Here is a 61,116-nt window from a genome sequence, read left to right as displayed (position 1 = left end):
TTTTTACAGACTGTGAAAAGAATGGAACTTTTGATCAAACGGTCCTTGTGAAAAGGAGCGTCCTTCAGCTGAGGAAATAAACTGGCTTCCTGACAAACTGTTGTCCTTAATCCCCACCTCAATAATCAACTTGGCCTAGTGTTAAGGATGGTAGCGCATCCTGACGGCGGGTATTGAGCTTATCAGAATGCGCTACCCCTCTGTTGGAGTAGCTTTATTAAGGTACCGACAGCAAGTATGTCTTCTGCATGCAGTAGCCAGAGCCTGGTCCTTTTCTAAAAGCTAAGGAGACCAGAGCCTGGTCTGTAATTGGGTGGCTGATCAATATGAGAAGACCTCGAGGGCTGCTTTGGCCAGTTATTATTTGGCCGACCAGCAGGGGGCGCTCATTCCCTGACATGTATGTAATCAACTTGACCTACTGTTTAAGATGGTAGCGCATCCTGACGGCCATACTGCTATATAAGCTATCAGGATGCGCTACCCCTCTATTAGAGCACGTCTATCAGCTGCTTTTGAAAAATCATGTCCTTTGCCTGCAGTAGCTAAAATCTGGTTCTTCAGTAAAGTTAAGCAGGCCCCAGTGTGGTCTGTTTATGGATGGGAGACCAATTAGATAAGGCTTAGTTTTCTTTTTTTTTTTTTTTTTTTTTTAACAGACTGTAAGAAGAATGGAACTTTTGATCAAACGGTCCTCGTGAAAAGAAGCGTCCTTCAGCTGAGGATGATATATGTGATACATATGATATAATCGTATGATATATCATTATTACGTAACAATAACATGACATTGATATGGCTGTATCTTTGTAATAATCTTTAAGCAAATACTGTTAGCGAAACTGTCCTAACGTTAACAGTTACCAGTCAGCGCTGAGAATTTACCGATGTCTATCAGTTATAAACAGATACATTATATATATAACAAGATTTAATAAGCGTGTAGCTAAAGTGTTGTGCTATATATAAAATCCCCACTTGTGCTGTTATTTAAGACTTTAAAACAAAGATTAGCTCCATCTTGCTCGGTTATTATTAATTCATCGCGTAAACAGCAACAGAAAATGACAATAATCTAAATTAACACCAAAATAAACGTAAACTAATTAAATTCAGTGAATTCAAGTGCAGTTTTAAAGGATATATATTACCTCAGAGATTATCGTTACCTCAGAAAACAGCTATTTGGCCGTTTTAACCGTTTGTCGTTTAAACAAGTGACAATACACTCGTAATCAAATTGACCACTAAAATGGGTGTAATTTGATTCTTATTAAATAATTCACAACTCTTTTGACAAATTTTAATAGAAAATTCAGAAATTAACCAAGAAATTTAAAAGCTTACGTTAACGTTACCTGATTGAGTTGAGCCTGGGCGGTACCAGTCGAAACCTGAATGACCGCTCATTATAATCTTAAATAAAGATTAGATCCCGTATTAAAGTGTGAAAACAATCGTCAGTCTGTTGGCGCCCAACTGTAGGCATTTGTCATAATGCGTAATGATCATTAGCTCTGTTGGTTATTATAATACATTATGAACTTAAACAGTTCATTCAATAAAACAGGATTACATGCTTTTGATATTTTATTTGAACTAATAATTGTCTCATTACTATTATATATATATATATATATATTTATTTGTTTATTTTATATGTACATACACAGTCGATCAATCGTCAGAATAATCGACTGATTACTCAATTACCAAAATAAACATTAGGCCTAGTGACAGCCCTAATAGCAACTTTAGGCCTGTAGTGTTAGTAATGGGCACAGTTCAGTTGAAGCACTGCTTTGTGAAGCTTTGAAACATTGCGAATCATTTGTTAGCGCGTATCAAACTGCCAAAGTCACATGATTTCAGTAGCAGAGGGACCAGTTTAGGACCAGCATCCATGCTTCAAAACCTACCTAACCAGCATATGCTGTTTTTTTCAACAGGGATGTCACAACCACTCTGATCACAGCCCCCACACCCGTGATCTTGGATCAGTTTTATAAATTAGTAAAGATTTTAATGAAACATTTGTGTAATTAAAAGGAAGTGTAGTGGTCTATAGTCTCTTATTGGTCTGTTTAGACAAGCCCTTTATAAAACAAACAAAACAAGCCCTGCAAATAATAAAAGAAAATATATTTTATAGACACTTCATATTTGTATTTGATAATGTTAATAATATATTATATTAATACAAAACTTTTGCAATAGATTTGTAAAGGCTGTTTTTATGCATGTTTTGGTCTGAGTTTTCATTTTAACCAGTAGGCGTCACCAGCGTGTGGTGTTTCGAGCGATTCGAACAGAATTGGTTCAGTTGATTCGAAGCTTCGAAAAGTTTTTTTTCATCCACCATTTTCTTTTTGTAAGAGTGGACTCGGTCATTTGGTGTCTTATACAATATTATTTTAATGTATTATCTTAATTATGAGCACACTGGTTTGTAGTGCACTGTTAACAGTTTTGCTGTTTACGGCACGTTGTTATTCTTCTCATTATTTCATAGCGGCTAATGAACCGGAAGTCTTTCCCATAGACTTACTTCCACATTAAAGAAAAAGGTGGTAGGTTATGTTAGAAATGTTAGAAATTCTGTAACTATAACCACATGTTTGTTCTGTGTCCATAAGAACACAGTTTTTACTCTTACTATGTCTAATGTAAGGTCAAGCTGTCAAAATTTTATTTTTGAAAACAACTGAGAGAAGACAAAAACATTTTAAACAGTGCATAGAAATTCCTTTATTAAAATTCACAGTTTGTTCTTAAAGCAGTTTGTGCTGACAACCGATTATGTGGAATCAGAATGTAATAAGTTATCTGTTGTCTTGATAAACCAAAATTGGAAATAACAACTAACAAAACCCTGTCTGGCACCTAAAATAAAACACACATCAGTAAAAAACAACTGTGGGGTCTTACAGGACGAGGTAGAATATCTAACTTCACAGAGGGTTCTCCACATAAAAGAGACTAAATACTAAGCACATATTTGAGAAAGTTGAACATCTGCCATCATAGAAAGCATATTTTTGTTGGAAAGTTACAAAATGTGTTCATGTACCCTCATCTCAATATCATCAGTACCAACTTGTTATAATCTCTATTAAAACTACTAAACAGTGCATAATATACAAGTGTATTATTTCAGTAGGACTGCCATAATACAACAACAGATAGAGCAAGGCACTCAATTTAATGAAAGTGTACACAGCATGTGGTCAATCCCACACTGCGAGATCTTATCTAAATGATGCTAATATTTTTTATTATTATTATTATTTTGTGAACAGCCCCGCAGGTGCACTAATGCATTATGGGTATGTTCTGTTCCCCTGTCTCCCTTATACAACAATTAAGTTGATCCATTTACAAAAATATGCTTGATGTTAATCTAATTCCACACTAAAATGAAATCACAATAGTTGTTAGGAAAGTATCCTTATACAAGACATTTTGGATGTTCCTCGAAAGCATTTTCCTCATTCATTCCCTAAATCATGGCTTGATTTTGAGGCTAGGCCTCAAAACGGACAGTATACCTAAAAGTGAGGAAACAAGGCCACAGAAGCCCACCACCCCGGCATTTGTCTGGTAAATTCCCAGTTTGTCAAGTGGAATGAATAGATCGCAAACATTTTTAAGCGTATCGAGAGCCACAGACGGTTCATTTCTGAGGCTCTCGATAAGAAGGAACAGGAACGCATCAAGCTGAGGCACTACGGCACAAGCCACATCCGGGCTTTCACTGAGATGTTGGTCGGCTTTTTGCTGGAAGTGTTGGTCCCGAGACTTCTGCACCATGAGCTGGGCGATCACATAGACGTCTCTGGTTAGATTCATGACCAAGGATAGGAAATAAAAGCGAGTGGAGTTCAAGCTCCAGCGCTCCTTGTCGATATCTTTTATTAGCCCAACACTTTTGGCCCAGAGAATGTTGTCACAGATGAAATATAAGGCACGGTTGAGGTTGGCAAAAATAAGGCAAAAGCGCAGCACAGGGTCAGAAATATGAAGAGTGCTCTTGGCCGCGTGAATCGAGTTGACTGTGTTTCCAAGCCTGAATACTGAAAAAGAGCAAAATGGATACATTAATGCAGGCTAGACACTGCATTAATTCCATCATTGTGTACTACATCCCAAATTGTTGTTAATGCAGATTTTATTTCCCAGTCACTATTCAAATAGTTATAACATTTGTGACCCTGGACCACAAAACCAATCTTAAGTCGCTGGGGTATATTTGTAGCAATAGCCAAAAATACATTGTATGGGTCAAAATTATTGATTTTTCTTTTATGGCAAAAATCATTAGGAAATTAAGTAAAGATCATGTTCCATGAAGATATTTTGTAAAATTTCTACTGTAAATGTATGAAAACTTAATTTTTGATTAGTAATATACATTGTTAAGAACTGTACTTGGACAACTTTAAAGGCAGTTTTCTCAATATTTTGATTTTTTGCACCCTCAGATTCCAGATATTCAAATAGTTGTATCTCGACCAAATATTAGCCTATCCTAACAAACCATACATCATTGGAAAACTTATATATTCAGCTTTCAGATGATGTATAAAGCTCAATTTTAAAAAATTGACCCTTATGACTGGTTTTGTGATCCAGGGTCACATTTATGAAAAATTTTCCACATTTTGCAAAAGAGCAAAAGTAAGGCAACACGAGGTGGCAGTTCTCTGGCTATACAGTCCAAATATAATGTTAATAATTAAATGTTACTAAATTAATTGGACTGTAAATAGCCTAGATAGACAGTTTTCTAGAGAGAGAAGAATGTTACTGAGGTAAACAGTACGTGTAAAAGCTTGAATAGTAACTAGTGACATAAAAATGAAAGAGCTTTTGTTTTGTATGTGATTGTTTTGTGTTATGTAACAGTAAATGTTCATTCTTACGCTTCCGCCCAGAACTCATATTAGACTCCAGAAATTGCAGCTTTTTGATCAGCTCTTTTCTCTTCGCTTCATTTCTCAGAAGGTATTTCGCCAAAGCACATGCATATTGGGTTGCTCTGAAGTAAGCAAACAAACAAAATATTCAGACATAGTCTTAACTCGTCTTTAAGGGGAAATCATTTCAATCCAATGTTGTTTTTTACGGATGACAAGCTTTGATAAAAGACACTGACCTGAATATGCGATCCCTTCCTTGACTCTGGTTAGTGAACCTTACGAAAGTTTCCATGTGGCTGGAACAGACAGTGTGCAGCAAACGCGATTCTTTCGGGATTTAAAAAAATTAAAAATTGCTAAAAGCTCGACAGACAGTGCATACTCAAAGTTTAAAGATTCGTGTCAGTGTTGTCACTGTATGTCATGTCAAATCCACACGCTCCAGCGTGGCTGTGGGAACTGAGGTGAAAGTTCATGTAACACACAAAACACACGTTGGCACCAGAGAACAAACTTCACATCCCTTTATTATTGTGTCACGCTTATAAAAACGATAAAATTTCGCACTTACGGATTACAGGCGATTAAAAATGTACTACATTATAAAAAATATTTATGACAAGCAGTGTGTTTGACGATATGATGACTGACTCGTTATCCGGAATCGATTCTTTTGAACAGTTCGTTTAAAAACCATTCCATTTTACGTCATGACGCACATGGTGCCACTCAAGTCTGACCCTGCGTCCCACTATCCACCCTATCTGCCCTAAATAATATGGAATGCAGGCCGATTTTAATCAAAGTCGTCTTATTAAACGTATGTAGGCACGCTGTCTTATTAATAATGTTTATTGCCATTTAACGTATCCTAGTTTTATTTGTTGCAGATTCAGCTGAAGTTGTAAACTTATTTCAAAGATATTTTATTTGTAATATTTCTTCTACCGCCCAAAAGTAAAATCTTCCTTGCTTTGAACAATTCGCAAACGAAATAAGACTGGCTTTGTGAACTTGTTTCATTAAAAAGATCCGACTCAAAAGAACGATTCATTCACGTTCACGTTTTGTTCGGTTCATGTTCCTAAGGTTATTTAAGATGGATAAGTCGTTTTTAGTATTATAAAGAAGATAAGTAACTCTATGTTGTTTCTCTATTTTTTTTTTTTTTAAAGAGTAGTTATGTTAATTGTTGTGAAATGTAGAGCTCGAGTTAAATCGGATGTTTTTGAATGACGGACGCGCAGGGTTGCCAGGTTTTCACAACAAAACCCGCCCAATTGCTGGTCAAAACTAGCCCAATCGCGTTTCAAGGAGGTTCCCCGTTAAAAATCGCGCTCCGGGGGATAAAATACACGTTTTCTTTTTCGGGGCTAAATATGGCGTAATTGGGATCGCTTCAACCCGCGGCAACAGCGTTAAAATAGCCGCGGCAAAACCGCGGACTTGGCAACACTTGCTTACGAGTCACAGTGTGTACTTCCTGATTTAACTGACCAATGACTGGTTCAGGATTGAAGAATGGAAACACCTGGATTATCACTACAGGTTAGTACCTGTTCTTTATTACATTTAAATTCAGTATTGACTTATTTGTAATTATTTTATAGCTGGCAAATGTGATGTGATCATATAGATTTTACTTGCAGCATAATTATATATTTTATATATGCAGGAAGTTAATTAAATTGTTAAGCATTCTTATTTATTTCTAATTAACAGCATGTTAATCAGGCTGTGAGTGTGTGTATATTTTAAAGTAGCTTTGAATTTTAAAAATATGTTCATATTAGCGTAAGCTTGGCTGTAAAATCCCTTTAGCAACTGTGTGTGTCAAAAAATAGGAAAATCTTTACATAAAACACATCATAAAAGCAGGGCCTTGACAGTCCAACTGAGTGACTTGGATGAGATTACCAGGCATAGCCTACTTTCTATTTTTATGCATAATGTACGTGACGATTTGAACTGCTCCCATGTGATTAGTTATTAGGCTGCTTTTTGAAGGAATATGTCCAGACAGTTATTTGTGCTTGTTGTCATTCAATAGCATCTATTATTGTTTAAAGAAAATGTATTATCATCTATTACTATGAAAGGGCCTTGTTTTGCTATCAGTAGCGTATAGAAAAGCATAGGTCTACAAATGCAATGGCTTTGAAATCAGACAGTGGAAGCTTATTTTAGTATAATGCATGCTTCTCATTTTTGACATAAAGATGATATAAACCGTGAAATTTAAAATGTGTAATCTAAGATATTTTTCTCGGCTTTTGGTTATTCCTTTTGATGTGATCTATTACATGTTTTATATCTACAATGAGCTATTTTCATTATTATTATTTCTCATGTGCAGCCTGAAAGAGAATATTTGAAAAAAATATTTTTTTATTAATGTAGTAGTCGTGTTTGATTGATGACCTTAAGGCCAAAATATGATTAAAGCCAGAGTTCATTAAAAGAATAGTTCACCCAAAAATGAGATTTAGGACAGATTTAGAGAAATTTAGCATTATCACTTTCTCACCAATGGATTCTCTGTAGTGAATGGGTGCCGTCAGAATGAGAGTTCAAACTGCTGATAAAAACACAGTAATCCACAAGTAACTGACACGACTCTATCAATTAACGTCTTCTTCATCAGAACAGATTTGGAGAAATTTAGCATTATCACTTGCTTACCAGTGGATCCTCTGTAGTGAATGGGTGCCGTCAGAATGAGAATTCAAACCACTGATAAAAACGCAATAATTCACAAGTAACTGACATGACTCTATCAGTTAACATCATCTTCATCAGAACAGTTTTGGAGAAATTTAGCAGCATCAATTGCTCACCAATGGATTCTCTGTAGTGAATCGGTGCCATCAGAATGAGACTTCAAACCACTGATAAAAACACAATAATTCCCAAATAACTGACACGACTATATCAATTAACATCTTCTTCATCAGAACAGATTTGGAGAAATTTAACATTATAAATTCCTTACCAATGGATCCTCTGTAGTGAATGGGTGCCATCAGAATGAGAGTTCAAACAGCTGATAAAAACACAGTAATTCAGAAGTAACTGACAATTATACAAAAAACAAATCCATCAAGGCGTCTTTTAACTTCAAATATAAGTCCTCTATCCATGATACTGCTTTCTCCAGTGAATGTCTTGTCACCTAAAAATATGCACTGATCAAATATCGTTCATAAGCGAGAACAGTCCTAAACAAATTCACAGCACCCATTCACTGCAGAGGATCCATTGGTGAGCAAGTGATGTAATGCTAAATTTCTCCAAAATACATTATATACATATAAAACCAACTTGTCATGTTGTGTGAAAGTCAGAGCAGTTTAGCACATGCTCCTGCAGGTGGCAGTGTTTAATCAAGAATGACGCACAGTATCAGTCTCACACAATATTTAGTGGATCCTTAAAAAATATCTTTGCACTCACTGGCCAAACATACCTCAATCATAAATTCAACCACCTCAAGGCTGCAATATGGCGTTTAGAAACGCAGTTCAGGTAAAAGGCCGCCCAAATTAAATATGCACTGACATTTTTATCACTTTCATGATATCACGTAGGTACTTCTATCCTATTATGAATTTGCTATATTGCTATTCTGAGTTGTTTCGGGCTATATTGATGTAATGAAATGGTTTTGGACGAAAGAAAATTATGATATGGCAACAGATTTGCATGCATGACATTGCCTCAGGTATTACCGAGGCATTCCTGGAAGAGCTGAAGTTTATTGAGGAAAGCACAGATGGTTTACCCAAGAAAGCACTGTTCTTGAAGAAGCATATTAATGTGGTTTTATTGAAAAACAATACATTTAACCAATGCCTTCCCAGCTGTTGCTGTAGAGCATAAGACTTATTCTTGGTTATTGACTGGCAGACTGCCATGTTGATGTGTTTTAAACGGTCACAGATGTTTAATGCCACACATTTTGAGTTAAGTATTTACAGAGAGACACATTACACAGGTAAACATGAACATGTTATGCTAGAACTAGATATTAGATGAAAAATGAATGCAGAAATGTATTCCAAGAAAACGAATCTCACTTTGTTATTGGGATTATTGATTGAAGCATTGTTATTTTAAACATGCCTAGAGGCGAGTGAAACTAAATGATATTTTTCTCCTTTGTCCTTCATCCAACAGGAGGTTATTTTGAGAGATTTTTGAAAAGGGTTGCCAGGTGCAGTACATCATGCTCTGTTGTGCAAGACTAGAGATAATGTGTGTGTTTTGAATAGCCTCAAATCTTTTAAGGCTTTGTAAGAAGCTGTTTTAGCTATGGTGTGATACATTTGTGTACTGGTAATTTTCTGCCAGGATGCATTAATTTATCCATTATTTATGGACATTTCTGTTAACTCTGTTAATTCAAAATGCAGGTAAAACATCTGTTAAAAAATAGATATAGTATATATTATTAAGTATAATATAGACTGTCAGAATGATTAAGGTTTAAATGGTGGCTTTTTTGATGTATGGTGTCCTTTTAGAAGTGGCATAATGGCACCTTTTCTATATTTTATGGTATTTTGCTGCTGCATTTATACCATAATGTAACATGTAGTTCTGCTTTTAGACATCCTTTAATGAGAAAAGTGCATATTTGCTTGTTCCTCTGCTTTGATTTGCAGAAGAAGGGCTTTCAGATATAATACAAATGGGTATATTTGGTTGTAGAAAATAAAACTAAAATAAAATGATTAAATAAAAATTAAAATAATTAAAATAGTAACAATAATAAAACATTCAGGTATGTGTCAGATGTATTATGTACAAATTCACTTTTTATTTTATTTTGTTTTATTGCTGCTTTGTTGGTATTTACTTGGTTTACTTATTATTGAGTACAATGACTCATAAAATAAAAGTACAGGTGTGCCTCTAAGAAGTAATGTAGGATGTGAATGTGAAATGCAGATGACATGCTGTGAATTTATTTTATTTTATTTTATTTTATTTTATTTTATTGCTGTTTTGTTGGTATTTACCTGGTTTGTTTCTTATTCAGTACATGGACTCATGGAATGCAGTAGGAAAATATGCATTTCACGTTTATATCCTACAAATATTGTCATCCTACATTACTTTTTAGAGGCACACCTGTACTTTTATTTTATTTTATTGCTGTTTTGGTGGCATTTGGCTGATTTGTTTCTTATTCAGTACATTGACTTATGGAATCCAATTAGAAAATATGCATTTCACACTTTAATCCTACAAATTACACAGTGTGATTGTACATAATTATTTTATTTTATTTTATTTTATTTTATTTATTGCTTTTTGATGGTATTTACTTATGGAATTAGAAAACATGTTTTTCAAACATTAAAGGAGGCATCGGATGCTAAATTCGCTTTTACATGTTGTTTGAACATTAATGTGTGTTGGCAGTGTATGTACAAATCTACCTTATAATGATAAAAATCCATGCAGTGGTTTTTAATTAATCTGTAAAACTAATATCCCCTTTTTCAAATCGAGCCATTCTCAGATGCCTGTCGTTGTGGCGTCACACCAACAGAGGCCGCTCCCACGATAGTTGATTGACATTAGCGTCTTCCCTCAGATCAGTTGTAACAGTCTGACCTCCATGTTTTGATGCCAGAGCAGGGATGTAAGTTAGACAAGGATGTTGGTGTTGCTGGATGTAATAATGAACGTAATGGTCGTCATTTACTCCTGACATCTGAGCTGCTGAAGATGCAGTGGATTACGTTTGTTTGTAAAGGGAATGCGCCTCCCAATCTACATATATCCGTCTATGTTCCTGCAAATCATTAGTAATCCAGCTTCACTTACAGCAGAAGTGAGTATAAGGGTTTTTTTTATGAATCTTTGCGATCGCCTTTCCTAATAATGTGCTAGTTAGCAAGTTAAGCGGCTAAATGCAGCTAAAGTAAACCGGCTCGTCACTCCACAGAGAGAAGAGAGGGGCGGGGCGAGCAGAGCTTATTTGCATTTAAAGCAGCCTCGACCAGAAAGGGATGATTTTTGCAGAACTGATTTTGACAAGGTGAAAAGGGTGTTGTTTTACACAACCATTGAGAATTTTTAACCAAAGTATATTATAGACATTAAGACCCTAAAGAATCATATTAACTTGTGGAAAATGGCCATCCGATGACCCCTTTAATCCTACAAATTACACATTGTCATCCTACATAATTTCTTAGAGACACAACTGCACATTTTATTTTATTTGTGGTTTTGTTAGTATATGGTTGATTTGTTTCTTATTCAGTACATTGACTCAAGGAATGCGATTAGAAAACATGCTTTTCACACTTTAATCCTACAAATTACACATTGTCATCCTACATAATTATATATTTTATTTTATTTTATTAGCTTTCTTTTTTTACCCCACCCCCCTAATACTCTGTTTCATATCACATGTACAGTCATTATTCCAACCTCAAAAGATATATGATTTACAAAGCGAGCCTTTCATGTTTATATATTGAGGCTACCCAAAGCCCTCTAAAGAAACAACTGTTGAACACGTTGCATCAAACAGAAATGCATTCAAGCTGTGTGTTCAAATGAAAGAGACAAAGCCATTTCATGCAGCTTTGTTTTGGTCAAAAGATAATAATTTTTGTTTTTGTTTTTCTTTAGCTAAAATGGCTTTCAGGGTTTGAATATATTACCACTCTTTGTTTTATGTGACTACAAATGACACTATAAAATAAACATTTGTATCTCTTTGTTCTATCAAATCTGTTTACTAAAGAATGGATTTAAAGATCTTAACACACATATTATGTAGCTATCAACGACATCAAGACTAATTTATTCACAATCTTTGCTGAGAGTGACATGAATGTAAAGCTAAATTCATTCAGAAATTTAAATCTTTGGAGTTCAAATTGTATTCATTTCTCTTTTTTTGTAGTTCACAATGATGAATAATGCATTTTGCCCCTTTCTCCAAGGAGCCTACAGTACATGTCAATGAAGTGAGACTGGGTGCTAGCAAAGCTTTTGAAAAAAAAAAAACTGTCTGTCACTATGTGCTGTCAATTTCAATCACACAAACAATGTCAAAGCCTGTTTCTCACTAGTTTTACATTTTTCAGATATGCAGTATGTAAAGCTTACTTCTAATACAGGCTGAACATATTATGAAGATGTCAGGTGATATAATACCTTATACTTTTCCAGGACTGGCAGCACTGTGTTATGCAAATATAAAGGTCTAGAATATGCATTATAAATCATAGCTTTGAAACTTCCTTATAAGTACATTTTATTCTATATACAGCCAATTTTGCCTTGAGCCAGAAAATGCTTACTGTAAAGAGATCATTAACATTAAGTGAAAGGCAGAAACCATCTGAACCATCGGGGTCAGACAGCCGAGATAGATCAGCTTCTTATTTTGTAATGTCTGTTTGCCAGTTTTAAGAGCCAGACACATGAGTCTCCTCTAATACCAGAGGTTAGTAACCAATAAAGGCCTTTGGCCCTTGCCTAACTGCAGAGTCAATACAAAAACACTCAATTAAAACATGTCTGTGGGTGCAGAATTATTGCAATCATATTCTAGGAAATATATGCTTGACAAATAGATGAATAGAAATTGATGAACCTGTCAACTGCCAGCAGCCTGGCAGCCCTTTAAAAGACAAGTGGTATATATATGAAAGACAATGAATAGACATTAAAAAATCATTTTGCTATAAAGTATTAGGCAATATAGGCAGTAGAGTAAAACAGTAGAGTGTTTTTGAAAGTGGTTGAGCTTTAACAGCCTCTTTATACAACTCTAATACAGTCAAGATTACTCTGTATACCATAAAGTTGCTTTTTTATATCCTGTTGCTTTCAAACAGACATCCATAAATAACTTCCGGTAATTTGTGTTTGACTTCGTATGTCTCTCGGTTATGACAGGTGGCAGCTAGTGACCTATTCTGGAATCTTATTACTGCATCTGAGTGTTCACTTCAACCACAGTGTCAAAAGATGGCCACTGATTTCTGGTCATCGCAAAACACATACGGAAGCATGTGACGCTCGCTTTTTTTTCAGTGTTTGCTGCCTCATTATATGACTACATGAACACATTATCTCAAGAACTGCTCTGAGAATCACTTCATGAGCATTTTACCCAGGGTTGCCAGGTTTTCACAACAAAACCTGCTTAAATGCTACTCAAAACCAGCCCAATTGTGTTTCAGAGGGGGTCCTCTGGTAAAAATCACGTTCCGAGTTCCCTTGGTAAAATTCGCATTCCAAGGGATAAATATCACATTATTGGAGTCAGGCAACAGTGTTAAAATAGCCTAATTTTGCAGGATGACCACAGACTTGGCAACACTAATTTTACAGTTTCTTTTAAGAACTATTGAAGAATCATATACACATCATATACTATTGTCATATCATATACAAACTGAAACTTAAAAGGTATAACACAGAAAACACAGAATTTGGTAAAAACATATAAAAGAGCATTAAAATAGAGCATAGAAATAGAGCATTAAAAATGTTATTTTTGTTGAACTTTTAATAAATTGCTGTTACATTGTGTAAGTTTCATGATCCATTTAATTTACCCATTAAAACAGAAAAAAAGAAATATCATAGGGCCCTATAAGAGAGGTATAAGCAGCATCATCTGTATTTTGTTGAATATTGATAAAATATCTATGACATTTAAACCAAACTGTAGCATATAATTTACAAACAGAAACTTAAAGGTCTAAAGATCAACCCGTCAAAATAAAGTTTGGTTTAAACTGAAAAAACTGTGACAGATATATATTAATTAATGTAATGACAGTACTACTAATACTGCTAATAAAAGTATTATTAAAACATTTAAGGAATATTTACCAGACAAAAAAATGATTTGGCAGAAAAATGTAAATACACAACACAGTATTTCTGGAAAAAAAGAATAATAGTAAAAATAATAATATTGTTTTTTTTTTTTTAATCAATTAATTAGAGATGTTTTGGATTATTACAATTAAATAAAACCATACAAATGGAATCCATAAAATTAATGGAAAAGACCGAATTTGGTTAAAAAATAGATCTGAGAAAAAAATGCATATATTTCATAGGGCCTTAAAAATGTAATTTTCGTTAAACTTTTAATAATTTGCACAGAATTTGGTAAGAGTAAGTTAAATAAAAATACTGAATGTGAGGGGGAAAATATTTCATAGGGCCTTAAAATGTAATTTTTAAAAAACTTTTAATGAATTGCTATTAAGTTGTGTAAGATTGTAAGAAGAGGGGGGTATAAAAGTGGTATGAGGAACATGTAATCTGGATTTTATTGTATATTGATAAAATATCTATGACATCTAATATCAAACTATAGATGTAGCACTTGTTCCATAACCAAACCATTCTTCATTTAATATGTTTCCAGTTAACAACTGCCTTTATCTAAACAATTTTTTAATAGACATCCATCTGGGATTTCAACTTTTCTATCATCCATAGAGGTCAATGTTAAATGTGTGAAAATGCATTCAGAAAAATGTGCTGCGTTGAATGTGTTTTGAATATTCATGCCACTTGCACAAAACTGGATGATATGCTTCAAGGTTATTCTTAATGCCGTTCTTAAAGCACACAAAATGCAAAACAAGTGTGCGAATTCACCAAAAGACAACCTTTCAAAAGGAGCTAAAAGCTGTTGTATGGTTCTTGTCCTTTGAAAAGGTTTTTTATTTGTCTTTAAAGCTCTAAAGAACGGAAGTACTGCTTTTAAATGGCTGCATTAGGTAAAATAATACAAGATGATTTGAACTTGAATGTGCTTTACAGGTTATTCCAGTACAAACTGTTCAAGGAATTTAATACAGCAGGTACAGAAGATATAGTGACTATGTAATTCTCCTTTATATACAAATCTTTTTTTCTTTAATGCATAATTTGTTTTTCTGTTGGATTCATTAATCCTTAAAATGCCATTTTTTACATTTCCTCAGATTAACAGCCATTGTAATTCAAAGCAAGTGCAGTGCATTCCAGATAACTCACTGAGCGTTTCTTCATTTTCTTTAGAAATCGTATAGGCTAAGGTGCTGGCTTAGCATTTGACATTTTGTAGCTGTGTTTTTGTTCTGTACACAGATTTCAACCGTTTATTGCTTACTCCTCCACCGGTATTTGTGAGTCATTGTTTATGTTAACTTATATAAGAGCACGCTACATTGAGTGAGTGGATGTAATTATTAGTTGTGTAAATGGCAGGTGCCTCACGCATACAACTTTGCGTAGGTTTCTTCCAACCCATCAGACCTGTTAGATCAACACGGTTGAACTGGTATATTTTTACAATGATGATCCATGTATGGATTTTCATTGTGTTTGGCCTTGTGGTTAGGTAGAAAAAACTGCATAGGGGCTACTGTAGAGAAGGGTACAGTGTCATCTGTTCGGAAGAGTTGCTTTTATAGAACTGTCAGGTAACATCAGACGGGTCTTGTCACACCATTGCATGTTAGTCAGATTGATGCCTATTTGAGTGAAAATGTCAATTTCTGCAGTTTGCAACACAGTTGCAGAAGACGGCCCATGGGAACTGAATTGATTATATAAGCCAAGAGATCCTTTACTTTTAATAGAATGTTATGTAAGGTATTGCTTCTATTTAAAGAGCAGGTCATATGGTTTATCGAAAAATATCTCTTTTGCAGTTTGTAATTTTTATATTTTTAATTAGAATAACACATTTTACTGCTTTTATTTTATTTCACATTTTAATATTTAATCATGAACTGCCAGGACGACAGCACAGTGTTTAAAAACAACAAAATACGCTAGGGCTGGGTAAAAAAAAAAAAAAAAAAAAAAAAAATCGATTTCTCGATTTTAATGTATTCTCATTTTAATGAACCAATATCGATTCTTATATCACAATCGATTTCTTGGTCTATGGTGTTTTCAGTTGATGAATGGACAGTACATAGTGTGTCTTTCTTCCAATAAATAGCAATAGACTAGGCTTTGTGTTAATTTTGATATAAAACAAAGTCTCACAGATTTCAAATTCAAGCAATTAATACCATTTTGGTGCTCTCTAATGTGGCGTGATAGTCGTTGTAGCTTCTGTGTACTCGTCTGTGCATAATCAAACGCATAGGAAAACATTCGGGATAGTTTTGTTTTTGTTCTGTATCCCGTGCTCTGCTGCCAGACTGGAGCGCACTTGCCACCAACTGGACAGTGGTGGGAATTACAGCTACAATTTTTAATATATCACCCTCGGTGTAATCTGTGAAAATGACGCACGGCCTTCAGATTTTTCCGTCACTGAAAAAATATTTTCGTCAATGACGGAGAATTTTCAGTTAATGCAACCTCTGTTTGTAATGTAGCTGTTGTAATGAAGTTGTTAATCAAAAAGTGCATTATACACAAAGATATTGTTTTTTAGAAGAAAGAGTCGAATCAGAATCTTCTTGAGTCGTTATATTTTCGAATCTTCTGCCTGTTACCAATCTACGTCATTAGGGGGATTTTGTTTGTTTGTAATTGCATTTTTTTCTAACTTTATTAAAAGTATGTCACAAGTATGGCAAAAGTATGTTTTATGTTACATTTTTAAAAAAAGTTATATTTTATAAGCTTTTTAAAATTTCTGATTAAAACGAGAATAAGAATAAGTAGGGGTGTGACGAGACACTTATCTCACAAGACAAGAAATGACACGAGACTGGGTTCACGAGAATGAGACGAGACGAGATTTTTAAATTTTTCTTAAAATCCTCACTGGTGAAATATATAGGGCAAATAGTGTTTTATTCAACTGAAAAAGATAAAATGCAAAAAAAAATGAAGGTGAATTTTGAACTTCTGGATAAATTGAGAATTCCAGTTGTTTTTAATAAATTGGAGACCATGATTCTCTCACGATTCTGGAGAAAAAAGATTAGAAAACTAAACAAAATAATATAATTTACTACAGATTCTGACAAACTGTCCATTGCTTAAGTCTTTTAAAAACATATATTCTTTAAAAAAAAAAAAAAAAAAACATTCAATGAAGGAGTCAGTGTCTCACTTCATTAAGACTTTTTGACTATTGAAATCTGCTGAATGAATGATTCAATGACACTTTTTTAAAAAAAAAAACTTTTTAAAACCCAAACTACCCAAACTTTTATCCCAGTACTTCTATTATTTAAATGTATGTAACACAGAAATAATGATTATAATGTGGTTGAAATGTTTGTGTTGCTCCTTCTGCGTTCACATTTACCCCGACCTCTTATTCATTAACATGGGCAGCGACAAAACCTGCTTCTCACACTCCACTGACACTGGCGATGTGAAACAGTCCTAATAGACATAGCTAAATCGTTGTCATTCAGGAGTAAGATCGCATGAGTGTCTGAATTTGAGATCTCGATATTTAAATGTAAACACTGCAAATGTTTTGCAAAGATATCGTCACGAGCTCTCGTCACATCTCTAAGAATGAGTTACGAATCAAATGAAATCAGTATTAACAAAATTAATTTGTAGTACGGAGGTGGCACGGAAGAACACAAAAGTGGCTTGTAGGTGTATTTTCATATGTTTAATGAGGCTCAGATGTGGCACAAGTGCAATCAAATTCATTAATTCATGCTGAGATTAATATTTTAAATGTGAAATGTGGGGGTGGGGGTGGGGGGGGGGGGGGGGGGGAAATCGAAAGGGTGAAAGAAGAGAAAGCCTGAATCAGTCTAAGTTTGAAACTTCATCTGAATATTTTAATAACTATAGCTAGAATGCATAAAGTTTGTGCAACTGTTATGTTATAAATATTGACTGTAATTTTTAATTAATTCAGTGCATCCTTATAGATTAAAGGAATAGTTCGCCCACAAATGAAAATGTAGTCACCCTCAGGCAATCCAAGATATAGATGAGTTTTTTTCTTCATCGAACAGATTTGGAGAAATTTAGCTTTACTTGCTCAACAACAGATCCTCTGCAGTGAATGGGTGCCGTCAGAATGAGAGTCCAAACAGCTGATAAAAACATTCCAATAATGCACAAATAAACACCTAGATTCCAGTATATCAATTAACATCTTGTGAGGTGAAAAGCTGTGTATTTGTAAGAAACAAATTCTTCATTAAAACATTTTTAACTTCAAATCATCACCAAAAAAGTCCATCACCTCTTGTCCTCCCATATCAAAATCTACTGACATATTAAATTCAAAATGTTAACGGTGTTAAACGGTGCATAATCTGCACATATTTCTCTCCTTACTCAGATTAGATGACTTTTTTTTTTTTTTTTACTAGAAAAAGCAATATTATGGATTGAGCACCTGCATTTAAAGGAGAACTCCACTTCCAGAACAACAATTTACAATTTACTCACCCCCTTGTCATCCAAAATGTTCATGTCTTTCTGTCTTCAGTCACAAAGAAATTATGGTTTTTGAGGAAAACATTTCAGGATTTTTCTCCATATAATGGACTTCATTGGTGCCCCGATTTTGAACTTCCATAAAATGCAGCTTCAAAGGGCTCTAAACGATCCCAGCCGAGAAAGAAGGGTCCTATCTAGCGAAACGATCTGTAATTTTTTTTCCGAAAAATGAAAATTTGCATACTTTTTAAGCCCTTTTTAAGGGATGCATGTCCACGATGCTACAAATTAGTAATGGGTCGCTCTTAAAGGATTCTTTCATTTTTGAACAAATCTTCAATGTGACTCAGGAAGAACGAGACATCTCGGGAAGTGATCCATTCAGTTGCGCATGCGCAATATCCTATTAGGTTCTGTACTGGAATTAGTTCAGATGTGAGTAAATTATTTGTGAATTGTTGTTCTGAAAATGGACTTCTCCTTTAAGACAGAAGCATTAATTTGAAGTTAAAAACTTAATTTTCCCTAAAAATGCATGCAGCTTTTCACTTCACAAGACAATAATTAATTGACTGGAGTTGTGTCAGTTATTTGTGGATTATTGTGATGTTTTTATCAGCTGTTTGGACTCTCATTTTGACGGCACCCATTCACTGCAGAGGACTGTTAATTCTTATATGAATCCTAATTCTTATATGAATTTTGAAAACGACAGTTAGTTATTACATTAATAACATTAATAACATTACTGTAGTAATGATGATACAAATGAACTGATGATTTATAAATTGCACACAGATTAATTAAAGAAGGTCCAGTATGTTTTGGGGAATAAGTGCGGACATTTTTAATTGTGTGTATTTATTATTAATCTGGATTCAGACCAGCCACTGTGCCTGCAACAGTTAGTTGGAACCCATGTTTATGGATCTGTACTGATTCCAGTTTCACTGTTGCAGGTTTAGCTTCAGCTTTTCCCAAATGGATCTCTACCCTGCTCTCTTGCCTTTTAGCCCTTAAGCAACACAGTAAACCTCCGGTTGCTTGAGGGCAGCTGCTGCTGGTTTACTTTAAGTATTTTTGAATGAAAGCATTTGCTAACAGGGGTCGTAAAGTTAACTAAATGAAACCTAAAATGGTATCACAGGAGCACAGGAGATGATCACTGGAACAAGATACGTAAATACAAACAGGAATAAAGATCCTGAACATTTAATTTAATGAGACACACAAGCAGAAACACAGAAATGGTCAATATCATATGATGAAATCATTCTCCAAATTGAGATAGATCTATCTATCTATCTATCTATCTATCTATCTATCTATCTGTCTATCTATCTATCATTTAAAGGTTTGTCATCATGTTTAATTTTGTTTCAACAGTTCTTATCGAAAATAATGTATTTGCAGAAGTTTTCAGTCACCACATTTTAATATTTAACACAGTTTTGCAAAAGTTACACTTGTTATGTATTTTAGATATACACAAATACTAGCATTGGGCACTATTCACTAAAAAGCATCTTGGAAAAAGCATCTTTTCCCCATGTAAAATGGATATCTGTTAAGCTTCTTGCCAAAATACAGTCAGGCGTCCTTTGACATGTATCTTTTGGACCGGGGGCTTCCTTTGTGCTATCTTTCCATTTAGGCTGATGGAGCGCAGTACTTTTTATCTTCAAAGGCTGACCAATGCACCTTTACTCTGTTACCAGTCTCTTTCAAAGTGTACAATTCTGGGTCTTTCTGTGACTTCTCTCACAATTCTCCTTATACTTCACCCAGGATTTTGATAACACTGCCAACTGGGACATCCATATACTAAGGTTTTAACTATTCTTCTGGTTTATGCATTTCTTGTATTTACTCTTTATTATTTTATCTCTAGCATCCATAAAATGTTCTTGCTTTTAAAAGATTAGCAGCTTGTACTGTGTTAACCCTTAATAGAGCTCTATTCAGAAAATGGTTTACCCATAAAGGCCAATTGTGTGGCAATTATGCCCCTTTTAGGGCAATTGCTTTTCACCTGTGTAAACTCAGAGAATGACTACACAGCATTATAATTATGTGAAGCCTGTCCTATAAAAGGAAAAAAGAGTGGAAAAGCTTTTGCTTCATTTGATATGTCATGATTTTAGTCAAGCGTTCGTCACTGACCGATGCTCTGTGTCCCCCGATCAATCTACTGATGTAGACAGATAGCAGAAGTGCTCTCCAACAGCTTTAAAAGACCCATTAATATTGACTTAACATTTCTGATCCCTTTCAGCCACATCCAACCACACTCAGACACTTACTAAACTGCCATTTCAATTACTGAACATTATATCACACTTAAAAGGTAGGTTTTTGGACCCGTATGTGCAAATGAGTAAACAAATAAATTCAATTTCAATCGTTAGCGAAACTACTGGTAGAGCTGCATGATTAATCATTAAAAGATCACGATCTTGATTCAAACACCCACGTGATTTTATTTCTAAATGACAGTGGTTTGTCTGTGTTTTAAACATTTGTGACCCTGGACCACAGTTTTCTTTTTATGCCAAAAATCATCATTCCATTATTTCCATCCAAATTTCCTACCGTTAATATATCAAAACTTAATTTTTGATTATTAATATGCATTGCTAAGAACTTCATTTGGACAACTTTAAAGGCAATTTTCTGAATATTTAGATTTTTTTATTGCATCCTAAGATTCAAGATTTTCAGATAATTGTATCTCGGCCAAATATTGTCCTATCCTAACAAACCGTGCATCAGTGGAAAGCTTATTTATTCGGACTTTGACACAGAGAGAGCATTTATCATGTTTAGGTATAAAACAGCTTTACAAACGGTCTTTTCAACCAGTATTCTGGCTTACAGTCATTCATATTATCACAGAATTATTGGGCTAAAAATTTATAGTTTAGATGCCAACACTGATGTCTATGGTCATGATCAAAATGGAGCGAAACATCTTCTGAAAGTCATTTTCGCCTCAAATTGGCGCTTCAGATAACGTTTGTTGATTACAGTGTCGATTACACTGTTAATACTGACTGTTAAAAGTTTGTCATTGAATCATTCATTCAGGAGGTTTAAAATGCTATTTCACTCCAGAAAAATACAGGTAGTGACAACCGCATTTACAGAAATTCTACACAGTGTACGGAACTGAACTAAACTAAACTGAACTGAACTGAACAGAACAAGTAATGACGTATTTAAATGTGCATCAGAAATGTGTCTTCGTCTGTATGTGAGATGCAAAAAATAAGTGAAAGAAGTCTTATCCTTAGCACATTTTGACACAGTGCTAGCTGCGGTTACGAGCTCTGCGGTGAAGTGTCAGTGTTGCCAGAGATTAATAGAAAACAAACAAACAAGGACAAGCACAAGCACAAACACACACAAAAAACCACTAAAACTTAAAACTTAAAAGAACTTACCATTAACCATTTAACAGTTTTTTGCTGTAGCATTTTTAGTCTAAATAAATTAATTAAACATTTCTAAATAGAACAAGGCAATTAAGATTTCATCACAACCTTTAGTAAATTACATGTTATTTTGCTTAGTTCAGAAATTATGGGAGAATCAACCTCTATTTGAAAAAGGCAATTCTCAATTTATCCAGAATCATGCAGCCATGACTGGTAGATGCCATTACTACACCATTGAACTGGAAAAGCATATTTCTTAATAAAATAAAGCTTCAAAGAAATATTTATCTCAAAAACATAAAATTGACCTTTTACTTGTCTGCTGCCTTTTCCGTCTGCTGACGGTGCAGTTCTCAATGAATGGGAATGCTAACAGACAGCACTTTTCACATATTATAAACCTTTTTTTTTTTTTTGGAGGGAAGGGGTTAAAAATAAGAGGTGTGTTATATTTGGACAAAAGAACTTCCAGTATTTTAGACTGTGATGCTGTGACAGATACACTTTGTTCCGTTTCGCTCAGATTCAGAAGAAATGGAGTGTGGAAATAATATCAAATCAATCAAAATCTATAAACTTTGAAGTGGTATTTCATAGTTCCAGTGTTGGTGTATAGTTTCTTTGTGGAGAGTTGGAGAGTGAGCTGAGAAGAAATGTTTTTTGATCATGTGACAGAATAGCACGCTCTGGCAAGGTAGATAACTTATTTACAAATTAAAAGTACATGTAAAAATGTGTGAAATCAATGCAAATAAAAAGCGTTTGACCAATACCAAATATTTGGTCCAAACTTTACCTTAATTGAAAGTGGATGCATATTACAAGAGAAGACCGCTGGAATACACACAAGGGCAGTGTTCAAAATCATGTACTCTCTGAATAGTAAATAGCTCATAGCTTCTGTAAAAAGTATGTTAAATGTAGTATGAATGTGTGTAGTTATTTTGGCATTAGGTCATCCAGGTACTTTTCAAGTGTTTTGTAGTAGAGACGTGTGTATATTCAGATGTAACCAAGGAGAAAGAGACGTACACCACAAACCAACAACAACAGCTAATGCAAATTTAAGCCGTATCCTTTCACTCCAAAGGTTTATGACATGGATGTGCAATCGATCTGACATGCACAAAACACTAACAAATCTGTCCCCAGGGATACATTGAAAGGAGGCATTCACCAGAGTGAATTGACTGTGCAGTATGCTTAGATAAAGAATGAACAGCATTTAAATTATTATTCTACTTGACTGTCTAAATATGAAATGGAAGGGCAAAAGGTCAGCTGAGAGAATATTGCTTCCACTCCACAGTACATACAGATGTTTACCATAGTTTATGTTTACCAGTGACCTTAAGAAAACCCCAAACCAATTAAAACTTCTTTCACAAAGCTTTTTTTTTCTTTCTCTATCGTACGGCATATCTGATTAGACAGCAGTTGCTGCTATTTTGTTTATTATGAAAGACTGATTTCCATCTAAAGACATGGCCTGCCAGAGAAGCATTACAGAAAAATATAAGTTTTGATATTTTGTGTGACAAAAATGTGTAGTGCTCAGTTTAGTTCATTTCTTTATTTCATGATATACACTGACATTGAAAAGTTTGGGATCAGTAAGACTTGTAATGTTTTTGTTGTTGTTGTTGTTGTTGTTGTTGTTTTAAAGAAGTCTCTTATGCTCATCAAGCCTGCATTTATTTGATCAAAAATACAGAATAAAAAAGTAATATTGCAAAATGTTATTACAATATAAAATAATGGTTTCTGTTTTAATATACTTTAAAATGTAATTTTATTCCTGTGATGTAAAGCTGAATTTCATCAATGATTACTCCAGTCTTCACTGTCACGTGATCCTTTAGAAATCATTCTAATATGCTCATTTATTATTAAAATTATATATTTTAGATATATATATGGAACCTGTGATCATTTTTTCAGGATTTTTTGATGAATAAAAAGTTAAAAAGAACAGCATTTATTCAAAATAAATATCTTTTCCAACAATATAACAAAATAAGTCTTTACTATCACCGTTTATCAATTTAACAGATCATCGCTGAAAAAAACTATTTATATTTTCAATAAATGCTGTTCTTTTTAACTTTTTATTCATCAAAGAATCTTGAAAAAAGTATCACAGGTATATTAGAATGATTGAAGGATCATGTGACACTAAAGACTGAAGTAATGATGCTGAAAATTCAGCTTTGCATAACAGGAATCAATTACAATTTAAAATATATTAAAATAAAAAACTTTATTTTACATTGTAATAATATTTCACATTATACGTTTTTTTCTGTATTTTTTTATCTAATACACGCAACCTTGATGAGCATAAGAAACTTTTAAAAAAAATAAAAATAAAAAGTCTTTTTAATGCCAGTGTATAGGGCAGATTGTTGAATGATGCAGCCACAAAATGTTTCATATACACTACAGTTCAAAAGTTTAAGGTCAGTACAGATTTTGTTTTGAAAGAAATTGATGCTTTTATTCTGCAAGGATGCATTAAAGCAGAAGTCCACTTCCAAAACAAAGATACACATATAATGTTGAACATCTTGGATGAAAAGTACTCATGTCTTTCTTTCTTCAATCGTAAAAAAAATGGGTTTTTTTTGAGGAAAACGTTTCAGCATATTTCTCCATATAATGGTGCCCCGATTTTGGACTTCCAAAATGCAGTTTAAATGCTGCTTCAAACGATCCCAAATGCGGTTGTAAACGATCCCAGCCGAGGAAAGGGGGTCTTATCTAGCGAAATGATCGGTTATTTTCATTAAAAAATACAATTTAAATACTTTTTAATCTCAAACACTCGTCTTGCCTTTCTCTCATTGAACTCTGTGTATTCTGACTCCAGACAGTTAGGGTATGTCGAAAAAAAAATCCAATCATATTTTCTCCCTCAACTTTAAAAATCATTTCAAAATCATCCTACATCGCTGCAGAAGTACAGACGTCTTTGCAACGTCAACATGCAAAGAAGATCAAACACCCTTAACAAAAAAAGGTAAAACAGCGATATAGGACGATTTCAAAGTTGAGCGGGAATGTGAGATGGCAGTTTTTCGACATACCCTAAAAGTCACAAACCGGAACAAAAACAGTCCAAGCGGAGTAAGACAAGATGAGCGTTTGGCATTAAAAAGTATATAAATTGTATTCTTTTTATTAAAATAACCGCTCATTACGCTACATAAGACCCTTCTTTCTCGCCTGAGATCGTTTACAACTGCATTTGGGATCATTTGAAGCCACATTTACACTGCATTTTGGAATTTCAAAATCGGGGCACCATATCAGTCCATTATATGAAGAAAAATGCTGAAATGTTTTCCTCAAAAAACATAATTTCTTAACGACTGAAGAAAGAAAGACATGAACATCTTGGATGACAAAGGGGTGAGTAAATTATTTGTAAATTGTTGTTTTGCTTATTGATTAAAAGTGACATTGAAGATATTTATCATGTTAAACAGCTTTCTATTTAAAATTAATGCTTTTATTCATCAAAGTATCCTTAGGGGGAATTATGTATTACAGGTTCCAAAAAAAATTTAAGCAGCACCACAAATTTGAAAATTGAAAATAATAAAAAATGTTTCTTAAGGACCAAATCTAATATTAGCATATTAGAATGATTTCTGAATGATCATGTGAATCATGTGACACTGAAGACTGGAGTAATGATGCTGAAAATTCAGCTTGGACATCAATTTTAAAATACAGTATATTACAATAGAAAACAGTTATTATTATGAAGCAAAAACATTAAAAATAAACCTTACCGACTCCAAATTTTAAATGATATGTTGTGTTTAACAGACAATATTAAATGGTCACAGGTGACATCTTCTGCTTCTTACTAGAGGTCACAGTAAGTGTTCAGCTTGTGAGCAATTGCTTTTCATCTGTTTGTTCTAAAATTGTCTCTCCAATGTCTGATTACAATCCTCAGCATGTACTTGAATCATCGGTAGCCTGTGATTAATCTTTACAGAGATGTGAACTTCTTTAATGGGCTGATTCACTGGTAATTAATAGCAATTTTATGATATAACCATGAAAACCTTCGTGTGCATGAATATGAAAGTCATAGGCTGAATGTAAAATGAATCTTTCGATGCTGGACCCATGATAATATGTTTTGAAGATAACCCTGAGGCTTTGCTGCAGTCACTTCCTTCAATTCAGCTAGAAGACTTCAGGCTATAAATGTCGAGAAAAAGCAAGTGTAGCAGAAGAACTGATTGTGTTGTGTGAGATAACTCTGTCTGGGCTCGATCACTGGTGTCAATATGAATTCAGTTCTGCAAGAAAAAAAAGGTTAATTTGATTATTCAGTTTCATTTGCTTTATCTCTCCCCTCACCAGGCAGATTTCCATGACAGTGAAGCTGAAAGCACCTTTTGGATTCAATTAGTGATTTTCTTCCAAGTTAGACACCTTAGATAAATGCATCTGCTTTTTGCGTTTGAAATCCATGTCAACTGCTTTACCTCATCAATGTGACATGTTGAATATTTGAGTGTAATGAGGAAAAAAGCTAGCGTGAGACTTCATTCTATCCATCAGTACTATGCTGTGGTTGCTGTGGAAATCTGCACTTTTCCATTGGAACAAGTGCCACAAAACATTCTAATAGTGTAAGATGTGAAAAAAAGACCCTAAAATTACTGTTTAAATTAAAGGTAGATTTTACTCGACGGTGATCCTTACAATTACCGAAGACCCAGAGGTCCATGCACGTCAACATGCTTTCAAGAATCGTGAATTCTGCCTTTTTTCAGATTTGTGAGAAATAAACTCGCAATTGCAAGTTGTAAAGTCCAATTTTAAGGGGAAAAATACTGTGTTCTTAGAATTGCAAGTTTATATTTTACAGCTCTGACTTAATAACTTACAATTGCGAGTTTATATCTCACAATTCTGACTTTTTTTTTCTTGCAGTTCTGACTTTATAAACTAGCAATTGCAAGTTACTAAGTCAGAATTGAGATATAGTCACATTTCTGATTTTTTTTTCACGTAATTGCGAGTTTATATTTTGCAATTCTACCTTTTTTCTCACAATTCTGCCTTTTTTCAGAATTGTGAGATATAAACTATAAAGTGCAATTTTAAGTGGAAAAATACTGTGTTCTCAGAATTGCGAGTTTTGACTTATAAACTTGCAATTGTAAGTTAAGTTATTAAGACCACTCTTTTTTTTGAAGGTTTCATTTCTTTTTCTGTAAACAGTGCAATGATGTCCTTTACCAAAAAGGTCAACTTTTGTCTCATCTGTCCACAGTACATTTTCCCAAAAGGATTGTGGTTTTGTCACATAAGATTTGGCTCCAGTCTTCTTTTTTTATGCCTTTGTGTCAGCAGTGGTGTCCTCCTGGGTCTTCTAACACTGCGTCCCTGTTAATTCAGATGGCGACGGATAGTGCGAGCTGGCACTGTTGTACCCTGTGTCTGCAGATCAGCTTGAATTTGTTTGGAAGTTAATCGGGGTTCTTTATCCACAATTCGAACAATCCTTCATTGTAATGTTTAATTTATTTTACACTTCTGTCATCGTCCAGGGAGGTTAGCTACAGTGCCATGGGCTGTAAACCTCTTGATGATATTGCACACAGTGGACACAGAAACATTTAAGATCTCTGGAGATGGACTTGTAGCCTTGAGATTGTCCATGTTTTTCCACATTTTTTTCTCTCAAATCCACAGACAACTTTTTACACTTCTTTCTTTTCTCCATGCTCAGTGTGAGACACAACACAAGTCAACTTTTCTCCATTTTAACTGGTTGCAAGTGTGATTACTATATTGCCCACACCTGTTACTTGCCACAGGTGTGTCTAAATACAAATTACAGGAGCATCACATGCTCGAAAAGCAATTATTTCTTACAGTTTTGACAAGGTGCCAATAATTTTGTTCACTCTATTTTTGAGTTCTGTGTGAAATTTGATCAAGTTTGACTTTTCTCCTCTGATTTTTTTGTGTTGTTGCTGTGCAAACAGAAAACAATAAGCATGTGAATGACCAAAACATTTGCAATAGGAACAGTTCAACATACATGGCATAAAATAGCCACTACGTATCCACATTTCAGTGCTTGATTCCAGCTGTTTCTGCAAATTGGAGCGATCCATTTACTTCTATTTACTGTAGCTTGCAGCAATCTGTAAAAAGATTTCTAGTTTGACCTAAATGTACAATTAAGCACACAAGAGCTCTTTCACATTTTAGATGTGTTTCATGGCATTCATACACTAATACACAGTCTTTTACCACCCAGTGGGTAACCACAGTGACTCCCACTTGCTGTGACTTCATTTGCATGTCCTCTATTGTATATTCCTTTTAAGTAAATTCAGTAGCATGTGGACACCTGTTTCTGTGTTAGAACAAAGAAGAGACAATGGAGTGTCTATTTACACTAAGAGCAATAAACCGGTCTTGTTGACAACTGGGACAGTGTGTAGAGCAGGGGTGCCCAAACCTGTTCCTAGAGATCGACTTTCCTGCAGAGTTTAGTTCCAACCCTAATCAAACACACCTGTCTGTAATCCTAATTAGCTGGTTCAGGTGTATTTGGTCAGGGTTGGAGCTGAACTCTGCAGGAAAGTCGATCTCCAGGACCAGGGTTGAGCAGCCCTGGTGTAGAGAGTAAAATCCAAAGAGTTCAAAGAGTCCAAAGAGTCTCACAGTGTCCTGACAGGTGATTAATTAGTCTGTATGTTTTAGGTACAACTGTCAAGCATTTAAATGCTTCATCTTGTTCAGTGCACTGTGAAAAAAATTCATTACCTTAAGACATTCAGATCATTTTGAAGCGGTCTCTGACATCAGATCACTGGACCTTGCATTACCCTGAACTGGAAGAAAGAATAAAGATGTGGTGGCCTGCTTTTCAGAAATAGATCAAAGTCGAGCACTGAGTATGAATGTCACCACAGTTCAGCAGCACTGTCAGAGCCAGTGTTGTCACCTTTAGCATTTCATGCAGAATACAGGTAGAGACTCTGTGTTCCAAGTCTCACTTCCATGTAAAGAGCAGCACTGGCTGTCATATCCCCTCATGTACCCAAAGTGCTGAGAGCACAAAGAGTTCCCACAGTTTCCTTTTAAAATTATCCAAAGACACTCACTTTCAGGTCAGATCATGTTCAATTGGATGAACTTTAATTGGTACACCTGTTTTTGAAAGAGCGATATGTAGGTCTCCGTTCATTTTCAAGTCAAAAATCAATGATTGAGGCTGCTGAGGCCAGTAAATCAACAACAAAATGCTAGATTCGTTCTTTCATTCGAACTGAAAATTTGTGACTTGGTTTCGTAAATTAGGGACAAGAGGTTGTGAGTTTGCCTCAAACTAAAGAAATGTTTTGAGACTTTCTTTTCTGTTAATGCCAAGAACATCTTCATCACAGACTCGCACATTAACTCGTGACATTCATTAGCCCTCTTACAAAGCTTTTGTGATTTGTGGAAAGTGTTATGGAATTTTAATCTTTGAGAGATCAAAGATGTCAAAATAATGGCATTGGGATGAATGTCACAAGTGTTTTGCACAAAATGTAATATCTTACTCTTTGGTGATTAGTCATTCATATTCACACATTTTGTGTTGAGAGATTTTGCATGCATTTAATTTAAAAAAAAAAAAAAAAAAACAATAAATTCCATTAAATATTTTCAACACCAGCAACACTAAAAGGTTCATGCATAATTGTGGCATAATTTATCTATATTTAAATGCATTTCACTGTTTCTGAGAAATGAGAGGCAGATGCTGTGACAGAGACTATGGACCTGATTTATCAAACAATTTTTTTTTGTCATTGGAAATTGTAATGCAAAACATGTTAATTTATAAAAATGACCCCATTCAAAAGTTTACATACCTTTGAATTTTTTTTTTTTTTTTTTAGTAATAGTTGTTCATGAGTCCCTTGTTTGTCCTGAACAGTTAAACTGCCAGCTGTTTTTCAGAAAAATCCTTCAGGTCCCACAAATTATTTGGTTTTCCAACATTTTTGTGTATTTGAATCCTTTCCAACAATGAGGGACTCAAATGCAACTATTACAGAAGGTTCAAACGCTCACTGATGCTTCAGAAGGAAACCCAATGCATTAAGAGCTGGGGGGTGAAAACGTTTTGAATTTGAAAATCAGGTTAAATTTACCTTATTTTATTTTCTGGGAAACATGTGTTTTCTGGCTTCTAAAGGGCAGTACTGTATGAAAAAAAAAAAAAGATATTTAGGCAAAATAAGAAAAAATGTGCACATCTTCATTCTGTTCAAAAGTTAATGCATAATTTTTCCTTCTGGAGCATCAGTATTCATTTGAACCTTCTGTAATAGCACCTCACTGCCATGGTTTTACTTCAGGTATTTCTTGATTAATTTAATTGGACTCATTTAAATTACTCCCTTTATAACCTTATCTAATGATTTCCATGCATTCAAATGTGTAAAGCAAATGTCAGGAAATGGAAAGTCTAAAGTGCAAAACAATAAGCAGTTAGACGTCATTTGCTGCTCGCTATAGACAAAACTTTAATTTATCATTGGTAATTGCTTCCCTTTTCTTTTCTTTCCCTTGTCTTAATTTGCAACTTCCTCTGGAGGAATAGAATTGGAAATAATCTCTTTAAAAATCCATGGGACCTTTGTGACATCTGAGGTTAAAAATATGACTATTGTAAAATCTTGATGCATTAGAGGTTATATGACTTCACATGAAAAGATGGATGCTTTCTAGTGTTGCGCTCTAGAGGGAAATTCAACTCTTTAATAACTAGTATTATTAATAATACACATTAAGCTGATGTTTTTCAGTTTGAATTAGTATATAAAGACAGAACTCCATTTTGTGCTATATGACAGAAAGGCGACCAGTTTTGCTGTTTTTTTTTTTTTTTTTGCTTACATTTGATTTTAAAAGGAAAAATTGTATTCCCGCTTTAAAGGCGACACAAGGGATATACCGTTTGTAATGTTTTGTTTTTTCCTTTCCTTTCCTTTCCTTTCTTTTTCTTTTGCTTTCTTTCTTTCTTTCTTTGGTCTTGAACCCCTGGGTCTACAAAAGTACTGCAGGAGGTCTTTCGATTGTTGTTTGAACTCTAAATTTTATGATAACATTGTGTTTTTTACACCTACTTTCATTTCAGAACTTCAAACAGTTAAAAAAAAAAAATCTAAAGTTCAGCTGTCTTTTTCATTTTCCCTTTAAAATGAATACATATTTTACAATTAAATGACTATGTACACTAGCGATTCTAATGGCTTAGTAATGCAAACATTATAACTATGAGGTTACAATAAGTGACTCTCTTCCACCACATAAATAAAAAAGGTTTTCTCCACATAAAGATGAGGACATCAAATGTTATTTAAGAATAATGGTATCTTTATTATCTGTTTACAATCATTCTGGTAACAAGCAGACATTGTAAACAAAATTACTGCAGGCCTATAATCAATGCTTAAGTTTTACAGTGTCATTTTACAGTATATCCTAAGCTGGCGAGAGAGCTCAATGTGCTGCAACTTAAGAAAACACATGCAAAAAGAAAAAGCACCAGCAAATTAAGAAAACATCTTCATTAGTTTGACAACACGTGATGTAAATACTCAAAATACAGAAAGACACTCCAAATACTCGCAACACAACCAAATACAGAAACACGCTGAAAGTAGCACAGACCACATCCGAACCCCTACATAAATTAACCTTTGTTTTACTACAAATAAACCTTGGTAACCACAAATTAACCAACGTTTTGCTACACTAGCTATAGTAGTTTAACCATGATATTTGTAGTAAAACTGTGGTTATACAAATGGTAGTCAATACTCCAAAAAAAACATGGTTACTACACTCTTACTATAGTAATAATGTTTTTATTTTTTATTTTTTGTAGAGAAACCATAGTTAATTTCATAATTTCATAAAAGTTGTAAGATGAAAAAAGTTTGCCAGCTTACATACCACCTGTGTGTATTTGCAGTGCGTTTCTGTATTTTGTTGTGCTGTGATTATTTGCAGCGCGTTTCTTTATTTGGTTGTGTTGCAAGTGTTTGCAGTGAGTTTCTGTATATGGTTGTGTTGTGAGTATTTGCAGCAAGTTTCTGTATTTGGTTGTGTTGGAAGAATTTTCAGCGTGTTTGTGTACTTAGCTGTGTTGCTAGTATGTTTAGTGCGTTTCTGTGTTTTTTTTTTGTGTTGCGAGTATTTGCAGAGCGTTTCTGTATTTGGTTGTGTTGCAATTATTTGCAGCGTACGTGGCTGTGTTGCAAGTATTTGCACTGTGTTGTGAGTACTGTCAGCCCGTTTCTGAATCTCGTTATGTTGTGAGTATTCGCAGAGGTTTCTGTTTTTGCAGTGCTTATCTGTATTTGATTGTGTTGTAAGTATTTGCAGCGCGTTTCTGTATTTGGTTGTGTTGTAAGCATTTTACAGTACATTTCTGTGTTTGGGCTCATTGTGAGTATTTGCAGCATGTGTGTTGTTGAACTAATGATGATGCTTTTTTTGTTGTTTTGCAGGTGGTATTATTTTCTATGTGCATGTTTTTTTTTTCTTTTGGTTTTTTTCATTTTGCAGCACGCTGAGCTCTGAAGGCCATTATAAAATAGTCAATTGCTGACGTGCAAGATAATAGAAGTTGCATTTGAATGAAACCAGTGAGAGAACCGCCATGTGATATGACACATGTGAATGAAGCACTGGGCTCAAATACCCAGATGAGTGGTATGTTTTTTGATGTTGCCAATAATGACAGTTGTTATCTGGGAATAGCACACCTTGAAACACCTCTGACCAGAGTTAGAACCAAGTATCCTAAAAATCAGTGCATTAATAGACAGAGGCGCAGTGCTAGAGCTGTTACGTAAACAGGTTGCTTGGTGGAGTTAGCGGAGTTAGAGGTCAGAGAATTACATGCTTCTACCGGTGGTGAGTCACGTTGCATTTCTTTACGTCTTACTCTCCCCTTTTTATAGATACACGCGCAACTGTTATGTACGTCATGGACCTGTGACTTTAACTAACACATTTGGTCTTAGATGCCTTTTTCTAAATATTTCTCTCTGCCAAAGTGATCTGGTGTTGTGATTCCTCAACACATGCTGTACTGTGACATATTGCACTTTCAAAACTCAAAATGACAGTTTAATTTTAAGGTTAGAAATAATAATGTAAAAATAATTTACTACTTTTTTCTTTTCTTTTTTTTTTTTTGATCATAATTCCATGTGAGTAAAAAGCCCTGTAAAGGTCATTTCAAACACCAAGAAGTCTGACAAGACCGACAGAAAGAAACTTGACTGTCTGTGCTTTAGAAATCTCATGCATTTTTTTTTTCAGTAAATTAGCTGTCCTTACTTACTCACACCTGGTTATATTCAGTCATACAGCTATGATATTAAACATCTGACCTTTATTTGTTCAAACACATGCAAATGAACTGATTACATGTGAAGTTTTATCTTCTCTTGCTTCAGTTTCATTATTGGTATTATTTATTCTTGTTATTTATATGATAATTCACTAAATAAAAGCACGGCAGCGATTGAAGTTGGGAAGGTTGCAGGGTATATTCACCTCAAAGACAATACTTGACATTGTACAACAATAAAGTGGCAACTCCAACATTGAATTAGTAATTTAAACATAATAGAATCAAAGCTCCATGTTCTGACATGCTAAAAACATTTCAATAACAGCTTGTAATCTTGAAGATCTGAATGCTAGTGGACAAATGTAACAGTTTGACATTTGGCTGTTTGTAATCAGATCTGTTTATTAATTCTGTTTGAGAATTAATGTGTTGGGCTTTGTGTGATTTGACTAGAATACAACCAAATATATTGGACCTCGTTTATTATGATCAAAGTCTTTCATGTTGGTTGTAATCTTCCAGTCTGAGCTTTTACAAAAAGAATCCCCCTTGGTGCCCATCACCAGGACACTGCTGACAAAGACAGGACACACTTGATCGGTCTAGCCTTGTAGTGGAGAGAAACAAATGGAGTAAAAAAAAAAGAAAAAAATTTTCCTCAGTGGAGAGATCTTCAAAATCTGACTGTTGATCCCTCTCTCTATGGCAGACCTCTACAAGCCTTTTTAATCATTCAGAATGTGATGTTAAATGCAAATCATCCACCATGGGTGATTACCAAATGACATGTCGTTTTTAAAAGTCATTTTTATGACAGACTGAATTCAGCATGGTGCACGAAATTGGTGTTGCACAAAGTACCTTTACCCAAATAATATCTGACTCTGTCTTTTATTCCAGGTGATGTCCGTCAGCAAAGAATAGACTGTGAAATCCTCTTTTAAATGATCAACCAAGAAACTGGTTACACAAATATTGCATGTAAAAAACACATGTGAATGCAGAGCATGAGCTGAATGAAAGCCAGGGCGTTCTGATTGGGACTAAACGTTTCTGCGAATATTGCATCATTTGCATTTTAAAATTGCCTTCACCATATCTGATTCTTTGCTCATCTGTGTTCCTGAACCCTACACTGAATCATTTTGTTGCTGTTTACGTTACTCTGAGAACAATTTTTAAAGGCTATTTTTCCAAGCCTATACAGTAAGCCTCTTTTCCTCAAGCGAAGAGAAAAGCACTGCTTAGCTTCTGCATTCTGTCAGATTCTCACTCGTGGCATTGTCTGATAAAAATTAAAGCCTTGAGATGAGTCAATTGTGGGCTCCTCAGCAGTATAAAGTGTCAGAGTGTCCTCTCTGAAGAACTTCTATCTAATTAAATGATTTCTTTCTTTATTTTCTGTCAGGGCTGTACAAAGCAGATGCTACGATGCAGACTATAAGAGGCCTCTCATGTCAGACCTCTTCAGTTGTTTACAATATCTTCCATATAATTGCGATAATTCATCAAAGTATGATGGTAGCAGATTTAATTTTATATTAAGTGCCCCTTTGTTTATAGCATTGTAGCAGATGGAGTAAATTTGTTTTGAATGATTTCAGCTCTTTCAATGAGTTTCTAAACTGAGGCAACAGCTTTCATTGGCCTTCTGATTTTTGTTGAGTGTGTTCAAAATGGCCTAAAGTTTCCTGGTTTTGTTTATAGTACTTGCAGCCGATTCTATTAACATATGCTATTTTCTTTGGTCAGCTTCTGGGCAAGGAACCCTGACTCTGTCAGGTGACAGAAATGGAGTTAAAAACCTTGAGAAAAAACAGGCTCAGTCGGAGGACCGCAGCTCTATGTTAAACTGCTTTTTCCACTTTTCCCATGTCAATCTACACTCCATACACCATAATGACAAAGTACAAAACAGGTTTATAATTTTGCAAATTTATTAAAACTGAAATGATTCCATTGCATAAGTGTTCATACTCTTTTCTGAGACACTTAAAATTTAACTCAGGAGCACTTATATCACTTGTATGTTACTGTACTTCGAGTGTAGTTAATTTATGGCAAATTCATTTGAATGAGTATGATTTGGAAAGGCACACACCTCTCAGAAAAGGTCGAACAGCTAAAAATGCATATCAAAGCAAAAACCAAGCCCTGACGTCAAAATAACTGCCTGGGGATGGTGCATACCATGGTTTTGATACTATGGTTCTACTGTAGTAACATTGTAGTAATAGTACTATAGTAAAACTGTAGTAACCACATTATTTACTAAAGTAGGTTATTTTACATAACAGGTTGTATTGTTATTATACAACAAAAGTTGTGCAATGAATTTCTACCAAATAAAAACAAAATAACAAGTTACTATTCTATGATACTTCTGATGTTTTCTGAGCACGTACTTTAGGATTTGTTAAAAAAAAAAAAAAAAAAACTCATGTGTCTTGATCAGTCTTTTTCATACAATGGCATTCAATCATTTTCAAGCTCAGAACGTGACAGCAGACCTGCATAAAGACTACATTTTCAAATTACACTTAAGTGAGCGAGAAGGCCTGGAATATAGCACATGAGTCATATGGGCTAATTGTATCATGATTGTCATTCCTTCTAAAGCTTGGAAATTATTGGGCTTTATTGAATTACATGGAAAGAACAAACTGTTCCACAGAAAACAAGCAAGTAACGCACATTTGAAACAATATGTGAGTAAAGATGACAGAATTATCATCTTAGATACATAGATGTTTATCTATATTTAATTTGCACTGAAATTTGTTTGACAAAAGTGTTGTATAAATGTACTTACCACTAATGCAACTGAATTGCCAACAGAACAGGACAGGTCCTATAAGGTAGGCTGCAAAAATAAAAAAATAAGATTTTAGAAACAAAAATGTGAGATATACTATATATTCATTATATATTTATTAATAGCCCTTGACTTCATTTCCGTTCTAGGGCTATTTACTCATTTAAATTGCACATGAAAAAAAAAAAAACGATTCCAGGCTAATACAAATGCTGTATAACATAGCATTTAATATGAACTTAGAGTAATTAAATTAATGACTCTTTTGAGTCGGTTCTATTTAGTAAACAAAGCAATATGTCCTTTGAAGCTGTGGTTTACTTTAAGCGTTAAACCACTACATCACGGGGCTTGGTTTTACAAAACTGGTATTCCATAAAATATATATTTTAATATTAATTGTCTTAATAAAATAAACACACAGCAACTCTCTCACACAACAATGTAGTTCTGGTAGCAAAAAGGTTGCCAAGCAACACAGATGCAGTAGCACGGTAATAACCATGGTAATAATGACCAATGTCTGACTGAAAAAATATAATACGAACAATACACAAACAAATAATTCTAAATAAGTCGGTTCTCTTAATGAATTGTTCAAGCTCAGTAATTGCCTGATCCACAAGATATTACTTTCAATTAATATCTTATTATTAAGACATTATTAAGATATTACTTTCAATTGTCGGTTATGAAATAGTTTCGAGTGCATAGGAAACTGTCCGTGCCATTACTTACTATCATGCATTTAGCCTTTAAAAATCACATCGAACAGAAAGAATGAAACAATCCCAACAATAACAATCACATTTATCAACGCTGAAACACCTAAATGGATAAATACAGATTAATACACTTTAGTAATGCCACTCACCTGCAAAATAATTGGCGACGAACTGATGTCCGGTTTGATGTCTGGATGATTCTTGGAAAGGTCAAATATCTTCGTTATTAAACTCCAATATGTCTTTACATGAATGTGTGTGTCCTCATGTAACTCAAAATGCCAATTTCTACCGTTTTTCTTTTTTTTTCAATCGAATAAAAGAAACGCGCCAACCATTAAAAAGCTTACGTTTGCAAGTTTGTCACGTGAAAGTTTAAAAATCAAAAGCACGCCAAAATCATTTGTAACTCTGATGAGTGCCAGATGACTTTGAATGAAATTTTTATTAATGTTACTGAAAGAAAGTTTCTTCTTAACTTTGAGAGAATCTTGCCTTTATGTTCTGAGATTTGCTTGATTTGATTCAGTGGGCAAGCATACATGCTGATAGATTTTAACTACCAGTATGTACTGATGTGATCCTCCAATGCCTGTGAGGTGTACAAATCCCAATGATCTGTTCTGAAAAGGCCAGCAAAGGCCTGGAAATGATCAAGAGGGCTTTTGAGCTTTACATTACAGAAGCATATTACGAAGTACATTATAGGGAGGGTTGAAGACCTTTTTCAGAAAAAAAAGGATTTATACAAAGCAAGATGTAAGATGAACAAGTTACCACTAGTTTCTTTTTGTATGACCCTCATTTGTAGCTCTTGACAGTAAAAGATAATATCAGAATTTCATCTGCTGAAATTGTGAGATAAAAAAAATAAATAAAATAGCAAGCCTTAGTATAGATTTTGCCTTAAATATTTGACAAGAACAATAAGGTAGCACTAGTTTTGTCTAGTTTTAGAGAGTTAAAAAAAAAAACTTGGCTTGTAGGTTTTCATCATTTCAGTTCTGTTGAGTCATTTTTAGAATGTTATATTCATATTTTCTCAGGTTCTTTTATTTTTTCTCAAGAGCCCTTACAAACACACCCCTGCATCGGTTGGCCTCCTTATCCTTTGAGCCCAAGGTGATGAGAAAAGTGATAGGTAGGATAAATCGGCCACTTGCTCCAAGTATTGAATGTGATGGATGTTGGCCTGACATTTTAATAAAGTTTTTGTGTGTGAGGTGTGGGGGGGTGTATGTGTATGTGTGGTTAAGGTATATTTTTGAAAATCTAAAAATGCTGAAAGTTTCCTGTGAGGGGTAAGTTTAGGTGCATGGTTTGGGGTAGGATGATAGAAAATACAGTTTGTATAAAAACCATTACACCTATGGAATGTCCCCATAAAACATGAACACCCAACATGTGTGTTGCTTTTGAAATATTTAACACTTTAAAATAACATTTTTATATTTTAATAATACATTTAATAATGCTGAATTTTCAGCAGTCATTACTGCAGTCTTCAGTGTCACATGATCCATTAGAAATAATTATATTATGCTGATTTGGTCTTTGAGAAACATTTCTTCTTCTTATTGGTGGTTATTTTTGTTTTTTTTTCCCCGTCCAGAATTCTTTAATGAATAGAAGGTTCGAAAGAACAGCATTATTTAAAACCAAAATAATGTTGAATAAAAATAGATTTTTTTTAATAGTATATAGTTGTGTATTTATATATATTTGTATATATAGGCTACATAAAATATACATTTACATACAAATTATGTATTGCTTACTTTCTGGATCAGAACTCATAGGGCCAGTTTTACTACACAGGGCAAATTAGTGCAAGAGCACAATTCCAAAACAGTGCTGATAGGAGGGGAAATTTCTACAGGTGAATTACTAACAATGCGCAAATTAAAGATCACAGACACAACATCTTATTTACACATTGACCAACGCAATACACCAAAAGCAGCACAAATTAGCATAGTCACAAATAAAGAATAAAGAAATAAAGAAGCCACAGTATGTTGAAAAGAACCAGAGGCTAAAAAATGAAGGTTTGCTAGAAGTTATGATAGACCTGGTATTGCATGACTCCTAGTTGAGGGTTGCAAGTTGTCTTGTATTTCCTGAAGCAAATTAAAAATAACATGGCTTGGCAAACGATATGTTCGGATAATGTGTTCTTGAGGCATTCCATATAAATTAATACATGCTGAAAAAATCCTCTTCCTTCTACCACATGCTCTCTATTCTCTGCGGTGCTCTTTCTAGCAACAATAATTACCATTTCAAGTGCAAAATAGTCGTTAAATAATGACGCAAATGCTAGTAAGTTGACGAGCGCAAATGTCAGTAAAATGCGTTGCGTGATTCATTTGAATACTCTCCTCCCATAAATTTTTCGTCTGAAACGGAAACTATAAATGCATATTCAATAAGGTCAGGGACAAAAATAACTGTCCATGCCTTTTCAGCCCTAATTCTTTAGTACCATTTTAATGGCAAAAGATGGTTTGAGTTGGCGCAAGCTATTAGTAAAACTGGCCCATAAAGGTTCCAGTTGTCTAGTTGACTGGAAGGCAACAAGAAAACAGTCTTGTCAATGACAGGATGAGGCACACTGGCCCACTAAATCCTACACCAGATAGATTTTTTCGATAAGTCACAGAAACTACATCTTATGTTAAGCCTTCCTCCGAGTCAGAGTTCACATTCGGATAAATTACGATCCCCTGGTAATTGAAAGACTTAATAGATGTGACAATCAAGCTATTGATGTCAAGACGGTCTGAATATAAGGGTCCCTCCTGAAATCTACGATCACCTCTATGGTTTTCAAGCCCAGAGCCTTCAAGATGTTGTTGTGTCCGCACCAGCTGTTCACCTTCTGTTTGAGAGCAGATTCTTGCCTTAGTCCAGTTGGTCTTCTGTCACCGGAAATGTGCAGTTATTTATGTAGAAGGAGCAGAGAGGAAAGGACAGCACAGATTCTGTTCTGAAATTCTGTTTTAATTTTTCAGCATATGCTTTCTCGTAAGAGCTCTTTAAGGAGTAACGAGAAAGTCCTTGTGAACTGAAGTACAAATAAAGGTTACTTATGTCCATGCGCATTGCTAAACTTCAGTCGAATGGTTTCTTAAAAAATCAAGTAAGCTGCAATCTGTGCGAACGCTTCCCATAGGACACCTTCAAAGGCTTCACACCAAGACCAACTTAAAAACCATCTGTATCTGGGTCATTCTATAATTAAGAGTATTTGGCATTTGATACTGAGAAGAAAAATGGTTGTTTTTTCCCACAACAACACAAGTATGATCTAACATGTGGCTAATCCAAGATTTCTAAGTCTGCACTATCCATTTTGATAAGGCTTTGTTGATTTTGTTTTCATTTTATAATAGAAAATTAAGTTTTAATTTAACAATTTAAGTTGTTTCAAGGTTTAGAAGTTTGCCCTTTAACATCAACTCTTTAGATGTCGATAGTTTTATGTGCAGAAATGTCTGCCCTGGATGAGAAGTCTTGGAAAGAATCAATAATTCAGTTCATTTAAACTTATTTGTATGGTGCTTTCACAATACAAACAGCTCCAAAGCAGCTTTGCAAAGAAAGGTGCCTTATAATTCCCATTGTACAAGCCAAAGGCGTAGGTGGTACAGGAAATCTCCATTTAAAGTATGAAGGCTAGATGAGGACAAAATCTTAGAAGGGACCTTGGGTTATTGTGTTCTGTGCCCATTTTAAATACAATGTTATATTCATATAGCTGATGCATTTATCCTCACTGACTTACAGTTGAGCAAAAATGGTTTTGATGTGTTGTAAGTTTATCTTGCCCTATTAAATGAAAAGACTGCTCTCTTTGGATCTGATATGAGATGTTGCCATCAAAATTTCTATAAAATTTGGTTGTGCATTGGTTGCACTTTTCCATTTATCTTTTCATGCTGTTTTTTTTCTTTTCAGTAATGAAAATTGATCTGTATCAGCTGTGTCAGTGTTATTAACATCAACAGTAAGGATCAGCACCTACATTGTGTTAAAGCACAGCCGTCAGTCATACTGTCACTGAATAAATCTTCAGGACACACTTACTTATTAATATCACATGAATACAAAAGCCTTGAGCATCCAGTTTTGACTCATCTTGATGTCATAGGAAAACCTTCTGCTAAGTTTTTATTCTGTAGTTTTTCAGGACAAACATATGCTGCTGAAGAAACTAGTGCACTGGTCCTAAAAAAAAATAAAAATAAATAAAAATAATAATAATGTTTTTGTTTTCTTAGCACCCAAAGTATTCTCGTAGCTTCATAAAATTAAGGTTGAACCACTGATGTCACATGGACAATTTTAAAAATGACCTTAATAACTTTCTGGGCCTTAAACGTGTCAGTTGTGTTGCTGAATATGCAGGGTCAGAAAGCTTATGGATTTCATAAAGAGTATCTTAATTTGTGCTCCGAAGAAGAACAAAGGTCTTATGGGTTTGGAACTACAGGGTGATTAATTAATGACAGATTTTTCATTTTTGGGTGATTTAACCCTTTAATGAGGTAGGGGTGTAGAATTATATTCAATCCATTTTTTAAAAATATTAGGTAATCATTTTCACATGGAAAATGATTAAATATGTCATTTTGATTATCAAAGATGAGTTTTAAGGGTTAAAATTACTAGACTACATGACTAGAGGAGGACTTTAAAAGAACCATGAAACTGGCTCAAGAGCCCATTACAGCCAAAAATAAAAAAATATGTTCATGACTAATGCTGCAAAGAAAGCAGCATCTTGAACAACCTTGATGAGAATGTAAAACTGTGAGTGCTTGAACAAGGAAAACAACAAAATGTATGTTTTTTTTGCATTTGTTGCAGGCGTCTTCTCAGCATTTTGGGTTTCACTTAGCATGTCTTATGTACTCCCAGGAACATGGTTATTGCAGTAAAAGTGGGAATTTTTTATTTTATTTTATTTATTTATTTATTTATTTATTTATTTATTTTTGAGTTTTGGGGCTTCACTTAGCTTGTTTTATGTATTCCAAAAGTAAAAAAAAAATGTTTTTGCAGTTGTAGGTTTCATGTATTCTCAGGAACATTGTTAATGCAAAACTATGCAAGATTTGTGATGACCACTGGTAGGAAGCCTATTAGCTGTGTTTACGACCAATCTGCACAAGGGTGACTAAAATATTAATTTTAGGTATGGAAATGAAATATTTTGAGTTTTGATATGGGATAGGGCCATTGCGCTACATTGGGGGCTTTTTAATCCCCCCTTAACCCCCCATGCATGCAGCCCCCACTGTCCTCTTTTTTGCAAACTAAAATATGGTCACCATAGTGTTATGTACTCTCAGGAACATGGTAATTGCAGTAAAAGTGGAAAAAAAAAAAAAAGCTTTTGCAGTTGTAGGTTTCTTCTCAGCATTTTGGGATTCACTTAGCATGTTTTATTTAGTCTCAGGAACATGGTAATTGCATTAAAAGTGAAAAAAGAAATGTTTTTGCAGCTGTAGGATCCTTCTCAGCGTTTTGGTTTCACTTAGCTTGTACTATGTATTCTAAGGAACATGGTAATTGCAGTAGAAGTGACGATATGTTTTTGCAGTTGTAGATTTCTTCTCAGCTTTTGGGGTTTCATGGGACCACATGTCCTCTTTTCCCCGGACATATCCTCTTTTTGGACCTAAAAAATGCGTCCGGCCGGGATTTCTACATCGTTCAAAATGTCCGGGATTCGGCTTTTGCCATCTATAGTCGCCATTCATTATGTGTGCTTTTGTATTAAAACCCTACGGGGGACTGTTTTCTTGGTCTTGTTCCCACTGAATTACCGCCTGCTCACGCAATCATTCTAATACTTAGAGAAGTCCACTTCCAAAACAAAGATTCACATGTAATGTACTCACCCCCTTGTCATCCAAGATGTTCATGTCTTTCTTTCTTCAGTCGTAAAGACTGTTCAGTGGACTCAATGGATTTTTGTTCAATGGACTGATATGGTGCCCCGATTTTGAACTTCCAAAATGCGGTTTAAATGCGGCTTCAAACGATCCCAAATGCAGTTGTAAATGATCCCAAATGTGGTTGTAAACGATCCCAGCTGAGGAAGAAGGGTCTTATCTACTGAAACGATTGGTTATCTTCATTAAAAAAAAACAACAATTTAAATACTTTTTATTTTCAAATGCTCATCTTGCCTTGCTCTCATTGAACTCTGTGTATTCTGGCTCAAGAGGGTATGTCTCAGATCGTATTTTCTCCCTCAACTTCAAAAATCATTTCAAAATCATCCTCGCTGCAGAAGTACCGACCCAGTCTTTGCAAAGTAAACGTGCAAAGAAGATCAAACACCCTTAACAAAAAAGGTAAAACAGCGATATAGGACGATTTTGAAGTTGAGGGAGAACATGAGATGGGAGTTTTTCGACATACCCTAACTGTCATGAACTGGAAAAAAACTGTTCAAGCAGAGTAAGACAAGACAAGCGTTCGACAATAAAAAGTATATAAATTGTATTATTTTTAAGAAAATAACCGATCGTTATGCTAGATAAGACCCTTCTTTCTCGGCTGGGATCGCTTACAACCACATTTGGGATCGTTTGAAGCCGCATTTAAACTGCATTGTGAAAGTTCGGGGCACCATATCAGTCCATTATGGAGAAAAATGCTGAAATGTTTTCCTCAAAAAACATAATATCTTCACGACTGAAGAAGAAAAGACATGAACATCTTGGATGACAAGGGGGTGAGTATATTATATGTGAATCTTTGTGTTGGAAGTGGACTTCTCCTTTAATATAATTTTCGAGCATCAGGGAGCCGCTATCATATACAGAGTATTTAAATCTCTTTTGAATGAGCGGCTATTCAATTTTGCGATCCCAAGCACTCTGTATAATAAAAGGAGCACATCTTACAAGATCGGATATGAGCACATTTTCTGCTGAGCAGCAAATCCTCTAGCATGATTTGTCACTCGTCTCTCCTTACTCTTGTCTTGACCTATGATCAGTTAAGTCTTATTCCTGCAGCTTGCGTTGGATGCAGGGTTGGCAATTGGGTTGATTTTTTTTAAACTGTTGCAAAGGGTTTGTAATGTGGCATAAATTACATTTGACTGAAATGCTTGTATATTGAAACATTTTGTGATGACCACTGGTAGGAAGCCTTTTAGCTGTTTATGACCAATCTGCACAAGGGTGACTAAAATATTCATTTTAGGTATGGAAATAAAATATTTTTAGTTTTGATATGGGATAAGGCCATTGCGCTACTTTGGGGGCTTTCTAACCTCCCTCAACCGCACATGCATGTGGCCCCCACTGTCCTCTTTTTTGCAAACTAAAATATGGTCACCCTAGTTTTATGTACTCTCAGGAACATGGTAATTGCAGTAAAAGTGACAAAATTTATGTTTTTACAGTTTCTTCTCTGCGTTTGGGGTTTCACTTAGCTTGTTTTATGTACTCTCAGGAACATGGTAATTGCAGTAAAAGTTCAAAAAAAATGTTTGCAGTAGGTTTCTTCTCAGTGTTTTGGGGGTTTCACATATATTTTATGTATTCTCAGGAATGTGATAATTGCCATTTATGCGGTTTCTATTTATTACAAGTCAAGTCACAACAGAATGGTTTAGATTATTATAGGACTGTTTACACATTAATAAGTAATATTAAACAAGTAGTTGTTGCTGAATTATAAATGAAAACTACACTTATGGGCTAACTTAAAAAAAAGGCAGATTGTAAATGAAAGCAATATATTTTATTACTTCTCCACATAACCCAGAACAGACAACAAAAGGACACACAATACAATATCATCATATATCATGCACAACAAGAGAAAATAACTGCTTTTCCTTTCTTCTTTTTCTCATAAACACATTGGCGTCATGCATTTAAATAAGTTTTAACACTGTAATCTCTTCATTAGATTAATGTCAACAGTTCATATAAATTCCATATCATATTCACATCATGATGCAGTAATGTTTTTCCCCCATGTAATATCCCTCTCTTCAGCAAATATATATAATGAGAATGAGAAAATCAGGCAAACAATACCTAAATACATTTTAAATCCCGCTGCAAACCCATCAGGCACTGTTGTAGCCTCAGTGCGTACCTAATGTTTCCATCTGAGAACATTAAAGTGCAGCTGTGGCTTACTTAATGGCCAGATACTATACATGCGTATGCAAGAGTATAGATATATATTCCCTTCACCAATGACAGACTGACAGAAAAGACTCACTCCCCTTTCATTTTCCTCTTCGGTACATTTTCTCGCAGGGCTATTACATTTACTGAAGTTGAAAATCTAGGTCATTAAGGCCTAAGTACACCCTGTAGTGACACGGCAAACACAAGAAGCACATCTAGGGGATGTCACGTGTCTCTCTCAGAAATACACTCTCAAACATACAGCAATGATCATGGTTCTTTTGATTATAGGTATGTTTCAAGCACTGTCAGAGCACGTAACGTCACATCAACAGAGATGATAGTATTCACCTGACATTAAAATGAGGAAAGCTTTACAGTTTGTCAGTCTCCAGTTGGACTTCAATACCCTGTGACAAAAGAAGCACCTTCCCTGAGAAGTATGATGTAAACACATTCATGAGCAACTCATGCGTCAGTCAAACATAATTTTAAAGCTAAATAGTTTCTGCGATTGCACACAATGGTATGTGTTGGAGTGCAACGTTATTTTATAAATTTGTTGGCATTTATAATGTAAAGAGTGGTTCTAGCACACATACTGTATATTTATGTATGTTTGAACAGAGGAAAGTACAATGTTGAAGTATTGACAGCATTTCTGAGGAGGCAAGGGAGGCAGTGCCTCCTCAAAATGTTGGATGAGAAAAAAAAATCATAGTACAAAGATAAAACCACGCCAATATTACATAAAACATTAAAATATCATAGAAATCGCTCCTATTTCTATAGAAACATTGTCCAGTGACACCAGCAGGTAAAGATACAGTTTGTTGGGGGCAAATGAATGGAGGAAATTCACGTGACAGGACGCGATGCCTCTATCGTGATATGATTGGATATGACTGGTTATGTTTGGCTGTGATTGGTTCATGCGATAAATCCTGCCTCTTGTATTTGTGCGCGTTCCACGTTTGAATCAGTCTGAATTAACTATTTTATGGCGTTAATAGGAAGAATAATTTTTTAAAAAAGTAAGTACACAACTCACACACTTATTAGATATAACCGTTACGTTGAAATAAGACTTAAATGGCATGAAAACACAGTCTGAGGGAGGTTTAGGTAAGTAATAAGCTTAGCGAATCTCCGTGTCTATGTGACCAATATTTACCTAGCTTTGATGACTGATGATCCAAAAAATAATAATAATAAAAAATAGTTAAAACGGTTAATTATTAAAAATAATAGCTTAAGGTTGGTTCAGAAATAATATATATAGTTTAAATTGTTACTGCCTTGAGTTATTTTTGAATGCGAAATGCTTAAAAACACTAACCTGATGAGATTCATACTTGGCTTTAATAAACAGAATATTAATTACATAGTTAACATAAAATACACATATATAGTGGAGAAAATGTGAGTATTGATAAATGATATTGATAAATATTTTCGCAATTAAAATGCTGTGCATATGTAAAAACGTTCACATTTTAGATACTGTCAATACATCCATATTGTACATTTCAGCTTACATACAAACATACAAACAATGTATGTGTAAACACCATAAATATGGATTCTTATGAGTTCAGTCTTCCCAGCCCAGGCATCTCTTGGGGCTGGTTAATGTGTCTGAATCCATCCAATGAAAAGTGTACACATTAAACGATACTATCTCAAGGGACAGGGTTAAGATTCCTGAAATGGTATAACTGAATGCTTCTAATTAACACCAGAAAATGATTTAAGAAGCAGTGTACACGAATTTGCATTTGTAATATCTCAAAACACCAAATCCACACATCTTATTTGTTTGTAGATGAAACTAATTTCTTCAGCAATTCAAGAGCGATGCCCTTTGTGATAGCAGGTGGAGATGCTGATCTGCTTGGATTTGTATGAGATGTAAAAAAAAACATTTCATGTAAATGACATTTTCAACAAAAGCCACAAGTAGGAAAGGTCTAATTAATCTGCAGAAAAAAACAAATGATTGGCATATTTAGTAAAGAGCAAGTGATTACAAAACTTAATCACCTGTATCAAGAAAATAGATGGGTATTAAATATAACTGAGTAATTGAGGCAGCTCATCAGTGAATGAATCAAAAGATGCGACACACTTGGGTTTAATCTGAATCTGTCTAATGCCGCTGAGGAGAACAGGTAGGAGTGGGGCGTTGTCTCATTGTTCTTGCGAGCAGCTAGACAGCCAGGGCCTGTCTTGTCACGTCCGTATCTCTAATCAAATGACACTTTCAAGGCTAGATTAGTAGGGTTGCCACTACTCCTTGTTTTTACTGTCAGCTGGCTTCTTATCTTCCCCACCCACCGTACTCGGCTCCGGGTCAGCTCCTGGATTCGTCTGGGTCACTCTTTTCATGCGAAATGGGGATGGTGAGCATTTCAATGAGCCCGTCATGATGGAATTATTCTCTGACTCTGTGAGTACGACCGCGTTGCGACAGTAGCGCTTCAGTCCTTTGCGAAAATGGATGGTGAAGAGGCCATACGTGATGGGATCCAGAATTGCATTAAACAGTCCAAAAATAAACAGTATGTGAGTGAGTGAGTGAGAAACCGTCTCTTCTAAATCCTCAGGAAGGAACCAGTACCAGAGACCCAGCAAGTAGTACGGCGTCCAGCAAACTATGAAAGACGTCACTATGACTATGCTCATTTTCAAAGTCCTCATACGGGCCTTCGGGATGTTGCTGTTGGAACGTCGTAAGTGAACTTCCTTTGAAGATACTGTAAAAGCAAGAAGATTTTGTTAATAAATCTAAAGTATTTTGCTTCATTATGATACATAAATGTTCTATCATGACAATGTTAATGTATTTGGTCTAGGCGGAATGCAAATTAGTTACAGGAACTTGCTACTGCCAATATATACGCTGCTACACTACTGTGAGTATTTAAGACATAGCGCTGCTGCACAAATATCATATATAACAACCCATAGCAGCAACTCCATCTATACAGGTGGAGCTGGGGAGGTGGAGGGTTTCACACTGCTCTAGTGAATGCCAACCAGCCATTTAAATGTAAAGCAGCAAGCTCATTGGCTGTGTATGCAACATGAACCTATCAGCTTGTGCCAAGTAGTTGAACTCTGTGAAAATCTTCATTTTGCAGTAATCACCCATCAGCCAGTGTCATCTAGAGTTTAATGACAGAACTTTATTTAACCCATAAATGCAAATTGTGACATAATTTACTAACGCCTCATGTCGTCCCAAACTTGTTTGAATTTCTTTCTACTTTGCAGCTCAAAACCAGACATTCTGTTTCAAATGTATGAGTACATATAACAAAAGTCTGAAATGTTTACCTTGCTGACTTTATTAGTATGGACAAAAATCACTGAGACACTTTTTCAGAATATCTTCTTTTGTGTTCCACAGACGAAAGAACACTCTACAGGCTTGGAACGACATAAGGGTGAGTTAATAATTACAGAATTTTTATTTTGGAGAGAACTATCCGAAAGTATGTTTCAAATACAACTTTGTCCCATGACGAAAACGTACCTGTAAGAACGTTTTCGTGAGATGCAAAATATGTACCAATTAGTAGATATCACTGCAGTTTCCAACAGAAATGTCCACTGAGTGGCACTAAAAGAGTGTTCTTTTTTTTTTCTTCCCAGAACAGATGAACGTACATATGGTACGTTTTATGTGACAGTGGTTTTGTACACTTCACCGCAGTTCTGAATTAAAGTGTACATTGAGTGGCATTGTAACTCTAATGCTCCGTGACATTTTAAAGTAACGTACCAACTTCACTACCACTAAACCTACAAGATAGTATGAACAGAAGTGTATTTGACATAAAAAATGCAATTGCAAGCATGTGTCATGTTTTTCATGGGGTTTTTCATGTTTTTTAAGTAAAAAGAATCAAGACCTGGGAATGTCAAAATTGTTTTCAGTGAACCTGTTGAATTGGTCCACAAATGGTACTGAATGATTCATCTGTGAATTTGAATTTTTGAGCCAAGTGACCCTTTGCAGAGAGTTTGATTGACAGGTGATCTGACCAATCGTAATGCCGAATCTGCCATTTTTGTCCGACAAACAAACCGGACAGGAGAGTAAGTTACCATCGGTCGACTTGAACTTGAAAAACTGTGTGTTGACACTAGATACCTACTGATGTTCATTCATGTTTATTTCATGCTATAACTAGTAAAGAAGAAGAGATGATCGACGATCTGCCACGACACATTAAAGAGCCACAAAACGTTATTTATTGTTTGGAGAAAAAAAAATCTGAAAGCTGAGACTTTGTTTCATTCCAAAGTAACTGTACCATATTGTCAGTTTCCTCTTTGCTCCGTGATGTATCTTTCTCTGCGTGAGAACTTGATGTGTGATGTGAGAGCACATAGCAACAGTAACGAAGGGAGTTGGGTCTTTGCGAAGGGTCAATTGCTGCAGTTAATAATAGGGCTGCACGGTAAAACGCGACAATATCGCAATCGATATTAAGAAAAGCTGCAATATTCATGTGCGCATCTTGTCAGTGAAGCATGGTTCTGTGATCAGTAGTAAATAACTCCAAAAAAATCCAGGAAATAACACGATCGCTGCAGCTGAATAAACAGAAGATTTTCAACATTGCTTTTATTACTTATTTTTATTGCTTAGAATGCATTAGAAATATTTTGCATGCCTTATTCTGTGTAAGAAGTCATATCATCTCACAGAAGGATTTATTTCATTCACTCAACGGAAGTTATGAAGTGAGTTTTAAAGGGGTCATCGGGTACAAAGTTCACTTTTATATGTTGTTTGAACATTAATGTATGTTGGCAGTGTATGTACAATTCTACCCTATAATGCTAAAAAGCCATGCAGTGGTTTTTAATTAATCTGTAAAAATAATATCCCCTTTTTCAAATTGAGCCGTTCTCAGAGGCCACTCCCACGATAGTTGATTGACTTGAGTGTCTTACCTCAGATCAGCTGTAACAGTCAGACCTCCATTGTTTCGATACCGGAGCAGGGATGTAAGTTAGACAAGAATATCTCCGATTAAGCGATTGAGGTGTTCTGTTGCTGGATGTAATAATGAACATAGTGGTCGTCATTTACTCTCGACATCTGAGCCGCTGAAGATGCAGTGGATTACATTTGTTTGTGAAGGGAATGCGCCTCCTAAACTACATAAATGCGTCTATGTTAGCGCAAATCATTCGTGATCCAGCTTCACCTACAGCTGAAGTGAGTGTAAGGGTTTTTTTTATGAATCTCTGCAATCACCTTTCCTAATAACGTGCTAGTTAGCAAGTTTCGTGGCTAAACGCGCAAAATGCAGCTAAAGTAAACAATCTCTCAGAGCGGCACATCACTCCACAGATAGCAGAGAGGGGCGGGGTGAGCAGAGCTCATTTGCATTTAAAGGAACAATACCTCAAAATGGGATGATTTTTACAGAGCTGATTTTGGCAAGGTAAAAAGGGTGTTGTTTTACACAACCATTGAGAATTTTTAACCGAAGTATATTACAGACCTTACATTAAGACCCTAAAGAATCATATCAACTTGTGGAAAATGGAGATTTACTGCTGATTACACAACCGGCTTTAATGACAAAAAGCCCTAGTTAATAACTCACTGATTCAGAGTTATAATTTGACTGAAGTAATATTTTATAACGGTTTTAATTTGTCACTGAAAAATGACATTTCCAAAGCCTATATTTTGAACACACCGATTCATATGGTGATGTAACACTGCCCTGTATGTATGTAACATGAGCTTTTCGAATGTAATTCCACCTACTGTTTCCTTTGGTCATCCTTCGAGAGATCTCCACCAAAATCCTTGTGTAGCAGCAGATCATGATCACCAGAGGTATCAGGAAGAGGCAAATGAAAGTAAACATATTGTAGATGGTCTCCTGCCAGTGTTTGACAAAGCTCCCTCGAGTGGTGCACTGAGTGAAATTGGCTGGCACCGTGATGGTCACATTGTGAAACAGGAACATCTGTTGAAGAATTCAGCAGGTCAGCAGGCAAATTACAATCACAACTACTTTTTAAATACCTTTAACTAGCTTTAAAACGCGTAATAGTTAAATGAAAATTCGCTTTATATTTGTTCACCCTGAGGCCATCAGAGATGGAGATGAGTTTGTTTCTTTATCTGAACAGATTAATAATGACTATAATGACTAATTGTGCCTTTCTGCCCTGAACTCTAAGTGACTGTTAAATGCTAAATGTTATACACATCTACAGCCAACTAATCAAGTGAACACTGTCAGCTGTGCAAATTAGATGTGGCGTATATCCCCTTCAGCGAAAGGCTCAATGTTCCAAGGATCAGTCTTTTGCAGAACATTTCATAAATATTATGATGCCTGACTCCATATTATGATTTCCAAATGACAAATGAAGAGTGGCAGAGCCAGTGGTGACATGAAGCCATCTGTCTGTTTATGCCTCAGAAATGATTCACAAAAACAAATGACAACAAAATATCCGGTATAACCCACCGTGACCTTGTATCTCCTACCATATCTGTCTGAAATGCCCTCATTTAGACATAATCTGCTATGTCATAACAATGTGTTACACTGTGGAGTTCTGGAGCTCATAATATACCCTTTTACCTGGCTGCCCATCATCAGCCTCCTCTAAACTTGGAAGCACACTGATTTTAAACGCTCTACTTCATCAGGAGCAAATAAAGAGGTCCCGGCATTTATTACTTAAACTGCATTGAGTGTTTTAAAATGTGCACGCCTCCTGTGATTGAGAATCAGCCTTTTATTAACACTCATTCCAGTAATTCTTGCTGCTTTCACCTTTATCTTTTCAGATATTGTAACTGAAGGTCGCAGAGCGTTTCTCCAGTATTGAGTTTGAGGGTCATTTGATGCTCAAAACATGTAAAATTTCAAAACATCTGATTGACTTACAAATTGCCCAATTTATCCTTTTGTGTGTGTGATGTTGAGTAATGTGTCTCAGTAAGCCCCAGTCATTATGTTAGATCTGAGGTGAAATTAAAGGGCTAATGAGAGCGTGTACTGTAATTGCCGAACTAATCTAACGTCTATGAATTTTACAACACTTTATAGCTCTGATTCTAATTTTACAGCAGGTCTAGGGAGAATACTGAACCTGAAATAAGTTGCTGATTTAAAACATATGGTTTTCAGTTTGTCTGAAAGACAATCTGGCAAGAGAAAAAAATGTTACAATAATACATTGTCATCATTTAGTCACCCTGATGTCGTTACAAAGCTGTAATGACTTTCTTCTCCTGTGAGACACAAAAGGAGACAGTATGCAGAATGTTCATGCTGCCTTTTTCCATACAGAATTATAAAATCGAATGGTGATCTGACCTGATCAAGTTCCAGAGAAGACAAGAAATACACTACCAGTCAAAAGTTTTTGAACAGAAAGATTATTAATGTTTTTTTAAGTCACCAAGCCTGCATTTATTTGATCCAAAGCACAGCAAAAACAGTGTATAACAGTAATATTTTTAATATTTAGAGTAACTGTTTTCTGTTTAAGTATTTATACTTAAATATATTATATTATAAATATATTTAAAAATGTAATTTATTCATGTGATTTCAAAGCTGAATTTTTTGCATCATTACTCCAGTCACATGATCCTTCAGAAATCATTCTAATATTCAGATTTGCTGCTAAAAAAAAACAATATTATTATTATTATTATTATTATTATTATTGTTGTTGTTGTTGTTGCTGTTGTTATTTTTTCAGGTTTCTTTGATGAATAGAAAGTTCAGAAGAATAGCATTTATCTGAAATAGAAACCTTTTGTAACATAAATATATTTATCGTCACTTTTGATCAATGTAAAGCATCCTTGCTAAATAGAAATATTAATTCTTAATAATTTCTTAATTCTATATGTTCTTTCCCCCCAAAATAAATAGAAATAAATTATACTGAGCACATGTAGGTCTGTAATGCTTTTTATTTTCAATAAATGCAGATCTTTGGATCTTTCTATTCATCAAAAAAATCCTGAAAAAATCTTTCTTGAACAGCAAATCAGCATATTAAAATTATTTCTAAAGGACCATGTGACACTGTAATGATGCTGTAAAATCAGCTTTGATCACAATAATAAATCACATTTTGAAATGTATTCAAATAGAAAGCAGTTATTTTAAATAGTAAAATATTTCATGTATTTTGGATCAAATAAAGGCTTGGTGAGCAGAAGAGACTTCTTTAAAAAACATTAAAAATCTGTTCAAAACTTTTGACTGGTGGTGTGTAAGCAGTACAACAGCAGTCAATGGAAAGATATATAGTACCTTTGTTCGAGGGACACTAAGAATGTTTCCCGTCTCCACGGCTTTCAGGTCTTTTGTGATAATTTTAATATGCACAAATTCAAATTTGGTGCACTGCGATGTATGTGCATTATGGCATCAGTGACATTAAGCATGGTGTGAAATGCCATATTATGTAAATGAGATAAATAAGGTGAGTTTTCAGTAATGATGCATTGCACAGATGCATTGTATGGAAAAGGGCAGTTTGGACATTCTGTTAAATAACTTCCTTTTTATTCCACAGAAGAAAGTAAATCAAACCGGTTTGGAACAAGAGGGGAGTAAATGATTTTCATTTTGCGTGAACCATCTATTTTAAAAACTGTATAGCACACTTGTCAAATGCATTTTCCATTTAAAGTGAACGAATTTGTGGTTTAAAATTAGATTAAATGTGAAAAATATGAATATTTCAAGTCTGAGCTCAAGAAGGCAAGTCGTTAAACCTCCTGTCGTTTTCATTTTGATCTCTCTACTTGATTCAGGGTGTTACACCAGACTCTGGGGGTTCTGGTGACTTCAGGTAATGCGGCATACGGAGATAAGACACAATGAAAAACATGAAAAATCACTCAAGCAGCTTCTCACCTGAGGGACAGAGAGAACAACACTCATCACCCAGGCCACGCTCAGCATTATTTTGTTCTTCTTCTTAGCCTTATTGATGGCCAGAGGGTTGAGAATGGCCGACTGCCTGTCCAGGCTTATGACCACAGTCACGAACGCGCAGGAGTACATAGCCACGAGCTTCAGAAACATTAGCAATCTGCAAGCCAGATCCCCCGCCAACCACTGAACCGTGATGTTCCAAGCCGCATCCACTGGCATCACAATGAAGGTCACCAGCAGGTCAGCAACGGTGAGGTTCATGATTAAAATTCTTACGTGAGATTTGCGCTTGTTGTTGGTGCTGGCAGCCCACAACACAGAGAGGTTGCACACAGCTGACACTGCGCATAGCGTGAAGGTAATTATCACCCTCACTTTTGCTGCCATGGAAAAAGTGGGCAGCTGCAATGCCGCTTCATCTGTGCTATTGTTACACGTGGGCAAGGTGTAGTCACAGCTACCGTTCAAAACATCTGCAGTCAGCTGGTTAAACATGATGTTCTCAGATGTTGGAGAGCTGTCATTCATCACTGAAGAGCGAAAGCGTGTGTTTGCTGCATTCGCTCGGCTACCTGCTGCACAGTGAGGCTCACAGACGATTCATCATGATCCGGGGGAGGAGATTATAATAGTACATGGAAATCTTCTTTATTTGATAGTACTAGAGTGAGGGGAAAAAGTTTTTTTAGACAGTCAATGAGGTCATTAAGTGTTTGTAGAACAGCCTGGTGCATTTCACAAATGTGAGCCTGGACCACAAAACCAGTTATAAGTAGCACGGTTGTATTTGTAGCAATAGCCAACAATTCATTGCAAAATGATTGATTTTTCTTTTATATTTAAATCATTAGGATATAAGTAAAGATCATGTACGATGAAGGTATTTTGTAAATTTACTACTACTATATTAGTAATATGCATTGCTAAGAACTTCATTTAGACAACTTTAAAGGCAATTTTCTCAATATTTTTATTTATTTATTTATTTATTTATTGCACAGATTCCAGATTTTCAAATAGTTGTATCTCAGCCAAAAATTCCAATACTAACAAAACCTTATCAATGGAAAGCTTATTTATCCAGTTTTCATTCATGTGATGTATAAATCTCAGTTTTAAAAAAAATGGACCCTTATGACTGTTTTTTTTTTTTGGTCCAGGGTCACAAAAACAAAAAAAATGTTCGTGGATAAATACAATGTGCAATGTATAATACATGTATAATAACGCAAGTTTGATAGTGATTACTCTTCTTTATTATCTTTACATGCATCTTTAAATTATGATCTTTATAATCCTTAAATGCTAAAACACTACATATCATATAAAAAACGATTTTTCTAAGATGTAAATAATACGGTACATTTGGACATTAAGTTTTTCTACCTAAAAAAAAAAAAAACACTTTTACGTCTTACTTGTGTCTTTATAAACATTTACTAGCCTAGCAATTTCTGTTTCAACAGCATTTTTCTGTGTCTGCTGGCTTTAGAATATCCGTATCTGTAATATCTGTAAATGAACCATACTATTATTATGTGGAAAAGTGTAGTAACCATGTTTTTTTTATTTTTTTTATTTATTTTTTTATTTTTTTTATATATATATCTGTATTGTTTACCCTTTGTATAGCCACAGTTTTACTACAGATACCATGGTTAAACTATGGTTAATATAGCAAAACTATGGTTTTTAGTTTTAGTGAGGGATGCATTAAAACTCCATTAAAACTCACCTACACTCTTAAAAATAAAGGTGTAACAGAAGAACTCTTTTTTTTGTTTAAATGGTTCCATAAAGAAACATCTGAATAACCTCTCTGCTTCACAAAAGGTTCTTCAGATTATAAAAAGGTAAGAAAGAACCATGACTGAATGGTTCTTTGTGGAACAAAAAATGGTTCTTCTGTGGCATCGCTGTGAAGAACCTTTTAAAGCACCTTTATTTTTAAGAGTGTATGCATTTTAATGTCTTTATGCTAATCAAAATATATATATAAAAAAAACAGTCTTACCTGACACACGTCTCACGGAGCTTAGAGCATTAGAGAGAATCCAATGACCTTGAAATAAGTAGTTGTTTGTACATCTCATTGACTTCAAAACCTTCGTTAATTCGTGTCATCCATCATTTCTAAAAATCCGACCTTCAAATTCAAACGTAGTTCTTCTCAAACACTTTTCCAGACAGATGAGTAGTTCGTCATCCAACAAGACACCTGTTCGCAAGGTGACATTCGTCTTTGTGAGAGAAGTTATTCAGTCTGATTTGTAACTAAAAAGGCACCTCTACTTTTTCAAAGAATGTACAGTTGAAATTAACTGAAATCTCAATGAAGTCGGTAGAGAGTAAGTTTCAAAAATACTAATCAGTGCGTATCTTCGACAGCATCCTCAGTGCTTTCAATTCCAGCTGGAGAGTGAAGTGTGAATGTCCGTGGGTGTCTGCTTCACTCTGGCGCATCGCTCGGATCCACGGACTTTCCACCTCTTAATTCCCTCACGCGTCACTTGACAACACCCGCGCTCGCTCCCGCCCCGCGTGGCAGTCTGAACTGTCATCACGTAGGGCAGCTTTGTTGCCGTTATCCATGTTTAAGGAAGATACGTTCGGTAAATTCATCTAAAGTAGAAGGCGAATTGTTGGGGTGGGAGGGGGAGCGTTTCTCTGGGGATCTGAATCCTCCACCCCGAAGGAAGTAATCAAAAAAGCGCAAAGTTATTATACTGAGGAGTTTTAATTATGCATACGGTTTCACTGGCATTTCAAACATCATTTTAGTAAACACAAAGATTAGATTACAAGTTGGTTAGCGCGTATATTCACGCTGTGCCAAACAGATGTTCACAAATCGAACTCGAATCACCTGGGGAGGTTACTATAGAAACAGCACGCGTTCCAGCGGATTGATAAAACCCCTAAAAAGTTGTTTTAAAGGTGTTTTCAGTGTCTTTAAAATGTTGACGTTTAGCGCATCTGCAGTTTGTGTGAGACAGACCTCAAGAAATTACGTGCTTGAAAATCCGATAAAAAATGAATTCTCCTGAAAGTCAGATTGAGTTGTCTCTCAGGCATTTTCTGAGATGCCACAACGCTACTAAATGAAAATGCAAATGTATAAATGAAACAGTCATCATTGTTTTCATGATCATTCATGACATTTTTAGTCACATAAAAGGTTTACTGCAATTCAAATCTTCAAAGCAATTTTCTGTTCAATAAAAATTCGTTCAATCTGTATGTTTCATGAAAGTATTTGTCCCACTTTACCTGATGGCTCACTTTTGCTAAACTCATTCTATCCAGTCATAAGGGTAAATTTTTTGTAATGACATGAGAAACCAAATTTTTCTTGATGTTTTGATGTAGAAGAGGTCTTTGTATGCTAAATACGTCCTGCAAGTTTTATAACTTAAAATGTCCTCATCATCAATAAAAAAGAATTTATGTGATAACCCTCAGAAAATGGCTTGTTTGCATCCGAGGTGCAAGGTGATGTCACCTGGGCACAGTCATTTGCATAAACACTGCCTCCAGTGCAAGACATCAACGAATAGTCTTCTCACCAACGGCTGACATTTGATTACGCAGAATGCGAGTGTCACATTGTGTCAGAATTAAGTAGAAACAAACAGCAATTAAGGGGCCAAGCATTAGAAGCAAGCATCAGACCAACTGCAGCAATGAATCACTGAAGGCATTTTAAGATAACTTAAGTCAAAATGGCTGAAAAATCATAAATACAACCACTAGTATTATGATTTAATGGTTTATCACTTTTGGCCAATAGGTAGTGCAGTTATCAAATCAATGTGGTGTGTTCTGTGTGAGGTGACAATGGCACACAGGGTTTGGTGTCAATATGTCAAAGCATACAGCCTCAGAGGTAAACTGGCATCATACTTCAAATTTGTTGTGGTGTTATACAAAACCAGTTTTGTCTATCAACACGAAATCCATAACTTTTTGTCAGTACAGTCTGAAGATAATCTGATTCAATTTTGGTGAGAATCAGACCAATGGTCTAGGAGGAGTTAAAAAAAAAGGTTTTCAACATAAATCAAAATGGCGGACAGGAAGTTTGGCCAACAATGGCCAAATGTTATGTTTTCTATGTTCTCGTAGCCTCTCTCAAGTCTAAGGGGCTTTCCCTGATATAAAATTTTTAGACTGTACGCTGCATGCGTCTGCGACGCGGAGCTGATGTTATGTTTATACCAGCAGTGTCGCACACATTTCTGAAGCGGCTCTCCGCGCTGCTTCTGTAAAGATACATGCATACGCCTCTTTCTATTAAATAAAGCCAAAATCTGTCCAAATCCCACCAAAATCCGTTGCCATGACTTATGGCGAGAAAAACAAAAATTACGTTTTTGTTGCATAACATCGGTAATGGAAACGTTGTCATTTCACGATACTGTTTTATCGACATTTATATAATCTCTCCAAAGTTTTGCGCAAATCTGTAATGGAAACGCACCTATTACATTTTGCAGAGATACAGCCTCAGATGCAGTTTGGCATCTTTCCAGCAAATTTGTTGATGCGTTAAATGAAAACCGTTTCATATATTTACACAAAATTCATAACTTTTTGCCAGCATGGTCTGAAGTTGAGTCAAATTTGGTGAAAATCGGACAAATGGTCTAGGAGGAGTTTGAAAAAATAGGGTTTTTGAACATGAATCCAAATGGCGGACAGGAAGTTTAGCCAATTATGGCATAATTGCTATCGATGTTTTTAGCATGATCCAAGGAATCTACCAAGACCAGTCTAATTACAATGGGCTAATTTACACTAAAATGATTTAGCATTTTCAAATATTTCATTATAACTTTTGACTACAAGGTGGCACTGCCCCCAAAACTTTTTTGGTACCATCAGGACATTGTGCCAAAGACATGTACTGAGTTTCATAGCGATACACCAATGCGTTTGTAAAATATAGTATTTTATGACAAAATCCAAAATGGTTGACATGACAAAATTGGGTACTGGTTAGATTTGGCATGCTACACCGAATCTAAAGAGACCAGTTTTGCCATTTTTCATGTCTCCTGACCACTAGGTGGTGCCAGGTAGCCTCAAGTCATGGTTGTTATAACACACGACAAGTTTGGTCTCAATACGCCAATCCATTGCGGAGATATGGCCTCACATCCATTTTTGCGTTCTCTTCATCGATATTCACGCGTTATTCAAAAAAACAGTTTGACTAATCAACTTTATTTCTATAACTCTTTGCCAGCATGGTCTTGAACCAATTTTGGTGAAAATCAGACAAACCATCTAGGACGAGTTTGAAAAAGTTTTTTTTTAAACTATTAAAATTAGCTTGACCTTATGAATTTTAAATTTTCGTATCCATTTGACTCGGCATGAGCCAAGGATTCAGAAGTTTCCTTCTAGACCTTATGGTTCAAAAGTTATTAGCATAAACATGAGTGAAAATTTGGACAAGTGGTGGCGCTAGAGAGTTTGAGAATGCTATGGTTAATGTTGAGACTATCCTCTATCTGTGTGCCAAATTTCATAACTTTCCCGCAAGCAGTTCTATGGTCTGCCATAGACTCAAGAGCAGAAGAAGAAGAAGAACGCCAATGAACGTAAGGTCCCTAAGCACTTTCAGTGATTGGCCCCTAATCACAATCACTGCTGCTGTCTTGTCTACATTGAATACAGTATACAGATGCATGTTCGCTTTCTGACATAGTCCACATGCTTGAGTCTGTTGTCAATAAGATAAATGGAGTGAAAAGAACGTTCGCTTTGACTAGTTTGATTTAAACAGCTCGTTTGCATCTTTGTACAGATATCAGAAGGATCCCAGCGTAAAGAACATGTGGATAGTTTACTTTTATTGGCATCCCAGATCATTTGTTTTGGAAAGCAAGGCACAGTGTCATGGAGAGTTCACAAAGAAAGAGACTATATCTGAAAGAACTAGATCTGACTGCAACTGCATCACAAACTAAGTAAATTATTTTATAATCCTAATGTGAGTACATTATATGTGAATCTTTGTTTTGTAAGTGGACTTCTCCTTTAAAACAGGTTGTTTAGGCAGAGGGTTTGAATGAGAGTTAAAAATAATTTTTCCATATATTATGCTTTTTTTTTTTTTTTCAAAACTTTATTAGCATTATAAGTAAACCTCAAGGAACATATTAAAATAATTTTAAAAAAAAAAAATCATGTCATGACCCCTTTAAAATAAAGCCAAACGGGGAGTTGGTGAATGGTTTATCATGCATGTATAGTCAAGCATGTAATAAACTGTATTTATATTAAATTAAATCCTGTTTTTATTTCAGCTCAACTGATTACCTAATAATTGTGTAATTTAATATATTTGATTTAATTTATTCAGTCAAAAATGTTCTTATCGTCATGGGTTTAGGCTAATGTTCTTATAGTCTGAAAGTAAATTATTTCATTATGTTTGGCCATATGGGACGATTTGCAGCTCTTTTTCACAATTATAACTCTTTAATTAATTGTATAAACGTATTTTAATTATAATTTACTCAGTGAGGCATGATGTGGGCTTTGCATTGCACTCCACTATTATGATGAAGCCCCAAGCAGGTCTCAACATTGGCACCCAGAATAATCACCACAATTGATTATGCAATGAGTACAGCGTGCTCTCCTGATTAAAATATATCTCCTAAGCATTAGCATGACAGTAATTGATTTCAGTAAGGCTTTGTATTAAAGAGAAGGTGTCAGCACTGCTGCTGCAAGGGAAATTAATTTCATAGTGACCTCAAGGTCTCTCCTACCCACCCAGACCTGGAGACAGGAGAGGGTGCTGTGGCAGAAGTCAAGCTCAATTCAGCTTCAGAGGGTGTTGCAGACAGATCTGAGCTCCGGCCCGAGCTGGCCCCATTTCCCTGCTACAGGGAACTGAGCTGTCTGGCACATCAGCACTGCAACAAATACGGCTCTCCCCTGTCTCCTCTCATTAAATCTTTCCATGTATAAACAAACACACAACCCCTCCTTCCCAAACACACTCAGGTATAGACATCCTGTCACCGGGGAGAACGAGAGAACTTATTAAACCCTCTCCAGAGGTATAATATGTGCCCGCAAACTTTCTTAGAGAGCAATCGCAGCCAGCTGAGGATTTGAATGACAGACTTTTGAACTGCCATCTTCTGGTAGAATATTGAAAGATTACCAGCAATAAGAATGGGTGCTTTTGTAAACTCGAATTATTGTATAGGTGCTAGCCTTCTTTCTTATTCTTATTTCCTATACAGTATAACGCTCCTTTTGACCTCATTCAGAGAGGGCAGAGAAAGG

The 61,116-nt window shown here is 35.2% G+C and overlaps 2 protein-coding genes and 1 long non-coding RNA gene across 4 annotated transcripts; 1 reads left to right on the top strand and 2 right to left on the bottom strand.

Moving 5' to 3' along the window:
* Window positions 1-2,735: 2,735 nt before the first annotated feature.
* Window positions 2,736-6,077, bottom strand: pex11a (peroxisomal biogenesis factor 11 alpha). Its single transcript, XM_051134382.1, has 3 exons — window positions 5,156-6,077; window positions 4,923-5,038; window positions 2,736-4,073 (listed from the first exon to the last, which is right to left on the bottom strand). Exons 1-3 carry the CDS (start codon window positions 5,209-5,211, stop codon window positions 3,505-3,507), a joined length of 741 nt encoding a protein of 246 aa, XP_050990339.1. The 5' UTR covers window positions 5,212-6,077; the 3' UTR covers window positions 2,736-3,504.
* A 287-nt stretch (window positions 6,078-6,364) lies between these two features.
* LOC127180388 (uncharacterized) lies at window positions 6,365-47,766 on the top strand. Its single transcript, XR_007829635.1, has 3 exons — window positions 6,365-6,467; window positions 47,458-47,583; window positions 47,707-47,766. It is a non-coding gene; the product is annotated as an uncharacterized LOC127180388 (long non-coding RNA).
* Window positions 44,425-56,265, bottom strand: gnrhr4 (gonadotropin releasing hormone receptor 4). 2 transcript variants are annotated; one of them, XM_051134374.1, is made up of 4 exons: window positions 55,820-56,265; window positions 53,785-54,466; window positions 50,649-50,853; window positions 44,425-47,607 (listed from the first exon to the last, which is right to left on the bottom strand). In XM_051134374.1, the coding sequence occupies exons 2-4, from the start codon at window positions 54,331-54,333 to the stop codon at window positions 47,141-47,143; spliced, it is 1,221 nt and encodes a 406-aa protein (XP_050990331.1). In that variant the 5' UTR covers window positions 54,334-54,466; window positions 55,820-56,265; the 3' UTR covers window positions 44,425-47,140. The 2 variants fall into 2 exon arrangements, with proteins under 2 accessions (XP_050990331.1, XP_050990332.1); XM_051134375.1 differs by lacking the exon at window positions 55,820-56,265 and having other exon boundaries at window positions 53,785-54,521.
* Window positions 56,266-61,116: the final 4,851 nt, after the last annotated feature.

Source organism: Labeo rohita, chromosome 18 (genome assembly GCF_022985175.1).
Source record: "Labeo rohita strain BAU-BD-2019 chromosome 18, IGBB_LRoh.1.0, whole genome shotgun sequence".
NCBI classification, from domain to species: Eukaryota; Metazoa; Chordata; class Actinopteri; order Cypriniformes; family Cyprinidae; genus Labeo; species Labeo rohita.
The sequence above is the reverse complement of the archived record's forward strand: the minus strand, read 5'-3'. Positions and strand labels throughout refer to the sequence as shown.

Bases quoted from the DNA above. Each gene is read 5' to 3' on its own strand.
- pex11a (XM_051134382.1), bottom strand. From the start codon at position 5,211: ATGGAAACTTTCGTAAGGTTCACTAACCAGAGTCAAGGAAGGGATCGC. The intron at 5,039-5,155 runs GTCAGTGTCTTT...TGCTTACTTCAG, and splicing joins GGAAGGGATCGCATATTCAG to AGCAACCCAATATGCATGTG. The intron at 4,074-4,922 runs GTAAGAATGAAC...GCTCTTTTTCAG, and splicing joins TATGAGTTCTGGGCGGAAGC to TATTCAGGCTTGGAAACACA.
- gnrhr4 (XM_051134374.1), bottom strand. From the start codon at position 54,333: ATGAATGACAGCTCTCCAACATCTGAGAACATCATGTTTAACCAGCTG. The intron at 50,854-53,784 runs GTGAGAAGCTGC...ATTCTTCAACAG, and splicing joins TTGTTCTCTCTGTCCCTCAG to ATGTTCCTGTTTCACAATGT. The intron at 47,608-50,648 runs GTAGGTGGAATT...TTGCTTTTACAG, and splicing joins AAGGATGACCAAAGGAAACA to TATCTTCAAAGGAAGTTCAC.